We start from the raw sequence: 72089 nt of genomic DNA, 5'->3' as shown, positions 1-72089 counted from the left end.
GTATGACTGATGTGTTGTAGTCAGTAGGCCTAGCCACTTCACAAGCTTTGATGAAATGAGGTTATTTTGGCTCCCGCTTTCGATAATCAAATGCAACAGATAACCATTTACCCACATTTGTGAGGGGAGTAGCCGCTCCCCCTCTTCTGGATCTTCAGGTACAATCTTCTAGATCTTGGTAGTGGCCATAGTGGCATTGAGCTCCACATCAATGATTTTCTTCCTTTTTTCATTTTCCTTGTTAGGTTCTGACTCAGAGTCATAACATGCGTTGGACTCAGAAGCCTTCAGCTTGGCCACCAGTGACTGCTTGGCCTAACACTCACTTGTGTTGTGAATGGAGATCTTATGGAACTCACACCTCTTTCCCGTGTCGTCATTTTTCTTTGTGGTGTTTTTATTTTCTTGCGGGTTCGACAGGTTTTCCTGGGTTTCCTTGCCTTGGCTTTTCCCTTTTCTCTATGGTTTTTGGGCGCTTTTCCCTTGCTTCAGATTCACAGATCCAAAGTATTGCTTTTTTTGTTTGAGATTTTACCTAATCTTGATAGCATATCGGAATGTCATGCCGAGCGAGGAGACGTCAAGGAGCTCCATCTCATCCTAGATGTACCTATATATGAAGCCGCGGTACTTGAGTACCAAATGTTTCTCAGAATCCTTGATATCAAACTTTGTGCGAAGGGTATGAAAAACATACCCTTCCGCAGTGTGGTCCAAATTATGTATTTATCCTCATAGCTCTTGACACTGTAGTATTGCTCCTCAATGGAATCCAAAAATGAATCCCAAGTGGGTGTGGCTGAAAACAATGAGGGTGTACTTTCATCCTTCTACTCATAGTAGCTTTCCCACGAGTCCTTTACGTGAGGGGCGGATTTGAGAACAACAATAGTAATATTATCGCGGTTGGAAAAATAATGAATAGAAAAATGTCCTTCTAGAAATTTTAACTATTTATCTACAACATCCACATCTATTTAACCCTCAAATATGGGAACGTCAAAGTTGACTTGTACCTTAAAGGGTGCGGCAGTTCCATAGTAGCTTCTAGAAGTAGATGTGTTGTCCCTGGGTAGCCACTGAAGGAGCTGGGCAAAGTTGTCCATTATTGCGTTCCTTTGTCACTCGAGGGCTTCTTCGAGCAAGATTTTGATAGGATCTCCTTCCTCCTCATATTTCTTTTCTTTCACCATGGGAGGCCATCAGGATTTGTGAGGCTGGTCTTGCAAAGGTTCGACCAGTTCAAGCCCTAACTCCTTATATCCCGACTGTAGGAATTTACAGGGTAAGTTCCTCAGACAGAACACCAAAGGGCACCGCTCACAACCAGATCACAGATCAATACACCAGTATTTTTGACGTGGTTAAAACCCTCAAAGAGGGAAACAGTCCACGGCCTGAGCCAACGCGGCCACTTCAGGCAATTTATTAATAAAAGAATGAAAATTTACATATGCTTCTCTCATTCATGGATTACCCTACAAATGACCCTCCATGTGCTTTAAATAGAAATCAAGGACCAATCGGGTGTCAAGCCACGGATCAAGTGTCGGTAATACCGAGGAGAGAATGAACCATCGGATCACTACATATCGTGACTGTCGGATTGTAAGTTACAAAATGTACAACGGTAAAGAAACACACTTTACCTAACTCTATACTAGACCAAGTTGTACTTAACTATTTCCTATGTGTTGGAATATCCTAACATCCCCCCTTAAGAACAACTTGGGATAGGATTGAAGGATTTACAAATATGGCATAATAGGAGAAGGAAGGAGGCACTAGAGCCTATCCCCCCTTAGTGACAACTTCCTGAACTCCAACCATAAATCGAAGTTTAGTGAACTTCGCCTCTGTGAGAGCCTTTGTGAAGATGTCTGCAACTTGATCATCTGTTGAACAATATTGCACTTCAAGAAAATGGTCGTGAATGAGCTTTCTGATGAAGTGCATGTGCAGTTCAATGTGTTTGCTGCGCTGATGTTGGACTGGATCTTTGCATAGCCGAATGGCACTTTGATTATTACACCAAAGTGTAGTCGGATGCTGCTGCTCAAAGCCAAACTCTGACAGAATCTGACAAAGCCACAAGGCTTCCTTACTAGCTTTTATGGCACCACGATAATCTGCTTCTGTTGATGAAAGAGAAATGGCACCTTGTTTCTTGCAAGCCCATGTAATAGGTCCTGAACCAAGAGTGAACACATAACCGGCAGTAGACTTCCAATCATCAGGGTCACCAGCCCAATCGGAATCAGTGAAACCAACCAATAGAGGAGATGCTTCGGCACTGTAATGAATCCCAAACTGAACTGTACCTCGAACATAACGAAGTATTCTTTTAGCTGCTTTCCAATGACTTTCACGGGGGTTTTGCATGAACCGAGCAACAAGGCCAATAGCAAAGGAAAGGTCAGGACGAGTATGGGTTAGATACAAAAGTTTTCCTACAAGTTGACGGTATAAGGTAGCATCAACTTCAGGAGAAGTACAAGTGACTGAAAGTTTGACTCTAGACTGAAAGGGAGAAGGGGTTGGCTTACAGTCTTCCATGTGAAAATGACGTAGAATATCACAAGCATACTTGGACTGGGAAAGGGAAATACCCTCCTTGGATTGCAATACTTGAAGACCAAGAAAATAGTGTAAGTGTCCTAATTCTGTCATTTCAAATTTCCTTTTAAGGCTAGACTTCACATGGTTTATAAGGTTGGGATCACTACCAGTAAGGATAAGATCATCAACATAAAGAACAAGGATGATAAGAGAGTTTCCCACTTTCTTGGTGTAGACAGTATTGTCAGAATGACACCTAGAAAAGCCAGATTCTAAAAGAAAGCTATCCATTTTGGCATACCAAGCCCGAGGAGCTTGCTTGAGACCATAAAGGGATTTCTTAAGTCGACATACAAGGCTGGAGTCTATTTGTATGAAGCCAATGGGTTGTTCCATATAGATTTCTTCATGCAAGTCTGTTGTTGGGAAAAGTATCCAATACGGAATGACCCTATCCCACTCTAAGGGTGATAATTCCTTAGCAACAATCAAAGCAAAGCTATCTGAGATTACTTCTTTATGAGATGTGAGAGAGGGGAGAAAGAGATCCACTAACCGATGTCTTCCGCTAATGATTGATCCAATCTTCTCTCTTTGCTGCTTGCCCTCAGTTCCTTGCTCTTTCACTGGCCCAGCTACACCAAGATCCTGCAAAATGGCAAGAGAGGGAAACTACAAGAAGCATACATTCATAATTGATTCAAGGATTAGAATAAATCAAATACACAAGTATAACAACACACCATTGAGACACATGCATATAGAAGAACCTCAAATGCTTTATTAATGGAAGAAGTAAGGTTCAGGAAGTGATACAACCATAAAAGGCCCAATCCAGCATCACCTTCCCAGCAGAAAGAAATCTCCTCTTCACCTCCTTCAAAGCAAATCACCCAATAGTTCTAAACTCAAACCAACAGCACTTCCTTACATTCACAAGATTCCAGCCTCCCTAAACCTCATGAGAGAGATCTATATATAGGAGTTTTGGAGAAAGGATGAGTCAGCTTGAGGCTGACTAGTGTCCTCTCTCACTTCAGTTATTCTTCAGTTCTTGAGTCCACTTGGAGGTTCTTGCTTCCACTTGGAGATCTAGAACCTCTTACTCATCACCAGTCGAATTCCCTGATCCAAGTGTCATTTTGGAAGCTTCCTGGGCATTGACACCTTGAGGAATGACTCTGCCACATGTCCAAACTCGCCCAGCGCAGGTAGCCTTCTTTGCAGTTGACATTCAACGCAGGTAGACAGTGGAGCAGTTGACATTCAACGCAGATGTTCAGTGGAGTAGTTGACATGATCCAGAATTGCCTTGTTTTTGAGTGTTTTCAGGTGGAGAACTTTTGTTCAGTGCTGTGGTTTGCTGGCCTTGTTCCTCTAGGGGTAGGAACAACATGTTTAGGGACTTTGGATCCCTTAGATTATGGACATTTCATGCTTCATGCTATAAGGCACAAAAATGTCTATAACAGTTGCCCCCTAAAGTATGAGGTCGTTTATCGGGTGAAATGCTTTATCAGGAGGATCCGAAGTTCATTCAATCGCTGAGAGGTGACCTGTAATAAGATACAATACAATACATTATTTTTCATACTTCTTTCATGATCTAGCTGAGGCGGGCATTCCCGTGCTCAACTTTATAAATACATTTTTCTGTACATAGAACAGACAATCGTCTGATGGTAGACTGATAATTCTCTGCTGAAATTATCATCCTTTGAGTAGGATGATTATCTGCTGCACATGTCAATGTCTTTATTTCCTGAATATATATCGCAGCTCGGATGGATGAAACTAGATCCGGGGTCTTCAAACTCGTCCGATCTTCACTCTAAGTACAAGTCGATCCATGCGAGAATTTCTTGGAGTCGAACATGGAAAGACATCGCTTGATTACCAGTCAATGATGTAAACTGTTAACAAGCGCGAGAGGAATCACCGATAATGATGATGACCCTCAAGGTACGGCAGTACAATTCACGTGGTGTGAATAAAGGACTTGGCATCGAACACTACGCAAAATCTTTCGGTCGAAGGTCATTGATGTATACCTGTCGCCGGAAGTGAGAAACTTGCCATTGAGGCATGCAAGCTTCAAAGTACTGAGGGGGTTGTTCCTAGATCAACTTCTTGGATAATGAGCTGAAGTCGACAAGAAGCGATCCCTCAAAGGAGGGCCTTAATGAATCCCACATCAGTGACACGGAACGGAGCTAATGATTGTGATGAAGGTGAAAACGATCTGTGAAATATGATTCAGGGTGGCGGTCATGAAAGGATGAAAGATGATGTATGGTAGTGGATGGGACACGGTTGACTCTTTCTGAACAACATCTCTTGAACATATAACAACACTGATGCGATGGATTGGTAGCATTACCCCAAATGTGGATGGTTTGGCGAGACCATGGTGATGAGACCGGTGAATGAAACAACCCAACCCGATGTGGTACGGAGGAAAAGTGTCATGTTCAAGAGCGACTTGCTACCATTAAAGCTTTGAGGTTCTCCCAATTTTTCCCCAGTCATTTCTGACCAGTACCTCTTTATTTTTGTCAAGCTTGAGGAGGATAACATATGCTTGTTCTATAACCTGCCCTTCGGGCAAGCCCATCGCTATGTTTTAACGAGCTTAGCGATAGGGAAACTCGTTCTCGTCTAAAGACAAGTTTGTCGCTATTTAATCATTTTAACGAGTATAACGACAAGGAAAACTCGGTCCTTTTCATTTTTAGAGAGTCTGAAAAGGTACATAAAGTTAACTCCAAAATTCCTTTTTCGTCATCTAATCCCTTAAGTCCGAAAAAGTATAAAACAATACAGAAGGGATGAGTTTTCGATAACTTTAACGAGTCGAATAAAACAAGCGCTCGACCTTTTTGTGCAATAATCCCTCAGGTCCAAAAAGATTAAAATCTAGAGGAGGGATAGCTCTTCCAGTCCTTTAACGAGCTGGAAGGCCAAAACTCGGCAATCTTTTCATATTTTACGAGTCAGATGAAAAGAGCTTAAAGAAGACTTGTCTTTTGAGGAATGAGTGATAAATGGGGATAGCAACTGATTCCAGGTAGAGGTTGGAATTTTCCAATCACGGCAGTGTCACAAGGATGGCTAGGTGAAATCACTCTTCGCAGCTGTTCCTCAAAATGGGTAAACAATCATATGGAGGTGAACAATCGACCAAGTGAAAGTGGAGGTGGCAGGTGCAAACACGACCAAGGCTTTTATGGCTGATAAATTTATGATCACAACGGTTATTTACTGGGATAGGTTCATTTTTTAGATAAAAATGAGCTTAAAATCTGGAGGAAACATTGCTCACTGCTTATATTTATTTTTTAACGAGCATGAAGACCGCTTTAAAACTGCTCGGATCTTGCGTTTATTTTTTAACGAGCATGAACTTTATGCTAAAACTGCTCGAAATTTTTGCATGCCCCCAGCATAATAATGAAAACGAGGCGCATGCCCCCTAGACTCCAGGGGGTCGTTTCATTTTTTAATGAGGTTGACACAGTAAAGAACTATCCTCATGACTCCTTATTTCATTTTTTAACGAGGTTGACATGAGATAGGAACTATCCTCGAAGTTTTAGATCCATTAGAAAAAGAAGGTTTCATATTCCACTGTGGCCACTTCCGCTAGATTACTCGGAGGCGGTAGGGAAAAAGTACCCATTACGACAGGGTCTTTTAGGAGACCTACTCCGATATTTTGGAGCGAATGATTCCTTCCATGGATCATTGGAATGCTTCCCGTAACTTGCGAACTGTTGGGGAGAAAAGTTTGTTGGTCAACGATTGTAATTCCTCCTTGGAAGGGAAATGCAATCTTCCTAAAATAGGTCGACACAACAGCTGCCATGGCATATATCCATGGTCTTCCTAGTAGGATTTTGTAATCAAGATTCCCATCGATGACTTCAACATCTATTTCTACCGTTTTTCCCTCTAGTTCAACTTTCAAGTTATTTAGTATACCATATGGGGTATATGTCCTTCCGTCGAATAATTTTAACGTCGTCGCAGACCTCGACAAGGTTGGAGATCCTAAAGTTTTCCAGCAACTCATCGACATAATGCATGTAGAGGCCCCCTCATCAATAATTGTTCGATGAATAGTTTTGTTGAGGGCTTTCACTTGAATAAGGAAAGCTAGTTGAGCTGGTAACTGAGGGTCATATCCTTTATGATCAAAGGCCACAAGATTGGAATCCATTGGGTCAATTCCACCTATTGCTGATAATAAAGCTTGCTCTTGGGAGAAGCAATTTTGCGGTACCTCAAGTGTCGACATAACGGACGGCGATTTGGCCAGGTCCTCTATCTGTGCTATTTTCGCACGAGGATTAAATGTCGATTTGTGTACTGCCCCTTTTGCGACTTTGTCATTGGCTCATGGATGATGGGTAGCACAACTTCGGTCAAAGTTGTTGTCGAACTACTAGGTTGTTCATCAGCCTTGTTTTTTGACAGCTTTGGATTCCTGTAATCCTTATTCCTCGTCAAAGCATCATTTTTCTGCTTTGATACAGACAACATAAGCACTTGGGATCAGGAAGCATTTTGATTAGCAACCAGTTCGGTTCTCGGGCTTGGAAACGGATCAGTCAACACAGCTGAGGTTTTCGAACTCTTATCCTCATCGCATATATGACACCCCGTAGGGGGTTTCATTTTTCTCCCTTTCTTTTCCTTCTAGCCCCCTGGTTGATTCAGTCGTTTGCCCTTGTCGTCCGACACGGTACTTACTTCTGAGGCAAGAAGTTCGTCATTTGCATTTTGACCGGAAATCATACTGGCCTTTTTAGATATAGCCTTTGTCGATTTCATGTCTGTTGCGCCAATCACGCCATCGCCGGCATGAGAGTCACTATTTGATTTAGGAGGAGGAGGAATTGAAAATTCCGGTCTAGGGGCGTCAGGTATTTTATCATAGAGCGTGCCGGACTGAGTATATACTAAGTCTAGATATTGTGCACGAGCAATAACTTGCTCCTCCGTTACGACTCCCCCCTTGGCCACATCTTCTGTTATGGTAGGAAGTAACGACTTTATAAACCATTCAGCTAACAACTGATTTGGAACGTAAGTCTTTACCATCCTGCGACGACGACGCCACTCATGTATATGATCGGATATATGTGTGGCCGTCGTCTGCTTGAAGTTGGTTAAGATTTCCGTTCCAGTTTCATACCTTATTGGTAATTGAAAATGGGTTAAGAAAGTCGTGGCTAGGGAACTGAAATTGTTGAAAGAGGCTCTAGGTAATTCAATATACCATTTAGCCGCTGGACCCGTCAATGTCCTCTGAAAAAGGCGAAGCCTTATCGAATCATCGTTCAGGGTGTTCGACGAACACCACAGATGAAAAGTCATGACGTGATTCGATGGGTCTTCACCTGGATTTCCATTGAATTTAGGAATGTCCGATGGAAGTTTATGCAGAATCGCTGGCCACCAAGGGGCATAAGCAATTGGATCATTCGTCAGCCGGTTTAGATCTGGTAATTCTAGAGTTGCTACAAAGGGCAACTGTTGATTCAGGTTAGGCGGAGCATACCCAGGATAAGATGGAATCGCCTGAGCAGTGGGTCTTTGCATACCAGCATAATGTATTTGATGCTGGCAACTTTGACAAGTTTGATGGGCATAACCATTATTATACGGTTGCCCATTACTTACAAAGACTTGTTGCTCGGGTCCTTGATATGATTGCTGGAATTTCGGTTGTTGAGTTTGAACCAGCTCCGGTTGTTGGACCATTTGCTGTTGTCCAATACTGGATGATTGACCAAGATGAGGAGTCATAGTACTTGTTTGAGCCTGAGTCGCTCCAGATAAGGAGGCACTAACCGGAGGTTGTGATTGAGTTGTCGAGACAAGAGGCTGTTGTATGGCAACCTGAGAAACTTGGGGTTGACATACAACAGGTAGCACTTGTACTTGCGACGCAATCAACATACCAGGTATAGTGGCAACATTCGACACAGGGTGGACTGGTTGCATTGAATATGCAACCCTTGGTTAATGAGGCAGTATTGGTACCCATCCGCTGGATGTAATTCCAGTTTGACCTGAACTTTGTTGTAAACTCCCATATGGTTGTTCTCCGGGGGGGAAAAATGAAAAGGCATACTGCCCTCCATATGGTGGCAATCCAGTGCTTAAAGGGTAGATTGGCCTTTGAAGACACATTGGATCAAGTTGTTGAGTTTCAACATAAGAAATACCAGATGATAATCCGGATGAAGAAATAGGAACTAACCATGTCGTCGAAACATTCTCTGATTGGACTCCAGCTTGTTGTTGACAATTTTCCGGGACAGATGGTATACCAACGAACATCGTTGGAGTAGCAACAGGAGGCTCTGCCGCTGCTGTGTCGGATGACACAGTCCTGGATGTCGACGGTTGTTCAGACATATTTAGCCTATCCAAAAGATTTCCTAGCGATTCTACAAGAACTTTGTGATGAAGGTAGATTAACTTCGAAGATCAACGCAGGAATAAAGGGTGATTGTTCCGTTTAAAATAAATTGTTAACGACGCTTTAGACACAACTTGCTTTTTCAGTTTTAAAGAGTCGAGAAAAAGCTAAAGATGACTCTAGTCTCCTTCGATGTTTTAACGAGCCCGAAGTGACAAATGCTCGGATGGACTTTTTCTGTTATAGAGTCTGAAAAAGGCCAAAAGAAACTGCTCTGGAGATCTAGGCAGAGGGTGTGCCAAACCTTTCGCAAAACCACAGAATACTTTTTACGGTACGGGTGGTCGATCTTCGTGAATGCTGTGTTCACTGCATTGCGATCAGTAGGGCGGCCGACACGGCTTCCTATGGATAAAGGCTTTGTTCCTATAGGGGTCTCCCAATATATACGCGACGGTACATGGGAGCACAAGTCCGTATTGATACTTATTGCTTCACCGTGGAGGAATCACCCAACCACTCAACGCTAAGATATCACGTTTAACGACGCCGGAACATGTCTCTAGCTTAGACCTCTATGTGTTTGCGTTATGTTTCAAAGCGTTGTTATGTAAATTCAATTCATTTTAAGTTGATCTTGTTTAGCAGTTTGCCTTTATGGATCACCACGAGATGTATGATACAACTCCTAAATGCAGTCTAAGATGATAATCAAGCTTTTCAATCTTTCAACTTTGAAAATCTTAACTATTGAGGGAAAAGAAAGACATCATCTTTTCACACAGATCATAGAGCACACACTAATGCACTTTTTCCCTAAATCAACATGCAAGCTGTCAAAATGCACATGCACAATGCAAGTATTTCTTTTCTCTTTCTTAATGTTGGTGTGCTACAAAAAGAAAGCTGTTGTATAACTTTGAATTCAATTTCAAGTGAAAGCAAACAAGCTTTTGTCCAAAATCAAAAGACACCTTAAGATTTACTTGTTTCAACACTAGAAATACATAAATTCAAACCATATGACGAAAGCAAAAGCTCAATCAGATATGAACAACAAGCAAACTAACTCTTAAGATCAAAACGACACTTATCACAGGTCTAGATCTAAGAGGCCACATCAAGACTAGTTCACTTTTCGTTATGGGAAACTGCAAATGATGTAAGAAATACACAAAGAACAAATACAGTTTCTTTATACAACCGAGGCGGAATAGTGGCAAAGAAAGGTGGTTTCAGATAGGTACATTGACTGATAACAGGCTGCAAAAACAAGGATGAAAACAGGGCAATAGAAAGCAGAGAACCCCAGTTGCACAAGGCAAAACTGGTTCAGCGCAGGTAGAACACTGTCAGTTTGACATTCAGCGCAGGTAGCCCCTTCGGGACCTGCGATGAAATGCAGACTGCCTTCACAGTGCCTGCAATGAAGAGAGAAACTCTCGTTTCTCTTGGTTTCCGGGTTACAGATTGCTCAAAAATCAACAGTTTTTGGCCAAATCAAAGCTATCAATCAAGTACACACTAAAGGATGAAAAGGAGGATGAAAAGCTATCACTAAGAGCTGTTCAGAGTCCTTGTGGATCAGCTCTTCAAATCATAAACATGCCCAGAAACTGAGCTAGAGTAGCTGCCCTCTACTTTGCATTTGAAAGATCCAAATGCAGTTCGATTCGGTACTCCCTGTGTTTAGGAAATGAATAGAAAAAACACAAACAACCAACAAGATACGTTCCCCAGCGGAGTCGCCAATTTGTTGTTGGGAAAAGTATCCAATACGGAATGACCCTATCCCACTCTAAGGGTGATAGTTCCTTAGCAACAATCAAAGCAAAGCTATCTGAGATTACTTCTTTATGAGATGTGAGAGAGGGGAGAAAGAGATCCACTAACCGATGTCTTCCGCTAATGATTGATCCAATCTTCTCTCTTTGCTGCTTGCCCTCAGTTCCTTGCTCTTTCACTGGCCCAGCTACACCAAGATCCTGCAAAATGGCAAGAGAGGGAAACTACAAGAAGCATACATTCATAATTGATTCAAGGATTAGAATAAATCAAATACACAAGTATAACAACACACCATTGAGACACATGCATATAGAAGAACCTCAAATGCTTTATTAATGGAAGAAGTAAGGTTCAGGAAGTGATACAACCATAAAAGGCCCAATCCAGCATCACCTTCCCAGCAGAAAGAAATCTTCTCTTCACCTCCTTCAAAGAAAATCACCCAATAGTTCTAAACTCAAACCAATAGCACTTCCTTACATTCACAAGATTCCAGCCTCCCTAGACCTCATGAGAGAGATCTATATATAGGAGTTTTGGAGAAAGGATGAGTCAGCTTGAGGCTGACTAGTGTCCTCTCTCACTTCAGTTATTCTTCAGTTCTTGAGTCCACTTGGAGGTTCTTGCTTCCACTTGGAGATCTAGAACCTCTTACTCATCACCAGTCGAATTCCCTGATCCAAGTGTCATTTTGGAAGCTTCCTGGGCATTGACACCTTGAGGAATGACTCTGCCACATGTCCAAACTCGCCCAGCGCAGGTAGCCTTCTTTGCAGTTGACATTCAACGCAGGTAGACAGTGGAGCAGTTGACATTCAGCGCAGATGCTCAGTGGAGCAGTTGACATGATCCAGAATTGCCTTGTTTTTGAGTGTTTTCAGGTGGAGAACTTTTGTTCAGTGCTGTGGTTTGCTGGCCTTGTTCCTCTAGGGGTAGGAACAACATGTTTAGGGACTTTGGATCCCTTAGATTATGGACATTTCATGCTTCATGCTGTAAGGCACAAAAATGTCTATAACAAAGTCTCCATGCAAGAAGGAAGATTTGACATCCATCTGATGGACTTCCCATTTGAAAGAGGCAGCAAGGGAAAGAACAAGGCAGATAGAGTTCATTTTGGCAACAGAGGAGAAGGTTTCAGTGTAGTCAATGCCTTCAACCTGTAAAAAACCCTTAGCAACAAGACGAGATTTATGTTTATCAACTTTCCCATCTGGTCCATACTTGGTTCTGTAAACCCATTTGTATTTAACAAGTTTTCGTCCCTTTGGTAGAGGAACAAGATCCCATGTATCATTTTCCAATAATGAATGATATTCTCATTCATAGCTGCTTCCCAATCTAGATGGCCTGAAGCTTCTGCAAAGGTGTCAGGATCATAATTTACTGGAGCTTGAGCCAGTAAAGAAGAGGCCCTCTCGAACTGAGAACGTGTGCGTCGCTGATCTATAGGATCACCGGCAAGATCACCTGCTGCATCTCGAGTAGCATGAACCCATTTTGGAAGCTCAGGAGCTGAAGGAGGATCCTGAGATGGTGGGGGAGGATTGTCATCCTCACTTTCATCATTTGAAGAAGAAATGTTTTCAAAGGTAGAAGAGATAGGGAGAGGTGGCACATCCTCCGGACTAGGCTCGCAGGCCGATATATTTTCATCAAATTTTACATCTCTTCTAATGATAACATTTTTGGACTTAAATGGAATAAGTCTATAGCCTTTGACATCTTCAGAATATCCAACAAAAGTACATTTTTCACTCTTAGGTTCTAAAGCTTTATGCTTTTCATCTGGAATATGGGCCCACGCTTCACTTCCAAAAACACGAAAGTGACTTACATCTGGTTTAATTGAGCTCCATGCTTCTTCTGGAGTGATATTCTTTAAAGCCTTAGTAGGAGTGCGATTTATTATGTAATTTGCACAGTTAATTGCTTCTGCCCAAAAACTAAGACCAAGTCCTTTAGATTGTAGCATACAATTAGCCATTTCCTTTAAGGTGCGATTCTTCCTTTCAGCTACACCATTTTGTTGTGGAGTATATGGAACAGTATGTTGCATTTGAATTCCATTCTCAGTGCAATAGTTGATGAATGTTTTTTTAACATATTCTCCGCCATTATCAAATCTTAACTTAAGAATTTGATGTCCAGATTGTTTTTCGACAAAGGCCTTGAAGGCCAAAAAAGTGTTAAATACTTCACTCTTGAGTTTTAAGAAGTATACCCAAGTGCGTCTGGAGAAATCATCAATGAAAGTTAAGAAATACTTGCAGCCAGAGAATGACACAACTGGAAGTGGACCACATAAATCACTATGCAAAAGCTGTAAAGGGGCTGAGGCATGCCAAGAGGCACATTTTTCAAAATTGTCCCGATGATGTTTTCCGAGTACACATCCGGAACAAACACCATCTCTGCAAGATACCATAGGAAGACCTGTCACCATATTTTCTTTACATATATGCTGAAGGAGCGATAGTTTAAGTGACCAAATCGCTCATGCCAAAGTTTGCTCACTTCATCGTTATGAGCAACAAATACTGAGGGAAGATTTGATGACCCAAAGTTGTGAAACTTATACAACCTTGTAGAATCATCAACAATGCCAGCAGCCAAAATCTGTTTAGGATCTCTTAAGTCCTTGATTACAACATCATGCGGTGAAAATTCAACGATTTTACCTTCACCTGAATGAGTTATCTGATATACAGATAGAAGGTTGCAGGATAAGGTTGGAACACATAATACATCATTAAACTGACCATTGTCTAGATGAACAGTTCGAGTCCCTACAACATTAAGAGATCTATCATCACCAACATATATATTTTTGGTGTTACAATCATTTAAAGAAGAAAACATGGCTTTGTTTTTGGCCATGTGATAAGAAGCTCCAGAATCAATGAGCCACTCATGAGAATGAGAACAAGAAGATACATTTTTGCATAGCCAGACCGAGATGCTTGAAAACCACATGCAGAAAGTGCCATTCCTGAAGATGAAGTTGAAGTTGAAGATTGCCCCAAATGGATGTTATGCTTGTTCATTGCTACTTCCAAGGCTTCCATCTTCTTAAAGCATTTTGATTCTAAGTGGCCATCTCAATTACAAAAATTGCAATTTCTCTCAGTCTTCTTCCCTTTGTTTTTATTTGCCTTATCATTTTGTTGAAATGATTTTTCATTCTAGGGATGAAATTTCTTAGGACCCTTGTTTGGTTTAGGACCATTCTTTTTAGGATATGACTTCTTAGGATTCTTTGAATTTGGTTGCTGCTGGGCAGCTAACGCTTTCTTGGAAGAGTTTCCAAGATTAAGAACACCAAGGTGTAAGAGTTTTTCTTGTTCTCTTATTAAAGAATCACAAAAAGACTCAAAGGAAGGGGACTTGTAGTCTGTTCCTTGAGAAATGAAGGCTTCTCTTGTAGAATGGAAGGTGGAAACAAGCACAGAGTAGGCTGGTCCCAACTTTGTAAGAATGAAATAGATAAGGTTACTATCTTCTTTCTTAACTTTAACACCTTCCAAGAGATATCTAAGGGTCTTGAACTTGGACAAGAAATCTTCAATGCAAGAAAAATTATTAGGGTCCAATGTAAGCAACTCATTTTCAAGTTGATGGGCTCTAAGTTCATTTTTAATCCCAAAGACTTTATTGATTTGTTTCATTGCTTCATCAGGAGTATCAAGTTCTGCAATATGGAATCTAAGATCTGGAGAAATAGACATCCCTACCAATCCACGTGCTTGATCTTACCTATTTTCCCATTTAGCAGCCTTATCTTCATCCTTCGGTTTCTTTTCTTGGCCTGAGGCTATTCTGTAGAGACCTTTACTTCTAAGTAAATCCTCAATGTAGGCCAACCATTGGAAGTAGTTGGTGTTGTCAAGGGTAACTTGGTATTTACTTTCCATTTCAACGGAAACTGAAGCTAAAGATGCTGAAACTAAGTGTTCCAATGGATAGATCTCGAAAAATTAGGCTGGTTTAAAAAAAAGGCTCTGAAAACGGCTTCCGGATGAAGAAGTTATGGCTTTTTGAAAAAAAGTTGTTGAAGTTGCCAACGAAGTGCGGGAATGTGCGGAAATGAAAAAGTCCACCCCCACAAAATGGAGACTTGAACCCAAGACCTCTACTCTCTTAAAATAGCTTTGAACCAACTGATCTATACAAAAAATTTGAGAGAGGGAGGGGGGTGCTTTGGGTTGCGTGCTTGCTTTGAGAAAGCTCTTTTTCCCTACAAAACAAAAAAAACACAAACCCAACACGAACATGCAAAGAAAACGAACCTTCCGGCTCGAAGTTAGCTTTAGCCGAAAAACTAAATATTTTCAAAAATGAACCTTGCGGCTCAAAGTTAGCTTTAGCTGAAAAACTAAATATTTTTCACAATGTTTCTGATTTTCCGAGATCACACTAAGGCGCAGGGAAAAGAGCATACGCATGAGAAAAATCCTTCTTTCTGTTTCTGATTTGCCCAGATCGCACAGAGTCGCAGGGCAAAGAGCATACGCAGAAATGAAAGATATAGATCCGGTAATAAAATAAAGCTAAATAAACCGAAGCCGAAATAAACAAAGAGAAAATAACAGTAAACTGCAAATAAACACTATATACCTCCAGATCTTAAAAATGACGCAGGTAGGGCTACCGGAAACCTTTTCGCGTGAAACGAAAGGGGTTCCTCACTGGAACAGATGCTACCAACACAACAGAGCAGTCCTCTCGGCCCGAAAGCAGTCAGAAACAGTAGATCTAGGAAACGACAGTCGGATGCAGTTCTACCGGCTTCAGATTTGGATCACCAACGGACGCGGCCCTCAAATAGCTCTGATACCATGTAGGAATTTACAGGGTAAGTTCCTCAGACAGAACACCAAAGGACACCGCTCACAACCAGATCGCAGATCAATACACCAATATTTTTGACGTGGTTAAAACCCTCAAAGAGGGAAACAGTCCACGGCCTGAGCCAACGCGACCACTTCAGGCAATTTATTAATAAAAGAATGAAAATTTACATATGCTTCTCTCATGCATGGATTACCCTACAAATGACCCTCCATGCGCTTTAAATAGAAATCATGGACCAATTGGGTGTCAAGCCACGGATCAAGTGTCGGTAATACCGAGGAGAGAATGAACCGTCAGATCACTACATATCGTGACCGTCGGATTGTAAGTTACAAAATGTACAACGGTAAAGAAACACACTTTACCTAACTCTATACCTAACTCTATACTAGACCAAGTTGTACTTAACTATTTCCTATGTGTCGGAATATCCTAACACCAACCTCGTTGGGGACATGCAAAGAAAAACATAGAAATAAAAGACATCTATGATACCATTGATCCAAACTTAAACAGGAACACAAAAAATTACAGATATAACCATAAATACAAATATGAAACAAAAATAATATGTCATTTCATTAATATCAAATTATTGAATTATGTTTACAAACAAAATGGAAATAAGACTAGCTCAGACAATTGTAGGTTATCTCTGAGAAGAGATGTAGCGGCTACATGTCTCCAACTATGTTACAATGAGGCTCAAAGGCCTATTTATTATTGATAAATAATGGAAAACCTTAAACATCCAAAAACCTAACAGTAGGAGATGAAGCGCCAAATTATGGGCCCCGTTTGGGTAAATTGGTACATCAACTTCTCGGGGTCGTAACTTTGGCATACGATTTCTATTTGACATGCAAAATACCTTGTTACAAATATCTATTCAAGGAGTACAACTTTTGAGTGGCCAAAAACAATGATAGACCAATGTTTGCCCCGATTTTACCAAAAACCGTCGATTAGGGTCTTAAAAAGGCTCCAGAAGTTTAGGACCCAAAAAATTGCAAAAATAGTAAATTGTGCTACAAATAAGGAAGATGAAAAACTAAGAGAGACAATGGTGGGGTTCCAAGTGGAATAGGTAGGTGGACACCAACATCCACTTGGATCAGTCCTCCCCCTTATGAAGCGATGGTCCCCATTGTGTTAAGCGTCTCCATGAGATGAGGAAACTTCTGCTGAACTTGGTCCCTAGCGAGCCATTTGCCTTGGTGCAGGAGTTGGCTAGCTTTGATAACCTGATATAGTTAGATATTCTACTGGCGAGTGTTTTGACCTATGTGTCCGTAATCTGATCAGTCGTGGCCTATTCCATGCAATCTGGGTTTAACTTTGTTGGTGTGAGCTGTTCTGCAATGTCTAATGTGTCCAGTAATGGTGGGAAGTATGGTCGACTGCAGTCCACATTGCATAGTAGGTCTAGGCCAAGGAATGTGGGAATGGTGAGATTAAAACCATTGTCTCCCACAACCTTGGTAATGGTGTAAGGACCATATCAGAGTGGTCTGAGCTGTCGATGGGGTCTAATAAGGCATTCTTTCTACAAATTCAACCAAACTTTGTCACCCACCTGAAACTTGTGTGGCACCTGATGTTAATCATGTCATTGTTTGTACTTGGCATTTGACTTCTCCAGATGTTGTGAACCTGTTGGAAGATGTGTTGCAAGTGTTCTTTCAAACTTTGTTGAATATGAGGATGTTGTCTAGATAAACCACCACGAATGAGTTTGTGAAGGGCCACAAGATGTCATACATCAACCTCATAAATGTAGCAGGGGAATAACCAACATCATATCACAAACCATGTTGGCCCCAAGTTTCCCAAAAAAAGTCATTTAGGTCCTCAAAACGACTCCAAAAATTTAGGACCTGAAAAACTGCCAAAAATAGTAAATTGCACTACAAATAAGAAACTGAAAAACTGAAAGAGACAGTGGTGGGCATCCAAGTGGAATAGGAAGGTGGCCACCAAAATTCACCTGGATCAGTCCTCCCCCCTTAGGAAGAAATGGTTCCAATTGCATTGAGCACCTCCATGAGACGGGGAAACTTCTACTGAACTTGGTCCCTTGTGAGCCACTTGCCTTGGTGTAGGAATTGGAAGGCTTTGACAACCTGATACAATTGGATCTTCTACTAGTAAGTGTTCTTGACATGTGTGTCCATAATCCGATCAGTTGTGGCCTGTTCCATGCAGTTTGGGTTTAACTCTATTGGTGTGAGATGTTATGCAATGCCTAATGTGTCCAGTAATGGTGGGGAGTATGGTTGAAGGGAGTCCATATTCAGCACTAGGTGCATGCCAAGGAATGGGGGAATGTTTTTCTCAAAAGCATTGTCTCCCATAACCTTGGTAATGGTGTAAGGAACATATCAGAGTGGTCTAAGCTTCCGATGGGATCTGGTAAGATTTTCTTTCTGCAAATGCAACCAAACTTTGTAACCCACCTAAAACTTGTGTGGCACTTGATGTTAATCATGTCGTTTGTTGTACTTGGAATTTGACTTCTCCAGGATGTCATGAACCTGTTGGTAGATATGTTGCAAGTGTTCTTACAAACTCTTGCTGAAGATGAGGATGTTGTCCAGATAAACCACCACGAATGAGTTTGTGAATGGTTACAATATGTCATCCATGAGCCTCATAAAAGTATCAGAGGCATTTTTCAACCCTAAGGGCATAACCAACCATTCAAAAATCCCTTCCTTGGAATTAAAGGCACTATTCCATTCATCTATGGTCTCTATTGGAACATGGTGATAACCAGACTTCAGATCGATCATGCTAAAATACTTGTTCCCCTTGAATTGGTCCAGTAGGTCATCAATCCATGGGATTTGATACTTGTTCCTGACAGTTATTTTTCTTAATGCCCGATAATCAATGCAGAGCCTCCAAGTTCCGTCCTTCTTCTGTACCAGTACAATCAGGCTCCCACAAGGTGAGGAACTTGGTCAGATGTGCCCCTTTTGCAGCAACTCCTGGATTTTCCCCTTGATCTCTTCATTTTCCATAATGGAGCGATGATATATCGGCCTATTGGGTATAGGTGCTCCGGGAGTCAAATCGATTGAATGCTTGACTTGATAATACAAGGGTACCCCTATGGGTGAGGAGAAGATGTTGCAGTATTCTTCCACAATCGCATACACCTAATTTTGTTGCTTGGAGGAACCCTTCGTGGGGGCCATGGATGTGGCTACAATCTTCCCCTTACTTTGAGAGTGAATAAGAAAGAAAAAAAATTTCCCAGTCTGGGAGATGACCTTACTGCATTGCTTAACAGCGATCAAAGATATGGTAGTAGGTGGGGCCACCTTCGGTATCCTCTATAACTTAGTACCTAACGAATAATAACAGAGTAAGGTCTAGAATCATATACAACATGTCACTTCCATAAGTATGGTTGTATTAATTATAAATCACAAAATTCAAGTGGAGCAACATCACATAGTACCTCATCCATGGAGGGCTTGATGATGTAAGGAAGGCAACACTGTTGGCTAATGTGGAGATCTCATCCTTTGTGAAGCCACCCGATGGTTCATGATTGTGAATGTATTATAGTCAGTAGGCCCAGTCGCTTCACGACCTCTGCTAAAATGAGGTTCTTTTGCCCCCCCCCCGTCGTCAATGAACTACAACGGAGAACACTTCACCCAAATCTATGAGTGGAATAGGCACTCCACCTCTTCGGGATATTTAGGATCAATATCCTGGATCTTGGCGGTGGCCACAGTGGCACTCGGCTCCGTGTCAATGATATTCTTCCATTTTTCATTCCCCTTTTCAGGTTTTGACTCATAGTAAGAATATGCGTAAGACTTAGAAGCCTTCAGCTCTGGCACCAGTGACTACTTGGCCCGACACTCGCTTGTGTTGTGGGTGGATCTATTATGGAACTTACACCACTTTCTCATGTCCTTGTTTGTCTTCATGGTGTTGTTCTTTGCTTGTGCGTTCGACGGGTTATCCTGGATCGCCCTGCCCTAGCTTTTCCCTTTTCTTTGTGGTTTGGGGGCGCCTTGCCCTTGCTTCGAATTCGTAGATCCAAAGTCTCACTTTTTTTGTTTGAGATTCTACTCAATCTTGACAGTGTGCCGGTATGCTGTTTCGAGCAAGGAGATGGCCAGGAACTCCATCTCATCCTCAATGTACTTTTTTAGGCAGCTGTGATACTTGAGTACCAAATGTTTCTCAGAATCCTTGATACCCAACTTCATGCGAAGGGTATGAAAAAAATTGGTAAACTCTAACATGTCTTGGTCCCTTCCCTGACACAATGTAGTCCACTTTATGTATTTATCCTCATAGCTCCCGACAGGGCAGTACTGTTCCTTGATGGCATCCCAGAACGAATCCCAAGTGTGTGCGACCAAAAATAGTGAGGGCGTACTTTCATCATTTTGCTCACAGTAGGTTTTCCACGATTCCTTGATGTCGGGGGTGGCTTTGAGAAGAGAAAAATTAATCTTTTCCCAGTTGGAAAAATCATGAACAAAAAAATATCCTTCTAGCAGATTTAACCATTTATCTATGACATCCACATCTATCTGACCCTCAAATATGGGAATGGCAAAGTTAAATTGTACCTTAAAGGTTATGACACTTCCAAAGTAGTTGTTGGAATTAGATGCGTTGCCCCTGGGTAGCCACTGAAGGATCTGGGCAAAGGTCTCCATCATCGCGTTCCTTTGTTGCTCGAGGGCTGCTTCGAGCAAGATTTTAATAGGATCTCATGCCCCCTCACCTTTCTTTTCTTTTTCCATGGGAGGTCATTTGGATTTGTGAGGCTGGTCTTGCAAAGGTTCAACCGGTTCAAGCCCTATCTCCTTATATCTTGACCTCGTTGGGGACATGAAAAGAAAGAGAGAGAAAGAGTAGACCACTCTGATACCATTGATATGAATTTAATCAGGATTGCAACAAATTACAGATATAACCATAAATACAAAGATGCAATAAAAACAACACTTCATTTCATTAATATCAAATATTGAAATATGTTTACAAACATAATGGAAATAAGACTAACTCGGGCAATTGTAGCTTATCTCTGAGAAGAGATGTGGTAGTTACATGCCTTTGAATTGTGTTACAATGAGGCTTAAAGGCCTATTTATTATTGAGAAATAATGGAAAACCGTAAAGATCCAAAAACCTAACCCTAGGAGATGAAGCGCCAAAGTATGGGCCCTATTTCGGTAAATTGGTACATTAACTTCTCGGGGTCATAACTTTGGCATATGATCTTCGTTTGATGTGCACAATACCTCGCTAGAAATACCTATCTGAGGAATACAACTTTCGGGTGGAAAATAATAGTTAGTGTTACATGATGGCCCCATTTTCCCCAAAAAACGTTGTTTAGGGCCTCAAAATGGCTCCGCAAGTTGAGGACACAAAATCCTACCAAATATAGTTTGTGCTACAAATAAGGAAATTGAAAAATTGAAAGAGATGGTGGTGGGGGTCCAAGTGGAATGGGAAGGTGGCCACAAAAATCCACCTAGATCAACCCTCACCCCTTAGTAAGCAGTGGTCCCCATTTTGTTGAGCACCTCCATGAGATGGGGAAACTTCTGTTGAACTTGGTCCCTGGTGAGCCACTTGCCTTGGTGCAGGAGTTGGACAACCTTGACAACTCGATATAGTTGGATCTTCTACTGGTGAGTGTTCTTTACCTATGTGTCCATAATTCGATCAGTTGTGGCCTGTTCCATGCAATCTAGGTTTAAATCTATTGGTGTGAGTTGTTCTGCAATGCCTGATGTGTTCAGTAATGGTGGGAAGTATGGTCGAAGGCGGTCCACATTAAACACTGGGTGCAGGCCAAGGAATGGGGGAATGATGAGCTCAAAAGCATTCCCTCCCACAACCTTGTTAATGGTGTAAGGACCATATCAGAGTGGTTTGAGCTTATGATGTGGTTCGGTAAGGTGTTCTTTTTGCAAATGCAACAAAACTTTGTCACCCACCTGAAACTTGTGTGGCACCCGATGTTGATCATTTCGTTGTTTGTACTTGGCATTTGACTTCTCCAGGATGTCATGAACCCACTGGAGGATGTGTTACAAGTTTTATCCCCATCTCTTGCTAAATATGAGGATGTCGTCCAGATAAACCACCACGAATGAGTTGATGAAGGGCTGCAATATTTCATCCATTAGCCTCATAAAAGTAGCGGAGGCATTTTCCAACCCAAAGGGAATAACCAACCATTCAAAAACACCTTCGTTGGATTTAAAGGTAGTCTTCTACACATCTATGGGCTCTATTAGAACCTGGTGGTAACCAGACTTTAGATCGATCTTATTGAAATACTTGGCCCCCCTTGAGTTGGTCAGGAAGTCATCAATCCGTGAGATTGGATACCTGTTCTTGACAATGATTTTTTTTAATGCCCGATAATCAACGCAGAGCCTCCAGGTTCCGTTCTTCTTCTATACGAGTACAACCAGGCTCCCACAAGGTGAGGAACTTGGCCGAATGTGCCCCTTTTGTAATAGCTCCGTGATTTTTTTCTTGATCTCTTCATTCTCTAGAATGGAGTGACGATATATCAACCCATTGGGTAGAGGTGCTCCGTGAGTCAGATTGATTGAATGCTTGACCTGAAAATGCAAGAGTACCTATGTGGGTGAGGCAAAGATGTCCCTATATTCTTCCATGACCACATCCACTTACTTCTGCCGCTTGGAGGAACCCTTCCCGGAGGCCATGGACTTGGCTCCGACCTCCCCCTTTCTTTGAGAGTGAATAAGAAAGAAAACAAATTTCCTAGTCTGGGAGATGACCTTACTGCATTTCTTAGCATAGATCAAAGAGATGGTGATAGGTGGGGCCACCTTCAGTATCCTGTATAACTTAGTACCCAAAGAACAATGAATCCATTCCTATGTTAAAAGACAATGATTTTATCAATAAAAAATTGCAATTTTAGCCATGATTCCTTGAGTGGATTCTGGTGATGGAAAATCATAAAAAGGTCAAATTCATTGAATGTTTAGATTTATTAATTTACATTTAAGGAAAGAAAAGAGGCAATGCACTTTAATATTAGCTTCTTCCTTTTGATGATGTGGAATTTCTAATGTAGAGTATTTATTGCAAATATGAAATTTTACTCAAAACATAGTTTTATGGGATCTAAGAGCTTTTAACATGAGGGATGATGTGAAATATATAATTAGAGTTGTGAACAATAGTATATACTTCACTTCACTTTAGTCCAAATCACCAAGAAACACTAGAGAAAGGATATCAAACAAGTGTATTTCAATATCAACAAGTTATTTCCCTTAGGGCACACATTTCCATTCATATAATAGATCTGAAATACTATTATTACAAAAGAAATTCACAATAGTAAATATACTCCCTTTATTTTCAAGATAATCACTTATTAATATGTTGACGAGCCAAATTTTTCCACCAAGAGTTAATGGATCTCCCCAGTGCAAAATCCCAGTTAGACTCTACACCATTTGGGTTAGGAGTCCCATCCAGTATGTGGGCTTGCTTCCACCATGTTTCCTAAAGATTCACTTTGGTCAAGATGAACAACAAACATTAGAGAGAAAATAAAGCTATATATATATATATACAAGTTAAGTAACTTTATGGAAACCTATACATGAGGCATCGTGAACATAACAACAACTAAATAACATGACATGAATCTTAACAGAAGCAATGATAGTGTAGGTTTTAACCCTGTACAAAAATTACCTACATATGAATTAAAAACCAAAAAAACAAAAAATAAACAATGGCGAGAACATAACACACAAAACATATGTACACATATATTTTTCCTAGGATCCCAAAACTGGGACTGCTAGATTGATTTTTCATTATATTTCATTTAATATTACAATAAATATATATACATGCCAAATCCTTCATAAACCCCAATCCATTAACCTGTGTTAGAACATAATCGTAGTTCCTTCGATGGATCTACAAAATACCATGGGCAGAAAACCATCGTGCCCAAAACCCATGCACAAAACCATAGGTATGTCCGCCCACCTAATATAGGGTCCAAAATATTTTTCCCAGGGCACTGCCCCAAACCTCATACAGGGGGGTTATCGCCCCCCTGAAACACCCGAATAGAGGGGGCTACAGCCCCCTTGTATCCCCCCTATTGTGCCCAACGCAACAAACAGGGGGGCCTCTCCCCCCCCCGTGATCCCCCCGCGCATGCGACTAGTCATGGAAAGAATATAACACACACCCAACATTCTCCCATTTGCTGTTTTATTTTCCACATAGGGGGTCAAAGGAGATCTTAGTCATTGGTCTAGCCATGCAACACCCATTGTTTCTCTACACCAAGAAAAATTCTCATTGCTCACCAACTTCGTCAATGCATCTGCAACATTCTTCAAAGTGTCCACCTTTACCAACAATGCCTTTTTGTCCTTAACCATATCCCTCACAAAGTGATATTGAACATCAATGTGCTTTTTCTTTGAATGATAAGCAGGGTTCTTTGCCAAGAAAATTGCACTTTAGATATCACAGTCTATCCTTATATCTTGCTGTACTAACCCCATACTTGAACACAATCTCTGCAACCAAATTGCTTCCTTGCTTGCATCAGTGGCTGCCATGTATTCTGCCTCTGTAGTTGAAAGTGGCACTACATATTGTCTCTTTCTCATCCCACTTGTAAATATTCTCCGATCCAGATCGCCAAACCAGTCTGCATCAACAAAGACATGGATATCCAAAAATCTGTCTAATCTTGGTCTTCTTTGGTAGCACATCCCATAATCACTAGTGCCATGCAAATACTTAAAAACCTTCTTAACTGCTGTCTAATGATCCTCCCTTGTTTTGACATAAACCTGCTCAATACTCCCACTGCATGTGTGATGTATGGTATAGTACAGACCATTGCATACATCAGGCTACTGAATGCACTTGTGTATGGAACACAGGACATGTCCTCTTCCTCTTATTGTGTCTTGGGACACTGTTCAACAGATAACTTTACACCTACAAGAATAGGAACCTTCACCGGTTTACTATCTTGCATATTAAACCTCTGCAATATTGTCTTGACATACTTCCTTTGGTTTAACCAGAGCTTCCTCTTTACCCTATCTCGTTTAATTTCCATGCGCAAAATATAGTTTGCAGCACCAAGATCGATCATGTTGAATTTGGAGGACAATTGGGTCTTAAAATTTTGGATAATTTCTTTTTTATTTACAATCAACAACATATCATCCACATACAAGACCAAATAAATAACACAGTCGCCAATTAATTTAAATACACATAGTGATCCGCTTTACTTCCGATGAAGCCAAGTCCTCGTATATATGTATCAAATTTTTTATTCCACATCCTTCATGACTGTTTCAACCCATACAAAGAATTTTTTAACCTGCATACCCGTTCTTTCTTTCCCTTCAACCCAGAGCTTTCTGGTTGCTCCATGTAGATCTCTTCTTCCAGATCCTCGTGAATAAATGTTGTCTTCACATCCATCTGTTCTACCTCAAAATCAAAAGCAACAACAACAAATAAATTAATCTAATAGAAGCTACCTTGGAAACAGGAGAAAAAATATCACTAAAATAAATTCCCGACATCTCAGAATAACCTTTTTATACCAATCGAGCTGTGCATTTCTCCACCTTACCTTCTGTATTCATCTTCTTCTTAAACACCCATTTTCTTCCAATGGGTTTCCTTCCATCCAACAACTCCAGATCCCAAGCCTCAATTTGGTCCAAAGATGCCATTTCATCAACCATGGCCTCTTTCCAGAGTTTTCCATCCTCTGAATCTACTGCCTCCCTGATAGTTCTGGGACCATCATTAGTAATAAATAAATTAATATTTGAATAGAAAGCAGATGCAATATACATTTCTAGCTTCCTTCTTTCTCGAGTTGATCTTCTCACAACTGGAGTTTGTGGCTCTTCATCTTCTGATTCCTGTTCTGCTGTAGATTCTGATTATTCCTCCGTTAGCTCAAACTCTATCTTCTCAAGTTCCTTTTATAGGAATTCAAGTTTAATAACATATTTCACCTCTCTAAACACCACATCTAGGCTATACACAACCTTGCTTGTTTCTGTGTTCCAAATATTATAACATTTTAAACCATCCTCATACACAATAAAGATGCACCTTTCAACTTTACTATCCAACATGGTTCTTTTCTCCTTTGGAACATGTATATATGCATCACAGCCAAATACCCTCAGATGTGAAAGACAGGGTTTCTTACCAGTCCATACCTCACGTGGAGTCCTATCCTCGAACACTGATGAAGGTGATCTATTAACCAGGCAACATGCAGTCTCCACCGCCTCTGCCCAAAATTCTTGTCCTAACCCATCACCACTAAGCATGCTTCTTTCCTTTTCCATAAATGTCCTATTCATTCTTTCTACAAATCTATTTTATTGAGGTGTGTATGGAGTAGTCTTTTGCCGTGATATATCACACTTCTTATAAAACTCTTCAAATTTCTTCTTGCAAAACTCTCCACCATTATCTGTCCTCAATACCTCTTTCTTCTTCTCTGTCTGGTTTTCTACCAGAGCCTTAAATTCTTTAAACCTTTCAAAGAATTAATATTTCTTTCCGAGGAAATATATCCATGTATTCCTTGAGAATTCATCTATAAATGATACGTAGTACACAAGCTTACCCAGTGATGGAACTGACACAGGTCCAAACACATCACTATGCACAAGATCTAATATCCCTTTTGCCCTTTTAGCACTAGAGGGGAAACTCACCTGATTCTGCTTCCCATATACACAATGTTCACATAAATCGAAATCCAAAGAGAAATTAGACATACCTTCTACCATACCATTACCATGAAGTATTCAAAGGCCCTTCTCTCCAGTATGTCCAAGCCTTTGATTCCATAACATGGTATTTTCTCTAGAGACCACTATATGTTATGCTCCACTTTTAGGAACCACAAAACTATTGCACCCATCAATAGCAATGCTACCCAAAATCTTGTACAAAGTTCCAATTTGAACTCTCCATGTCAATACTAGTTCTCCTCGAACCATCTTGTAGGTATCTTTCTTGAACACTGCTTTTACACTTCCACCATCCATCTTGCTTACAAAAATTAGATTTCTGGCCAATGCAGGAATATGCTGAATACTCGGAAATGTTCTAGTCCTTCCACCTTGCAACTTCAGCTTGAATTTTCCACCTCTGATGACTCTAGCCTTCCTATCATCCCCTCAAAAAACATCACCACCATCATATTTTTCATGCTCGTAGAACCACTCCCTATGGGGAGTGAAGTGAAAGGATGCACTTGAGTCAATCAACCATGCCTCATGATCTACACGTGTAGTTGAAGAAGAAGCCAAGTACACATCCCCACCTTCACCTGAGGTGGTTTTTGCCTCTATAGAAGGAGCATCATTAGATCCATTTACTTTCTTAGGAGATTTAGATCTAAAGTACTTTTCTAAGTGCCCTTTTCCGCACTTCCAGCACACCTTTACAAGTTTTCTTGGAGATTTAGATCTCCCACTCGAGGACTTATTTTTGTTTCTGTTTTGGGATCACCCTCATATAGACAAGGCATATCCATTCTGACCTTCCATATTTTTCCTTCTCATCTCCTTTGAAAACAAGGATGAGACTCCTTCATCAAAATTCAAGGTAGTTATATTGCTACCTATTGCAACAACTAGAATATCCCATGAATTTGGTAGAGAACACAACAAACTGATGCAATTATCTTCATCTAAAATTTTAATATCAATAGATAACAACTGACTTACCACAATATTAAAGGCGTTCATTTTATCTATCACCGAGTCTGCATCCTTCATCCTGAGGTTATACATCTTTTTCTATAGGAACAATTTGTTCACCAGAGACTTAGATTGGTAAAAGTCCCTAACTTATCCCATAAAGCCTTTGTCGTAGCTTCCCCTAATACATTCAACAATACTAAATCTGAGACACACAACCATATTTTTCTCTTTGCTTTCCGATCCAACTTCGCCCAATCTTCATCTAACATTACTGTTGGTTTAGTACTCGGATCTACCATGATCCATTGATATTTATCCACCAGCAGATCCTCCATCTTGAGTTTCCACAACTCAAAACTCTTACCATTAAATTTCTTGATCTCTATATTTCCATTTCTCGTCATAATTTTTTCAATGCAAGAATCTATCCCGCAAATTTCCCACTGAACAATGTTTACCACAGGCCCAAGAAAACCCCCTCAGCAGCAAAGGCATGCCCTTGAAGTTGAAACACATCTAATACCAAATTTAGGTTTTAACCCGGTACAGAAATTACCTCCATATGAATTAAGAAAAACAAAAAATAAACAATGGTGAAAACATAAAACACAAATAAATATACATAGAAGTTTCCCCATGGATCCCAAAATCAAGACTACTAGATTGATTTTTCATTATATTCCTTTCAATGTTACAATACATATATACATGCCAAAGCATTCATAAACCTCAATCCATTAACCTTAGATTAGAAGATAATCGTAGTTCCATTGATTGGATCTACAAAATACCATGGGAAGAAAACCATCGTGCCCAAAACTATGTGCAAAACCCATGCACAAAACCATAGGTAGGTTTGCTCACCTAATATAGGGTCCAAAAAAAATTTCCTAGGGCTTTGCCTTGTATCCCGATAGGGGGGATACCACCCCCTTGAAAACCCCCAACAAGGGGGGATGCGCCCCCCTTGTGACCCTCCTGTTGTGTCCGATGCAATGAATGGGGGGGGGATATCACCCCCCCATGACTCCCAAAGTGTGCAACTAGTCATGGAAATAATATAACACACATCGAATAGCTAAAATGACTTCAATTAAAAATCATGTGTATGAAGATCAAAATTCATTTATTGACTAAGAATTAGTTCATAGTCAACAACAAACATTAAAGCATATGAAATCATATAATCCCACAAATTAAATGTTCTTAGATAAACAAATTAGTTTGTTAATATAAACACAATGAAATTAAAACATATACCATCAGATCGCCACAAGAAAAGTTTCACAATGCTTGAAAACACATGTAAGGAATTGCATAATTGGGTTCGAAGATCTTCAAACATTAAGCTATAATATTCACAATATCATCACATGAAATTTCCATGAAATCCATTAGTGGAGATGTAAAGCCACCGCTTGAATCCTAAAAAATATCTATAAGCTCTTAAACAACATGCACAAGTCAAGTTGGAAACTAAAGGTCCCTTACATCTAGCCATGAGGGTTTCTTTATAGAAGTAGAATGACCTTTTACCTACCATGACCTTTCACCTACCCTCATGACTTTTCAACTTCCACATGACCTTTCACATTCCATGTGACTCTCTACTCTAAATCCTAATTTAGATTTAATAAAATGAAAATTACATTAAGAACAAAATATTCTCAATCAAATAATCTGGTGATGGAAAGATCTAGAGCATCTATTTGTAGGTCTCGAACCAAGTATGCTCGCGATAGTTTATATTCACTTGTGAGTGTCAATACCTTGTGTTGTAGCTTAGCCCCATGCCTAGTAAGGAATTCTAATGCATTCAGTACTATGGCTAGCTTCTTAGTTTATATCTAACTCAATAGCACAAAGAGATTTTTTTGTAGCTTCACAGGCTCAATTGCACATTACGCAATCACCTCTATCATAGATTCCAAACTATCTCCCATAGTGGCTTTCTTAATTGGGTCCAAAATTAAATATATCTCTTGCTTGATCTCTTCTCATTATTTGGTTTCACGTAGTGCACCTATGGAAGGTATTTTGTGAACTTCAACAAGATATTTCAACCAATTATACAAGGTATTATATGATTCCATGACCTTGTCCAAGTCCCTTCTTAACTTGTCATGTGATTTCATCTTGATACAAACACTAACTTTATCATTCTCTATAGTTATCCAATTTTTCCTTGGGATATATTTAGGTCCATTAGGATATTTGATGGTCTATTTGTATATAAGTTTGACTACTGTGGAGGCTAGTTTGAACATCATTTCTCTGTCTTTTACTTCGCTTTACACAATTAGGAACTGAGTCATAACCTAACGTAGGGCCAACATATCATTATAAACAAATTCCAAAGCTTCTTCTAGTACCTTGACTTCTTCTAGAATGGATTTATGCAAGTCTTCAATTCAGGAGTGTGAAGTTAGCAAAGCTTGTTTTCATTCTATAGCCGAAGAATACTTTTCTTAGAGGCAACTAACTTTGCCTTCGAATATTCATTTTCCTTAGTCAATCTATATATATTCAATTCCATGGAAGCTTCAAAAGTAGTTCCATTGGAATCTAGCATCCTAGATTTCATCATGGTGTTCATGACTATCTCCCTTTTTGAAACAACTAATATGGGATTTACTAGATTCCTAGCTAAGCACCTGTGACTTTCCTGCATGATCTTACATTGAACTTGGTCAAAGGTAAGCCTAGAGAAATATAATACCTCTTCATCTTCCTCCTCCGTTATGCCTAATTCCTACAATGGGAAATGTCCACTGGTGATAGGAGTAGGTGGTAGGATATTCAAAGTGGGCAGCTCCACCTACATTTTTGAACTCTTTGATCGATTATCATTTTCTGATTTATCTTCTTGTTTTTTTGGCAAGTAGATCTTGTTTAAGCTACTTGGCTAAGGCCTCTTTCTACTTCTTGGCTTCCTCCTCTTCCTTTCTTCTTCTTCCTTCCTTTTTTGTTCTTCTTCAACTTTCTTTCTTAGCTCTTCTTTTGTTTTCCTTTTTAGTTCTTCCTACTGCATCTTTTTCTTCATTGCTTCCTCCTTTTTCTTCTTAGCTGCCTCTGTATTCTTTCTCTTTTGGGATTAATTTATTTTCTTCTCTTCTTCCTATTTTTAGGGTTTCTTCTTCTTCTTGTTTCTTCCTCAACTCTTCCTCTGCCTATTTCCATTGATTTTCTTCTTCTTGTTTCCGTCGAGCCTCTTCTTGTTGTTGTTTTTTCAAGCTTCTTCTTTACAAACCTTTTGATTCTTCTACTTTTCTTTGTTGGTTTCTTGCTATTGTTTCATTTTAATAATGTCTAATCTAGCTTCCAAGATCATGCTTTCTTGGGTGCTTTGTTCTGACTATTCCACCCCTTCCTCTTGCATGACTGATACTACTTCCCTGGAATCATTATAAAAGTTTTTTACCTTTTCTCCCTCTTTACCAATGAATGGAGCATATGCCCAACCAAACCTAATTTCTTTGTAGTACGCCATGGAAATACCCATTGGATCATATTTGTGAAAAATTAATTCAATAAAGTGGAAGTGTTGCAGGTTTTCAACGTCTTCTTCTACCTCCTTAAAGATTTTAATAGTATAGGCCCTAATGTCTAATGGGAAGATGGGTCACAGTCCCTTCTTTCCTTTCACCGAGTCCTGGAAAATCTGGTAGTGAGTTGGTAAGCCACCTCCTATAATACCATTTTATTTGTAACAAATGTGGGGAGAGCATGAGGAGGCTTTTACACACAAAAAACCCTGATATAAGTAGTCTCTCTAGGGGGAAACTGGTCTGTGATATCATGAAGTGCATTCTTAGCTCTCTCTAACATGCATCAATGTTCTTCGATGAAGAGTACCCTATATAGAGGGGAAATAAAATATTCCACAATATTCTCATACTGATCTTGTACCCCATGATCCATGAGCTCTTGTAATAAATATCTAAAAGGGACTCTTCTTCAAGATTCCACTTTAAGACGAGGCCTTCAAAATCACACTTTTCACATATTGCATCTAAAAGATAAGAGGCCATATAAAACTTAGATTTTTCTCCCTCCACTAGGACCTTTTCTGAGTGGGCGTTTGATTTAAGAGAAGATGCAAGTATACTTGCCTAGTTGAATATTTTCCCTTTCATGGCACATTTATGCATCATGGGGACCCAGGTTTCTTGAAAGGTTTCATTGCTCGGTTTACCATGGAACTTATTCATCATCATATCCATCATTTGATATACTTTCTTGAGAGATTTCATCTTGTATATTCCATCTGCTCTCTATGTGAACTTATTTGGCTTTTTCCACCATGGTTTTAAACACATATGTACTAGATATATCAAATCTGACTAACCATCTTCTATTGAAAATTTCTTGATGCTTGGGAAACTTACAATTGTTTTCAATATCTGTAGTGGTAAAGGACGCCACAATTTATCCATCATGACCGTTGACTGAATATTGTTATTCATCCATGTGTTGAATAATCCATTCTATTTTTCTGCGCACGGGAAGAGTGGTGGGCGTTCTGTAAACTTGTGTAACCAAAATTTCTTCACATTGATGTATACTTGAAAATCCTCCTCATCTTATGTAATCTCTTTCCTTGAGAACTTCGATTTGATGTCTCCTCATGCGAGCTCCATTTCCTTTTCAATATGACAAACATTATCTCCATAGATAGACAATTTCAGGGGGTTGTTCACAACACCTTCAATACTGCTTTCCACCCTGTTGGAGCTTCTACCAGATCCTCTTATGATAGGAAAAAGCATATCTCTAGAAGCAGATGAAATGTTGAGGCAATCTAAGTTGATGGTCCTTGACATCTCGAAGATATTCATTAGCAAAATAATGTGTTATATTACGTCATCAATAATCACTAATTTCTTATGAAAATATTAAGGTCCAGCTCAAGCTTAGGGAAGGCAAGGATTAGGTTGATCAGGCATGATAAGGAGAAAGACCTTTTGCAGGTCACAATTTTAGGTTACAAGGCAAGTCGCATTTTATTATTATAGATTCGTTGAGGTCTGAAAGTGCACTTTTTGACCTAGAGGGATGGACTTTCAAACAAGTAGCAGGCCTGGGTCACAATTTTATCAAAATTTTTACTCGAATCATAAGTCGCATTCATACAAAACAACGTTGATAGGGTCTAGGATTGTGATTTTCAATTTAAGCCTAATTTCACTTTGCACTACTAGCACAAGTCAAATTTTGAGACAACAACCATTAGAGACTACGAATGTGACCTGTGACCTTAGAATAGTTTCTCAAGGTCTTATTGTATGTCGTGATTTGATATTGTAGTTCCAGTGTGGATTGTAAACATGACCAACAACTATAGTTCAAAGTTTCGTGCAAATCATGATTGAGGACTGAATTTTTATTGCATAATATGAGTATTATGGAAACATATTGAGATGTAAGGGAGACATAAGGATTCAATGTGTTAGATGAAGGAAATTACGCCACAAAATCCTTTAAGCCAACTCATATAGTTTTAAAACCATGAATTAACCATTATATCATATGATATAAAAAAAAATAAAAAATTATAATCCCTTTTAAATGAATATACATGATTTTTCAAAGCATAAATACACATGGTTCTAACCAATAATTAGTATATGCAATTAGGGGTTTCATTTAATGTCTTGATTATAGTAATCGAAACAAATTAGAAGACATTGAGTGCAAACCTAGGGTAAAAAACCTTTGGCATTAAAATGATAGGGTGAGGTTTAGGGCATATAAACTATAGGTGCTAAGCATTGGGGAAAAGAAGATAATCGAGGACGTGGGTTTAGTTGTTGACTATAGAAGTAATAGGAAAGGATAAGTGCAGGCCACATAAGTATGCAAGGTTGGGGAAATGTATTGATTCGACACCTGGAAAGTGAAACAAGAATAATGATTGCAAAGAGGGATACATTACTCATCAAGAGGCCACAATCACAAATTGTATCTAGTAGAGAAGCCCACTCATCCAATGTTGAAGACAGAGTGAAATATAAAGAGTGAGTGAATCAGTTATATAATAGGATACATGTGTGGGAGGTTACAAGTTAGGAGTGTGCTCTAGCCTTATCTCATGCACTAGAGCTATTCAGGTTGCAGGTCACATTTGTAGAGTGCAGCGAGAAATCATTATCGATTCAAAATGTAATTTATGTATAAGGGGTGCATGTAGCTTAAGGAAGGTCACAAATTGCACTTTCAGTGGCTTGGGGGAGTAGAAGTGTAAGCTAGAATTTTGAATTGCGACTAGGTCAACAAAACACAAGACTTGAAGCTTTAAGGCTAGACCTGTTAGAATACAAGAAAAACCTAGCTAGGACTAAGGAGGAATCAAACCCTAAGAGACCCTTAGAAAATCATGATAGGAAGTTGATTGTAGGGGGTCTCCAAATTTTGTAGTGGTCAAAACTTTGGGGGTTTGTTGTAATAGCTACAACAATTAGAGATTTACTAGTAGGAACTCAGAATCTCTGTTTGGCCTTTAGTCTAAGATATGAAGTCTAATCCTATGGAAGTGTTTCACTAGACCTATGGATCTCACTAATTTCACTATGCATCCCTGTTAATAAGTGTAATATTTCTATCACTTTGATTGGCTTGCTTCGAACATAGTTTGTAAATTAGGAGGTGACACTAATGACTTAGATAGGGGATTTGGATAGTGAATGTGTGAGATGAAGATGCTTGGAATTAAAGTGAGCCCCTGATGTTGCTCTACTACTAGTAGGCCTGTTCAGTACCCTAACAAAGTTGCTTGTATCACCTCTCTGCACAAGAAGCATTTCTCAATCCTTTACCCTTTATTTGATTGATTTTATTTTACATGAACATCGACATCATTAATTAGGCATTCATTTAATTAGGGAGAATGAGGGATTATGACTTATTTTACGGGTAAGAGAGTTTGTTCCTTGTTTTCAGAGACTTTAGGAGTTTTTCAAAAATATTTTTATTACTATAAGTTTTCTCCTTTTCCCTTCTCTAGCCATTAGTTCAAGTCATTGAGAACACACTCTAAACCTCAAAATCCAATTCAAGTAATATGGATATTATTAAGGATACATGGGTGTTCCAGCTTATCAAATCTATCCATAAATCCTAGTCCATATTTTCCATATATATATCCTTGACTTGTAAATATAACATAGTTATGATAACTTGTATATATATTCTTATGTTATGATCATACTAATAGTTACATAACATAGTTAGTAACATAAATTTTTTAGTTGGGGACTAAGATCAAACAGTAGAAAGAGGCTCGAAGTTAGCCAATAATTGACTAACTACCACAGTTATATCCCTAACACGTTCAACCTACTAACAATGTCCTAGAGCTCATTATTCCATTGCAAGGCCTTTATTTATGTACAAAGGCATTTGAGTGAGACTAAAAATAAAACACATAAGGAAAAGATAGGAAACTAAATGTAGGACAGTAAAATAAAAGGCATGAAAATAAAATGACATGAAGGTGATATGTACAATGAAGAGAGAATCTAAGTGAACTAAAATTTCAAGTATTGGACATTGACATGAAGGGATTTGATCTTCTCGTCTAGGATTTGGAGATGATTGTAGAAATTTCCCACTGTAGATAACCAGATAATGCAATATACTAAAGCAAAATACTTGATCTACTTCTACAAACAAACTTGTGGAAGCTTAATCAATTTTGAGCAAGATCAAAATAGAACACATATAACAGAGAATGAGAAATCAATCGCACATGAACACAGAAGAATACTCTGGGGAAAGCCTCAGCTAAAAACCCCGATCTCTGTATTATCATACAAGTGGAAATATGTCCGGATTACGCAAAGCTTTAACTCACAATCTATCCAACTCTAGGTACAATCCCTCAATACAGCTCATACACTGAATAGACAAAACATATGCCTTCCTCCAGTCCTCCAAGCCTCCTATTTCCTTGCACAGTTTCTCCTGGGTCCTATGGTTGCCACCTGTGTGAATTCAATTCTCACACAACTCACCAAACTCAGAAGTAACTACGCAATCTCCAAGGAACGAATTCCTTCTACATGCAAGAGATATCCTCAATGGAATATTCCCGCAACTAATATTACACTGTCCCATCATCTGATCTCAACTGGGTCTTTTACTGAACTGACATGCATGAGCTATTTATGAGAGAATATTAAGTTATATGAAGTGCAGGAGTTACATGCATGCATGCATTAACTAACTGAACTCACAATTAGTTCAACAAACTGTTGGAAGTAATCTAACTAGACTTAACTCAGTTAACTGAGCTAACTAATTACAACTCAAAGTACAACTCACCCTGAACTCCTTAATCAAGGGATAACTTCCTCAATCAAAGGGGAAACTGTTGCATGTCTTCAAATAGACTTCATGTTTGATTTTCTCCAACTAATTAACTCAAGATGAATTAATTAGTTATTTTTCAAACAACTGCTAAAATCAAATTCGAATTTTGATTCTCAATTTTAGTTCACGGACTAACTAAAATTGGAATGTATCCCGAAATGCTATTTATAGCAATGTTATTTTTAGCACTTCTATTTTTAGAATTTCTTGTTGCTATTTTCAACATTCCCTCTCAACAAGAAAGGGATTATCAGTCACCCCAATCTTGTCTCTGTGGAACTTGAACTTGCATTTTGACAATGCATTGGTCAAAATATCTGCATCCTGTTCCTCGGTCGAACATACAACAACAACATGATCCTCTTCACCACATAGTCTCGAAGATGATGATACCGGATATCGATGTGCTTGGCCCTGTCATGAAATACTGGATTCTCAGAGAGTTTGATATAGCTCTGATTATCGCAATAGATAATAGTTGGATCCATCCTCTAACCAAACAATCCAACTAGAATCTTCCGCAACCAAATGGCCTCACATGCTGCCTGACTGGCAGCGATGTATTCAGCCTCTGCTGAGCTATGTGCAACTGACCTCTGTTTCTTGCTGTACCAAGAAACTGTAGCTGAACCAAGGTTGAAGATTCCTCCTAAAGTGCTTTTCCGGTCTGATGGACTCCCTTCCCAATCTGCATCTGTGAAGCCTTGAAGCTTAACTCCCTCTGTCCATCTGTACCACAATCCATGCTGAGATGTACCTCTGAGGTATCTCAGCACATGCTTTGCTACCTTCCAAAACAGCTTGGTAGGCTGAACTATAGCTTGAATCAGCTAGTTCACTGCAAAGCACAAATCTGGTCGTGTGTTCACTAGATACATCAATGAACACACAAGCTGCCAATAAACAGTAGCAGCTACTACCTCACCTGAAATAGCATCCTCCTTCCTCTAGTTACTAGCTAGAGGAGTTGCATGGGCTTGCACTTCTCCATGTGGAATCGCCTGAGTATCTCATTGGTATACCTGCCTTGAGACACAAGCACTTCCCCATCCTTTTGCCATACTTCCATGCCTAGGAAATAGTGCATAAGGCCTATGACTTTCATCTCGAACTCTCTTGCAAGGTCCTCCTTGGAAGACTTGATCAACTGATCATCACCTGTCAATATCAGATCATCAACATAAAGAACAATGATCAATGGCTTACCTTCTACCATGATGTGGTAAAGGTTCACATCTGCTTCACTCTTGGTGAAGCCCAACCCGGTGAAATAGTTGTCGATCCTAGTGTAACAAGCATGAGGTGCTTGCTTCAGCCCATACAAATATCTCTTGAGTCGGCACACATGCAACTCATGATTGAAGGTCTCAAAACCTTCAGGCTGCTCAATGTACACCTCTTCCTCAATATTACCATTGAGGAATGCAGTCTTCACATCCATTTGATGGATCTTCCAACCCATCTAAGTTGATAGTGCCAACATCAATCTCATAGATGAATACCTTGCTACAGGAGCAAAATTCTCATCGCAGTCGATCCCCTCAACCTGTGAGAAACCACATGCAACAAAACTTTCCTTATGTTTCTCAACACTGCCATCAGCTGCTTGCTTTACCTTGTAAAGCCATCAGGAACTCACCACTGACTTGTCCTCTAGTATTGGGACAACATCCCAAACACAGTTCGGAATGATGGAGTCTTACTCCTCCACTATTGCATCAACCCAGATTAGTTGCTGCACTACTTCCTCAAAAGAAGAAGGTTCGGTCTCTACACACTCCCCAACCAGTGTTATAGCTCCAAATCTCACTCTTATGGTTTGTGATGCTGCACTCATGGCCTAGGGCAACCCCTCCTTCCAGACCTGGTCCTAAAATTTAAAAAACAGTGTTTTATCCCTTATACGCGACATTGCCCTGAGTTAAACGCGTGTACACGCGGGTCTGTCTATACCCAACCCGCGTGTATGTATTAAAACACTTAAAAAAATAAATAATTCCTTATTTTCGGGCGGAGATCGCGGGTTTTACCTGCTAATCACCTGTTAGTGCTCGTGGCCCAACTATTCCCAACCAACTCCTAACTAAAAAACTACTTTGGAGATGGTATAAAAAGACATCAAAGGGAAGGCCTAAAGGAGAGAAAAGAGAGAAAGATTATTATGCTGAGATTTTCCCCTTAGACCAGGTCTGAAGTCCTTGGTGCTTTCTACACTTCCCCCCATATTGCATAGGAAACCCTTGTTTCCATGTGTATTGGTGATCATTCATCCTTTATATCACCATTGAGTAAGACTTGGAAGGAGCTCTTGTTGGAGGCTTGAGGCTGGAACGAATCCGGGAGGAAGCTTTGCTTGGAGCCTGCTGAAGGTGTTTCAGGTGAAATCTTTCCGTTATATGTACTTTACTTGCCTTTATATAAAGAAACACGTCTTGGTTCCCGAAACATTCTTTCTTTATGCTTATGAGATTCTTGTTTTGAATTCTTATGCAAGTAGTTACTTAAAGATTTTTATAGCTAACTTTATAGCATGAAGATGGTTTGTGTATAAGTATTTGTCCATGTACTGCTGTGTTCTTTGATTTGTTTGTTTTACAGGTCAAAGGAGAAGAAGGGAACTCCAAGAAGGGTTTGGACCTTAAAGGCCTTCTCGAACGTAGGACCTTAGGTACGTACCCTCAACATTAGAATTTGCTTACAGTAAAGATAATGGCTGTGCGTGTGTTTCTTTAAATAAGCAATTTTCAGTCTGGTAGAGTCTCAACCCAAAGGACCCTCGGGGTACTTTCCCCTCAACCAGAATTGGCGACTCCGCTGGGGAACAACACTCTTGTTGTTCCTAGTTTGGGTAGTCCTCAAGCCAATCAAGGCTCAGCCTCTCTGTTTGCTGGCTCTGACTGTCTGATCTGTTCTTGAACTCTAAGCTTTTCCAGTTTTTTCAGTTTGTATTTTTTATTTTTCTTGAAAATCTTCAGATACGCTGTTTTTCTGGATTACAGAAGCGTATATACGCAAGTTGAACTAAGTGAACCCGCGTATACGCAGGTTTCCTCAGTTACAGTCGCGTGTACACGCATTCTGCACATCACTGCAGGCGCGTATATTATATAATTTTCAAGATTTGTAAATTTTCTTCTTGCTGAATGTTTGTCTGGTGGTTTGGGTCAGTTTGAAGCAGTCATTTTCTAGTAACAGTCCTCTGTTTAACAGGGGGCATCTTGTTCTGAACTCTCTCTAGTTATAAGGAGTATTAGTCTTGTTTTCGTTGATTGCAAGCGTCATTGTTTTTTGACACACAAGATTTCTGGTTAAGAATCTTGACTGCTCTGTTTTGGCAGAGTAGGAAGATTGGGTTCAATCTTTGTGTTCATTTTGTTTTGGTGACCCTTTTGTTTGCTTAACGAAACCATTTTTGTGACCATTTGCTCCTTCGTTTCGGGAAAGTTGTTTGTTACCATTTTCTTGAAACTAGTCTTTTGATCTTTTGGACTTTCATTGCTGCTTTTGATTGTCAAGAGCGATTTCAAACACATTTATTTTTGTTGGGTTTTCATCATTTGAAAGGTGTCAATTCGCAAAAGTGTTTGGTTGCCTATTCTTCAATCATTAGTGTCAGTATTTTTGAGAGCATTCCTTGAAAAAGACTTCTTTGTTGTTTGAAAGAGAATCTTTTGAAAGTTTTGAGTTTCGCTTTCTTAAACTTGCTTTTCATTTGATTTCCTTTTTTGCGAAGTGAAAGTGCTTTGTATTTATCTTAGAACTTGTTTTTATTGTTTGGATGAAATGATTGGTAGCACATCATCTTCTATCTAAGCATTTTAGTGGCAAGACAAATTTGATAAGTGAGCAACTTTCCTTCTTTGTTTTTAGAGTGGTCTTAAAATCTTGCATCCACATATAGTTCTTGCATTAGCATAGCTTTGCATCCCCTTTTAGGCATGCATAGTTTTGTTAGCTTTTGTGAGTGTGGAGTTTGAAAAGAAAGCAAAAAACTTTGTTTAATTTGAAGTACCTCTGAACCCTATAGAAATTGCTCTTCATCGAAAACAAAAAGTGCATGTGCATGTAGTTAGGATAATTTCTTTTTGCGTCCATAAAAACACCACAAGTTTCATCACCATTACCTTGTGACTTAAAGAACAGCCTAATAAAATCAAGCGCTAATTAAAATCCACTAGAACTTTTTGTTTTAGTCAGTTACACCAACAAGTTTAGGATTTTAGGGCCTTGGATTAGGCGAGTGGAGAGTTAACTCTCCAAGGCCACATAAAACGTCAAACATAAGAGTCTGAATAACGAGAGAAAATCCAATAGCGTTAGGAAGACCAGGAAAGCTCCGGATCTGGGAGTTAAGCACGAGGGTCTGTGAAGACAGGGAAGAGAGATACCCCCTCTCCTACTTGTCTGAACTTACCTCACGACTGTTCCGCCTGGCTTCTGCGACGAGTTGGTACCCATAGTTGCCTCTCCTAGGGATCTACACAGGTGGCTGCGGAGGGGAATCCCATGGCACCTGAGGTTGACATTGTATCACTCTCAACAGTACTACTGGAGGGCACCCTTGCGAAGCTTGGGGGCTTGCACCGACGCAGGCTGTTGTTAGGAGGTCAGCGTAACTTCCTCTGTTACCTTCGCTGATAGGACTGGGCCATCATTATCCCAGACTATCTTCGGAAGGCCCCTGACTCCACTTTCTTGTATTTTGGTGTCCGGTCCTCCCCACCCGGAGCGGAAATACTTGGAAGTTGTTTGACTGGCTGATATCTTTAGAGACTTTTTAGTGGGTGCTCTTTTCTCCTTGTATATAGTTGGCTTTAGGTATTTTTGTCTAGTCACGTTTGGACTTTGTGTTATGAGTGACCGACTTACCACTCTACCAATCTTGAAAGGCTTTTGGTCGTTCTTTCAGCAGTTGTGGAGTTGCCTCCTCAAGGGCAAAGGTTTTGATTGCTTATCTATATTCCTTGAAGAGTTATTTCTACATTCCCGTAAGAGAAGGGTCTTTGGATCAGTTAGATATGGCAAATATTCCCGTGGAAACCAACCAAGGTACCCTCCACAAAGGGGATCCTTGTGCTTTTCCTTTCTTTGGAAACATTGGTACTCCCTTGATAGCCACTTTGAATATTCCTGGGTTGAATGTTGGACTACCCGTTTGGCTGTGGTCCACTCCGAATATTCCAAATGCTCTTGAAGCTTCTCAGATGAATGCTTTATTTCAGGGGCATCACATGGGTGCTAACTGTTCATCTTCTTTCAAAGAGAAATCTGGGATTCCTTCTTCTCTTCCTTCTTGCAACAAGAAATCTAAAAAGAGGAGAAAGAGGAAGTCAAAGAAGAAGAATAATTCTATCCTTTCATCTTCAACCTCTGCGAGTCATGTTGGAGATGAGTCTCCGACCTCTGCGAGTCATGTTGGAGATGAGTCTTCAGCCGCTGCAAGTCATGCTGGGGGCATGAGTCTAGTCAATGCGAGTCATACTAGCAAAGAGTCTCCGGCCTCTGCAAGTCATGCTGGGGGCACAAGTCTAGTCACTGCAAGTCATACTAGCACTTCATCTTCAACCTCTGCGAGTCATGTTGGATATGAGTCTTCAGTTGCTGCAAGTCATGCTGGGGGCATGAGTCTAGTCAATGTGAGTCATACTAGCAAAGAGTCACCGGCCTCTGCAAGTCATGTTCAGGACACTTCGCAAACCACTGCTAGTCATGTTGGCGGAATGGAGGTTGATAAGAAACCTGGACGTAGAAGTTTTAAACCTAAGTTCCCTTGTAAGATATGCAAGGGAGACCATCTTACTCATTTATGCCCTGGTATTCCAGAGGTTCAAAGGATATGGTCCAAGTCTGAAAGTACTTCTACTCCTAGCTCTGATATGGTTTCTCATCAATCCCATCAACCATTAGTTGATAATCTGGTTGAGCCAGTGCAATCGCTGGCCAATTACACTCCTCTTTTGGGGGCTGAAGTGCCTAACAAAAGAGTTTGTTTGATATCTAGTACAGAGTCTTCTAGTATAGGGGGCATTCCGGTTTCTTCGAATGTTCCCCCTCCAAGTTCTAAGAGTGTTTCCTTTGATTGGGATAGTCTTGTTGAGCCTCGTCTTCCTTCCGATGCACCTTTCCAAATAAAGGTCAGGGTTAATTCCGCAAATGTATATCGATGTATGGTGGATGAAGGATCCTCTACAAGTATTATATCCTCTTTGACTTGGAAAGCTTTGGGTTCCCCAAAGTTGTTGACAGCTCAGAGTCAGTTGTTAGCCTATGATAGAAGGCCTGGTGAATCTATGGGTGTTCTTCCTCAATTTTCCTATCACTTTAGGTGGGAAGACTGTCTTAATCGATATGATGGTGGTTGATAGCCCTTTAGACTTTAATATGCTACTTGGGCGTGATTATGTCTATGCTATGAATGCTGTGGTGTCTTCACTCTTTCGAGTAATGTGCTTTCCTCATAACGGGAATATTGTCACTATTGATCAGCTTGCATCTGATAATCACCACCCTAATTCGACTTTACTGCAGAATGCCCCTTGGTTTGTTCCAAGTGTTCAAGTAGACTCTACCCCGCCACGGGTCAATTATGTGGCATTGAATCCTCAATGTTCAATCGCTTCTAAGAAGGATCCTTTGACTTATTATTCTCCTTCTTGGGACTTGGTCCCGCTAGTTGACCGAAAGATTCTTCCTATAGGGACATGGGACCCTTTAATTCCCTCTTTTGATCCTTGTAGTTCTCATGATTTCTCAAATCTTGCTTTGCCTTCACAGGAGGAACTCTTTGAAGCCATGAGTTATGACTACCAAAGGAGCCCTTGGCCTGAGCCCTGCAAGGGGTTTGTTCAGCAGAACTATTATGCGTAAGACGCAAGGCTGCGTGGTTCCCTGTACCATATTGTATATATGAGGTACGCATTTTCAAGTTTTGTATTCTATAACACAAAGATTTTACATGAAGTTTATATGTGGGATGCATTAACTTCTCATCTAGTGTTCTTATTTATGTTTACAGAACTTGAAAGATTTCTCCTTTGGAAGTTTATGGTTGGTCCATTCTGACAGGTATTGGTTCTCGAAACTGGCATATAGGTTAGGTTTTTCCGCCTGCATTGTGCATTTATCAGTTTCCTTTCCCATTTTGCCTTAGGATCGACCCCACCAAGTTATGGTGCAGACCCTTCTCATTGCTTAGAAGTATCATGACTTGTGTGGTAGAGCCTACCTTATCATGGGTGCCCTAGTTAGTACCTTATTGTCGCTTGGCACTCATGCAGATTTTTGTCCTTAGGTTTAGGAGTCCTCTGTAGTCCCGCCATGACTTATGCGTTGAAGACTCATTCCTCTTTGCTTCTTCGCTTCGTTCTGGCCTTATACCCTAGAGGCTCCTATGTGTGTCGAGTTGTACTTCTGCATTGCATGTTGACCATTTGCACCTTTTGGCCTAGAGCCGGCTTCACTTGGACTCGTGTTTAAGCCAACTTTTGACCATGACGTCTGCAAAATCAACCTTGCATACCTTTGAATTCTGCAGCTTGACATACCCTAATCCGTGGAAGGAACATACCTCTGAGTGTCACTGACCAGTTTTCACCTCCCTGCATTGAGCATAGGAACGTTCCCTTCCCAGGAACTAGATCATCTGTTTCACCGACACTCGTTCTTTCCACTGTACCATAGCATTCTTTTATTCTTTTTCCGGCTTAACAGAAAAAGAAAAAAAAATTAAATATTCCAAAAAAGAGCGGGAACAGGGACATTATTTCCATTTATTGTTGGCAGCTAGAGTCAGTCGTGTCGCCCTTGAACAAAGCACTCAAAACAAAGTCTCCTCCGCATGGGTGGGATTTAGTTTGACTTAGGTATGCCATAACCTTATTATTGAGTCAGTCCTCCCCCGATTGGTTATCTCTTCCAATCATATGGAGGGTTCGTTCATGCCTCCTGCATGGCGAACTTATACAGAGTCATCATATGCTGCCACATAGTCACATTGAGTCGTGCTTTTGTTCAAGGGAAGTTAGCTTGAGTCGGCCTCTCTGCGGTGTCTCTTGACTCATTTTTCAGTCGGCCATCCCTGGTTGTCAGTATCATGTCTATCATCACATCAGCTATATTGGTCCTTTACTCGTGCCGGTTTGAGAAGGTCCCCATTGACTTCTAGCTGGCAGGTCTTGTCCTTATCGACGACGACACCTTGCTCTGAGGACAGGCCTAGAGCCGCACCCTGGCCCTATTTTCATTATTGATAGGTCACCTTGTGCTCAGCATCGATTAGTATCATGGGTCTTTGACTGAGTGGTTTCCCTTGTGTTCGACATCACCATACATTATCACACATTGGGATTCGTGCAGTACCTTGGTTTCCATTTGACCCTATTGGTGGATACCTCGCCTCTGTGTCAGCTTTCATTATTGGTTGGTTCAGAGGGTTTCTGCCGTGCGCTAGCCACATCTTGTGTACGCCGGAAACGTACTTCGGTTGGGTTACTACATCTTTTTCATCCGATTCCTTCCACATTATTGGCCTACGGGTTACACTCGCGCTAGATTGATGGAGGATGCCTTAATGCCTTCCTTCTAGCGGATCTTTCTCTATCGACTCCGACTCATTGCTCTGGAGCAAAGATCTAGAGTCCATTTGGCAGTACCTTGGGGTTTGCAGTCATTAGTGGCAGATCCTTCGCTATCGACAGTGGGAAACCATCATTGTCTCCTGATCGATAGATTCTTACAGGTGTTCGACTTCAGCTCATCTATTCACACTTGTTAGATTGTACTGGGTACCTTGACGCTCATTATCATTATCGGTGAGTAGTCTCGCGTTTGTTAACGGTATACATCAATGACCGGTAATCAAATGATTTCTCACATGGTCGACTTCAGATCATTTATTCCCATGGTGTAGAAATGTACCACGACGGTCGGTGAAGACCTCAGGTTGTATCAGCATTCCTTGGTTCACTTGACAGTTGCTCCTGTTGCTGCTAGTTGATACCACTCCACCTTATATGTTGCAGTCAGTCATGGCGACATTCTATATGCTGGCACCTGAGTTTGTAGTGTAGTACCATCCTATTCCATCATGTTCAGTTGGTACCTTTTGGGATCAGTCTTTGATTTCAGTGATCCGTTGCATCTTTCAGCATCATTGACAGTCTTATATGTGATATTCAGACATGTACTTGCTCATTATGATCAGATGATCCATTATGTATCTTCCAGTCATTTATACTTGTATACTTAGTGGATCCGCTTGTACTTGATATGCGGACATGCTTTACTTTTTCTGAGCATGGGTATGCCCGCCTCAGACAATGTTTCTTTCTGATCTCCTTTTGGTGGCTTGGCAGGCTGAATTCTGGTGCAGTCCTCCTCGGTTTCTCGACAGACTTCCTTTCCATGTACTTACATAATATATTTCGGCCATCATGTTCCCCTTCTAACCTCATATATTAGGGGGTATCTGTTATAGCTCCAAATCTCACTCTTATGGTTTGTGATGCTGCACTCATGGCCTAGGGCAACCCCTCCTTCCAGACCTGGTCCTAAAATTTAAAAAACAGTGTTTTATCCCTTATACGCGACATTGCCTTGAGTTAAACGCGTGTACACGTGGGTCTGTGTATACCCAACCCGCGTGTATGTATTAAAACACTTAAAAAAATAAATAATTCCTTATTTTCGGGCGGAGATCGCGGGTTTTACCTGCTGATCACCTGTTAGTGCCCGTGGCCCAACTATTCCCAACCAACTCCTAACTAAAAAACTACTTTGGAGATGGTATAAAAAGACATCAAAGGGAAGGCCTAAAGGAGAGAAAAGAGAGCAAGATTATTATGCTGAGATTTTCCCCTTAGACCAGGTCTGAAGTCCTTGGTGCTTTCTGCACTTCCCCCCATATTGCATAGGAAACCCTTGTTTCCATGTGTATTGGTGATCATTCATCCTTTATATCACCATTGAGTAAGACTTGGAAGGAGCTCTTGTTGGAGGCTTGAGGCTGGAACGAATCCGGGAGGAAGCTTTGCTTGGAGCCTGCTGAAGGTGTTTCAGGTGAAATCTTTCCGTTATATGTACTTTACTTGCCTTTATATAAAGAAACACGTCTTGGTTCCCGAAACAATCTTTCTTTATGCTTATGAGATTCTTGTTTTGAATTCTTATGCAAGTAGTTACTTAAATATTTTTATAACTAACTTTATAGCATGAAGATGGTTTGTGTATAAGTATTTGTCCATGTACTGCTGTGTTCTTTGATTTGTTTGTTTTACAGGTCAAAGGAGAAGAAGGGAACTCCAAGAAGGGTTTGGACCCTAAAGGCCTTCTTGAACGTAGGACCTTAGGTACGTACCCTCAACATTAGAATTTGCTTACAGTAAAGATAATGGCTGTGCGTGTGTTTCTTTAAATAAGCAATTTTCAGTCTGGTAGAGTCTTAACCCAAAGGACCCTCGAGGTACTTTCCCCTCAACCAACCAGGGCCATGTAACCAATGTACCGCTTGGGTGACCTCCTCTGTATGCGTTGAGAAGATGGTTGTCCCACATTCTCTCTCGCATCCAGCATCAATCTGTCAGCTTCCCTTGAGCATTTCTGCCCATCTCTAGAAGACTCTACATGAGTGGATGTCTCCACTCCCGGATCCTCTGCATGCGGCTACTCCGCATCAGTCTGAGGCTCCTCCTCCTTAGGAACTAAAAGTTCCTCCTCTGCATGCAACTTGAGCTCCCTCTCAAGTGATACTCGCATGGCTTTCTACTCGTCAAACTTCAGATATCTGCGTACCACTACCCTCTGACGGGTAGGCAAGAACACCTGATAGTTGTGGGGTGTATCAGTGTACCCCATAAGTATCCCCAACTTAGCTGTTGGATATAGCTTCTTCCAGGCATCTTTGGTCACATGGCAATAAATCGATGATCCAAAGATCATGAAGTGACTCACATCTAGTCTCTTCCTAGAAAAGACCTCCATTGGTGTCTTCATTCCTTGTATACGAAGCAGGCTTTTCTTCTGCAAGTATACTATTTTATTGCATGCCTCAGCCCACAAACGAAGTGGTAGGCTTTGGTTATGCAACATCACTTGAGCTGCTCCCACAATTGATCTGTTCTTCCTTTCAGCCACCCCATTCTGTTGTGGGTTATGGGGTGCCGTCAATTCCCGTTTAATTCCTTCTGCTGCACAGAAGTCCTTAAACTGTTGGGAGACATACTCTCCACCATTGTCGCTTCACAAGGCCCTTATTTTCTTTCCAGATTATTTCTCTCACATGGCTTTGAACTCACAAAACCTCGAGAAGGTTTGATCCTTCTTCTACACAAAGTAGATCCAACATCTACGAAAAAAATCATCAATAAAACTAACATAGTACCTTTGTTTAGTGGTGGAGGCTATAGAGAATGGTTCACACACATCTGTATGAACTCGCTCCAGGATTTCTCCAACTCTACTGTCTCGATCCTGAAAGGAAGATTTCGCGTACTTACCCAATGTACAACCTTTGCATGTATCTATTTTCTCCAGTTTTCACTTGGGAAATCTAGTAGAAATCTGATGCATAATCTTCAAGGCCCCATGGTACAAGTGGCCCAATCTTCTATGCCATAGCTCGCTAACATCTTGGCTCTGCACCAACTCTGCTTTGGAACTCAATGTAGCATAATCATCTACCTCCAGCATGTAAAGATTCTTTACTCGAATCCCAATCGTCTTGGTCTGTCCAGTGCTGATATTCCTCAGGAATGCCTTTCCTTTTCTAAAGACTACATCATAGCCTTTGTCTTCCAGCATAGCGACAGACACAAGATTCTTCTTCAGACCCAACACATGCTTTACATCGATCAGGGTGAGAGGAGCTCCATGCTCCCTTCGGAACACAGCCATACCTTCACTTGAAACATGGTACTTTCCATCATTGCCCATCTTGATCCGCATCTCGAGGTCCTTCTCCTCCAAGGTACTGAAAATAGTCTTGTCGTCGGTCATGTGGAATGAAGCTCCACTGTCCAAGTACCAAACACACCCCGCCATCATTGAAACCATACATGCGATGAGGGTGAAATCCAATTTGAACTGTGAGGCCAATGCCTCACCATTTGATTCCTTCAAGGATCCCTTGTTGGATTTCTTTTATGGACAATTCGTAGCATAATGGCCCACCTCATGACAATGAAAGCATCGCACTTTCGATTTGTCAATCTTCTTCCCACCATGGAAGAACTAGATTTGGAATGGGACGCCTTCCCTTTTCCTTTCCTCGCCTTACTCGCTAAGGCTAGATTTTCTTCATCATCTTGCTCTGATGAAGATCCATCTCTGGTGCTTCTCCTTATCTCCTCCTGCATCAGATCCGACCAAAGTCGTTCCCAATCTGGTAGTTTCTCTCTTCCATTTACCAAGTCTTGGTAGCTATGCCAACTCTTAGGAAGGCCGAGGAGAGAAAGACCAACATGTCATCATCGATTGTCGTGATCCCTACACTTCCAAGCTCATCCCCGCAAGTGGTGAACTTGTTCAGATATGTAGAGATCATGTTGCCCTTTTCACACTTGATTTTCCAAAGCTTGTCTTTCAGCGCCAACTTCCTCTGATCGTTTTTGTTCTGATATAGATCCTTCAATGTTTTCCACATTGAAAATAGTGTCTCCTTCCCATGGAGACTCGAGACTATGTGCTCTCGAACTCCCTCCAGAAGGATTCTCCTCGCTCTAGCCACAGTTTTCTTCCATTCCGCCAATTCTTGGGCATTAGCAGTTGCTGGCTTGGGGACTTCTTGATCAATGAAGTCCTTCAACCCGTTGTCCTCTAATACCACTTCCATGCGATCCTTCCACGCTATTTAATTCGAGCTGCCTTCAAAGGCATACTAAGTCTCAAACCATTGAACGCCATTGGTGAAATTTGAGATGTGATAAGAATTCGAATTCTATAATCAAGAACTTCAAACTTCAAACTTCTCCCTTCTTTGTATACTGTTCTTCACTTTGATAACCTTTTCTCTGATACCATGTAGAAATTTTCCACTATAGATCACTAGATAATGCAATATACTAAAGAAAAATCTTGATCTACTTCTTCAAAAAAACTTGCGGAAGCTTAATCGATTTTGAGCAAAATCAAATAGGACACATATAACAGAGAATGAGAAATCAATCACACATGAACACAAAAGAATACTCTGGGGAAAGCCTCAGTTAAAAACCCCAATCTCTGTATTATCATGTAAATGGAAATATGTCCGGATTACACAAAGCTTCAGCTCATAAGCTATCCAGCTCTCTGTACAATCCCTCAATACAACTCATAGACTGAATAGACACAACATATGCCTTCCTCTAGTCCTCCAAGCCTCCTATTTCATTGTGCAGTTTCTCCTGGGTCCTCTGGCTACCACCTGTGTGAATTCACTTCTCACACAACTCATAAAACTTAGAAGTAACTGTGAAATCTCCAAGGAATGAATTCCTTTTGCATGCAAGAGATATCCTCAATGGAATATTCCTACAACTGATAGTACACTATCCCATAATCTGATCTCAACTGGGTCTCTGACTAAACTAACATGCATGAGTTACTTATGAGAGAATATTAAATTATCTAAAGTGCAGTAGTTACATGCATGCATGCATTAACTAACTGAACTCACAATCAGTTCAAAAAACTGTTGGAACTAATCTAACTGGACTTAACTCAGTTAACTAAGCCAACTAATTACAACTCAAAGTAAAACTCATCCTGATCTCCTTAATCAAGGGATAACTTCCTCAATCAAAGGGGAAATTGTTGCATGTCTTCACCAGACTTCATGTTTGATTTTCTCCAACTAATTAACTGAAGATGAATTAATTAATTATTTTTCAAACAACTGCTAAAATTAAATTCGAATTTTAATTCTCAATTTTAGTTTAGGGACTAACTAAAATTGGAATGTATCCCGAAATGATATTTATAGCAGTTCTATTTTTATCACTTTTATTTTTAGCATTTCTTGTTGTTATTTTCAACAATGATAAGAATGTTTTCCAAGTTTTTTCTTGACTTGGTATGGACTAATCCTTAGGGACTCAAAACTTAGTGTGCTTGGCTTTGTCTTCATGGGATTTATCCCATTTCAAGACAAGGTCACCCACACTAAATTATTTATTTCCTGTGGATTTCTTGTCAAACCATCTCTTGATCTTGTTCTTATGTGTTACACAGTAATTTGTCACTGGCCTCATATCCCCTTATCTCAGATAAAGTCAGTCCCGAAGCGACATCTTCTCTGTGTCATACATCAAATAAATGTTTCCACATCTTCCCAATCATTCCAGAAGATTAACGAATGCTCTTTAATCCTGAAGATTGACCCTTTTAACCCATGTTTCAAGACTTTCACAAGAAAACCTCATTCTGCTTGCGATGATTGCCTGTAATGAACTAGAACGTTGCGACATCATCGCAGGGGTACATTTGTTGCCTGCAACGGTCGAATTTTAGGGCTCGACGCAAGTCCTCAAGATATTTCCTATGACGATAGCTTTGAATACACTGTTTCCTTGTGACGTCATCGCTGAGTCCGAGTGTATGACTTGCGACGATCCGGATATGGAGAATTAGTTCAAACATAATGCTTCTAGGTGGTTCTGGAACTGGTTGTTGGGTCAAGGAGGTTCGCCTTTCCTCCTTTGGGATGGTGGTTTTGCCTTTTGAGAAACCTCCCTTGAGGATAAGCTCCCTCTCCCTCATTTATGGAGGCTCCTCCTCTTATAAAAGCACTCCCCATTGCTATGATTAGCTAGTTTTTGGTATTGAGAAAATTAGCTAGCTTTGGTGTGAGTTTGATAGTTTGCAGTGTGAATTGCTGATAGTCTAGCAATTGGTTGTGGATTGCCTTAGCCTTGTATTAGTGCTTTTGAGTGAGAGAGAGAGTTATTAGCCACTTGGGAGACCCTTTTGAGAGTGAATTCTTGAAGAAACATACTGGCTGGACCCTTCAAGGAAGCTTGCAACGTCAAGGCTTGGTTGTAAGCTTTGCTTTTATTCATTTTAATACAATCAATGGTGATTTCCTATGTCATGTGTAAAATATACTTGATAGCTTATGGTTCCTTGACTCTGTAAGTAAATAGATCATTGTTGTACTCTGTTGTTCTCTTGTGTTGTTTCAGGTGAATCTCTCATCGAGGAGAAGGAAACGATAGTTGAAGCGGTGCAACGAAAGCTCCATCGAACACCGGTTTGAGGTAGGCTCTTCCAACAATGACTGTTTACGGAAATTAGCTGTTGTTTTGTCTTGCTGTGACTAGACCCACTCTAAGGCTAGAGGGGTTGCCTTTGTCCATAGAGGGAACATTTCCTACATCACGAGTTGGTGACTTCGCTGGGGACTCCTTTGTGTGTTATCTCTTGTTTTTCTCTTGATTTGTTTTTGTTTAAATTATATAGCGTCTCTTGATTTAGGGGCTGAGCCATCAGTGTTTTGGGTTAGTTGATTCAATCTAGTAGTCCCTCTCACTGTTTGAGAGATTAGTCTGGATCCTTCAGGTGTTTTTGCATTGTTTTGCTCTTAATTGAGATCATCATTGTTTATAGCTTAACAGCTGTGACGACGTCACACCTGTCCTCTTTGGTTAACCTGTACGTCGTGGATATCCCGTCATACAGCTGCAACTATTCCTGAAATCAGACCGTCGCTGAAGATAGGTGTACACATGCGACGATGTTGCCCAGTTGCTAGCTTTGTAATTGCAACGATTTGCCTTTCATCTCAAGTTTCTAGTTAGAGCCCTATGACGATTCCTGTAAAAGTTGTTTTTCACAACTTTATCTCTTGAATCAACCAGTGCTGCTTGTCCCCTGCTGTCTCTTGTCTCTTATCAACTTGTTTTGGCTGTATTTGGTTAAGGCACTTTCTCCTTGGTTTCATTTAGTGAGTCTTGTATTTTCAGACTGTGTGACCTAGCTCTTTTCAAGGTTTCATCAAGAAGTTGTTTGTTTGGGTTACTCGTCCATCCAAGATTCGTCCACAACCAGCTGATTGATTTGTTTGAGGTTGTTTTACTGCTTGTCTTCTTTCTGATTGGTCTCTAGTGTTTGGTTATTGAACCAATTCCTTATATTGATTTGATTTCCACACTATCAAACATATATCACATTTGTTTGGATCAGTCAAGCTTACACTTGTTTGTCATTAAAATTCCAAAAATAAAAAATATTGCATTCATACAACATACGAAAGTGAAAGCGCATTTGCATTACTGAATTTTCATGATTGAGAAATTAGAAAGCAAAGTTCAAATCTTTCATTAGTAGTTGTGAGATAAGTGTATTGATGCATTGTTTTTCTTAGTGCTTGCATTTGCTTTGATTTGCGTTCGCTTGGAAATGAACTCCTTACCCTCATTTAGGTAGTTTTTCATCAAAACAAATGGTGTTTTACTCATTGTAGCTGCATCCTAGGAATTGTTGAAATACATTCGGTAGGGCCTGAAAACCAAAACTTAATCCAAGATTAACTCTTAAAATCTATTGAATGAACCTAACAACGCATTGGAACTTAATGCACATTTATTTAGAGGTCTAAGCTAGAGACGAGCTCTGACGTCATTAAACCTAGTCACTATTGTTTTCGCTAAGGTTGTGTGATTCCTCCTGTGATTCAATAGCCACCAGTACGGATTTGTGCTCCCCTTACGGTCGAGTATATATTGGGAGACCCCTCTAGGTTATCAGCCTATTATCCATAGGAAGTTGAGTCTGCCACCTTATGAACTGTAACGCACCGAACACAACATTCGGGAAGATTGGCTGCCTTACAGAAAGTCCTTGGTCATTTCTCTTTCATTTGATCACCAAGGTGTATATGCAGTTTTGCAGTTTGTCTGGTAAACCTCTTGTCTAGTACTTCAGAGTAGTCACTTTCGTTCATTTTCGACTCCTTAAAAGAAAAGGATCATATGAGCACTTGTCCTTTTAGGCTCATTAAACATTCGAAGGTGACTAGAGTCATCTTTTGTCCTTTTTCTCAACTCTTTAAATATGAAAAGGTCAAGTTTCATTCCTATGTCATAAAATTTATTTGACCACGCTCACATTTTACCTATTAGTCTTGACTATGTTTTGGTTCGCGTAGAGTTGTAACCCTACTCGATTATCTCTTTTCCTCGGATTTTGAGTTAAGTCATCCTAGTGGACTCACCGATTCCATCTCCTTTACCAAGCGATGAAGGCTCTACATCCCCCATCTCTTTTGAGGTATCGGCTGTTAGTGATACCCTTCCTATTATCCCGAGTATTCAACCTCTTGACTCTCGAGCTCTGGGAGGGGAACCTTACGATATCAATTGGAATCCTATTTGGGAACCTTTAGAAGAGGACTTCCTATTTACTCCCCCTGGTGTTTCGGTTGCAATGTCCTCTTCCGACATGGATGAGATGACCCCCGTTACCGGTGAAGAGAACCTTGTGTCAAGTGGAGAAATTCCTCTTCCCACGGAGGGTTTCCCCTTTCACTCGGGTCTTGGCGTGACATTTCCCCTGCACTATCGCGCCTTGTTCGACATCATGAGTTCCATGTCTCTAAATCAGAGTTATGTTTGTCTCGTAATATAGGCCTCACCTCAGAGCCTTTCCTACCTCTAATTCACAATGTGTCCATCACGTCTGTTCTGTCCATGCCTACTATTTGTGTGGCCTCTATAGATCCTGCTATTAGTGTCGTTATTGCATCCTCGGTGGTTACCACTGTTACTGGGCCTTCTGTTAAACCTGCTAGCAGTGGTCCTTCAGCCTCGACGTCTGGAGTGGTAAGTCCTACGGGTAGTATTCAACTCTCTTCCAGTTCCATTCTGGCAGGGTAGTCATATGAGAAATACATGTTTGCTCTTCAAAACCTGGATCAGAACCTTCTGGGCTCCCAACCACCATCCTATCCGCATAATCCGTTGCATTATTATGATCCTCGAGGGGCTCATATTTATCATACTGGGTCCCTCCCCCTTCAACCTATGGTTGAAGTTTCCATTCCGTTATCCATTGCCTGGACTCATACTGCCTACCATGGTGGCCAAGGGCAGCCTTCTGGTTTCCAAGGGCCACCATATCAAGGGTAGCCCTATCAAGGGCAGTAGTATCAAGGGCAGCCGTATCAAGGCCAATCGTATCAAGGACAACCGTATCAAGGGCAACCTGTAGGCCTACAAGGATAACCCTTACAGGGACAACCTTCAACCCTTATAGGTTCCTCTTTTGTTTACTTAGGGCAACATTCTGGTCAACCAGGTCAGCCTCAATTCCAGCCAGGCCAACCCATTGCTCAACAAGATCAACCCTCTGGTTAAGTAGGCCAGCCTCAGATCCAACAAGGTCAACCTACTGTCCAGTCGGGTCAACCTACTGGTCAAATAGGCCGGCCTCAGATCCAGCAAGGCCAACGTACTGTCCAGCCAGCTCAACCCTTTGGTCAAATGGGCCAGCCTCAACTTTAGCAAGGTCAATCTATTACCCAACACGTTCAACCTTGTAGGAAAATAGGTCAACTTCAGTACCAACAATGCCAACCTTCTAGAAATTTGGGTAAAACTCAGTTTCAATAAGGACATCCATCTGGTCAAATCAATCCATCTCTCAGTCAACTGGGCGTTCAAGCGCCAGTTGTTTCTCAAGCCCCACCCAGTTTCCAGACCCAGCCTAGTCTGCAAACTCAAGTTGGATTTCAAACCCAACCTGTTTATCAAATGCACCCTGGGCCTTAGGCGCAGTTTAGAGCTCAACCGCAATATGATCTCCATGCACTTCAGCAACACCAAGGGAAACCTCAAGCTGCTTTGTATCAAACTTATCAGCAACCATAGGTCAATCCTTATCAAAATGATCAGCAGCCCTATGTTACTCTTGTTGGTCAAGTTGGTAACCAATTGGTTGATAGTGGTCAAAACCCGGGTCAACCGTCCAGATACACCTATAATCCCTATGGACAGAACCCTTATGGACAAAACCCTTATGGGAAAAATCCTTCTGGCCAAAACCCATGGGGGCAACAAGGGGCTGGATGGAACCCTACTTCTAGCTCTTATTAGAAGCCTATGATGTCCTTTAATCCTCAATTACCTTTCTTGGAAACCTTGGAACTACCTGATGTGTCCAAGCATATGAACGATCCGATCCTTCATAATCCATATTAGCCACCAGTTCCAACCAAAATTCCCGGTGATTTTCTTAAATTTGATGGTAAATCTGGAGAGGACCCTCAAGCGCATGTCATGACTTATCACCTCTGGTGCTCACCTAACTCATGGCTTGACAATTCTATCTGCCTCTGTCTTTTCCAAGGGAATCTCACTGGTTGTGCCACGAAGTGGTATATTGAGCTTGCTCATGGAACTTTCCAAGATTTCAATTCACTTGCAATGACATTTCTTACTCACTTTCAGTTACCGATTCGTTATGAAACAGGAACACACCTCCTTACGTCTTTGAAACATGACACGACGACACACATCTCGATCACATTCATGAATGGAGAAGGCGGTGTCATTTGATTAAGTTCCAGATTCCTGATCAGCTTCTGACTGACTAGTTTACTACCTCATTGGTTGATCCGATAGCCGGAGACATTGCCATGGGGACATGTGTTACTGAAGAGCAAGATATCACACGTGCTCAGTATCTCAATTTTGTTTATTTCCAATCTGGTACGCTGTATGATTACTTGCCTGCCGCTCCATGACTCAGAACCACTAAGGCTCTGTCAACACCATCCATAGATAGTGTTATTGGTTCCATTAATTCATCCTCCTGAAAGTCTTCCGCAACCCCTGCGAAGCAAAAATCTACTGCTCCTAGTGAAAATGCTTCTCAGGCCCCGTCTAATACTGGTACAACTTCCCAAGTCAATGCCATCCATTCCACCATGGAAGATAAATCTTAGAAAGGTAAGAAAAAGGGGAAAGGCAAAAATAAAGCCGATCCATCGAAGCAGGGCCCTTCGAAGCCTCTGACCGATGATGGTACTAAGCGTAAACCCAAATACCCTTGTCTCATCTGTGACAAGGATCACTACACTAAAGACTATCCTAGACGATATGAGGTTAGTCGTTTTCTTAAGGGGACCCCTGGAAATCCTGTCGTGCTCAAAGAGCCTTTTCCCTCTCAACAAACCCAAATGGTGGTCGATCAACCTCAGTCCTCTTCCACTTTTGGCTCTCAAGTTTTTATGGTTGGGACTATTCCCATTCATATAAGTACTTGATCGAAAGAATATCCTCCACTTGCCGGAAAGGAACCTGAAGTCCCTTCAAATGTTCCTTCATCCAGTTTTGGCCCTCTCCATATTGAACGGCCTAGCACTGAGTCAGTCATTCGACCTCCTACCAAGGGAGTGCTCCAGAAATCTTCTTATAACCCCAATGCTCATGTCGCACAACACTATAGCATTATTGAGGACATAGGCCAAGCCCCTTCAGCTATGTCCGCTTTGGAAGTCCTCCAAAGTTGTCCCTCCGAAAGGAAGTCTCTGTTATTAGCCATTGGTGGCATTGACCCGGCTGATTTGGATTTAATTACTTTCGATCTTGACAATCATGTACCGTGACCAGATTGCTTTCCTCATCCAAGTCATCATTAACTCGAAGAATATTCACCGTACTATTATTGATGAGGGTGCCTCCACTTGCATCATGTCTGTTTCTTGTTGGAAGGCTATTAGTTCCCCAACATTGTGTCAATCTCCCAATACTCTGGAAGCCTTCGATGGAAGAGATTCTCGTCCATTCAGTATCCTCCTGCGCTTGCCCATCACTCTAGCAGGGAAGACCGTTGAGGTTGAAGTCGAAGTTGTTGATGCAATTTGACTTACAACCTTTTGTTAGGTTGAAGTTGGACATATCCCATGCACACTGCGGCATCATCTCTATTCTGTGTCCTTCATTTTCCCCACCAAGGGAAAATTGTCACGGTTGATCAGCTATCCTTCTTCGCCTCTTCTTCTTCGGATGGGAACATTCCATTTGTAGAGCGTACCTTCGTTCCCTATGAAAGTGTGAGTGCTGGACTCTTCAAAGATCCTTCCCTTATGGGTGTCTTTTTGCTCCCACCTCCCAATGTTGCCCCCATTAACATGATTTCTATTCGTTCTGATCCTTGGGTAGTTCCTCCCGTCGATCAGGTAGATTCCTGGGGTGATGTCATGCTGTTGAGTCCTACCGAGCTCAACTATGTAGAAATTGTTTCGGCATCAGCTTCATCCTCCGATCCTGCTCCATCGAACATGCCTCTCGACGTGTATGTGCAATCCCCTTGGCTTGGAGATATTGTTTCTTCGAATCTGTTCCATGACTACCTGTCTAGAGAAATTTTCTTCCTGTATCCCCTCTCAGCCACTTCAGATGCCTATTTAGATTCATGAAGTTTTCTCTGAAGTCAATATGGGGAATATTACACAAACTACGCCCATCGAAATCTCTGTCAAGCCAGGGATTGCTAAGAATATCCACATTGGAGTTTCCTGTACTCCAGAGGAGATTCAGCTTTATACCGATATTTTCAGAGAGTTTCGCGATGTTTTCGCTTGGTCATATGAAGAAATGCCCGGTATTGACCTTAGTATCGTGGTACATGAGATCCCTAAATATCCTGATGCCAAGCCTGTTCGCCAAATTTTACACGAGAAATGCTGTGGCTATTAAGGGAGAAGTTGAAAAACTTCTAAAGGCAGGGTTTATTTACCCTATCCCACTGACTGACTCGGTCTCTAATATTGTCCATGTGATAAAAAAGAAGGGCACTATTAGGGTTTGTGTTGATTACCGTGACATCAACCGTGCGTGTCCAAAGGATAATTATCCTATGCCCTTTATCAACCAACTCATCGATGATTGTGCTAGGAGTGATATTTTCTCGTTTAGGGATGACTTTTCTGGTTACAACCAGATTAATATTTCGCCTTCCGATCAAAACAAAACTACCTTCATCTACCCGTGGGGTACCTTTTCTTACAAGAAGCTTCCTTTCAGCCTTAAAAATGCCGGCGCCACCTTGCAGCGAGCAATGTCCTACACATTTCATGACATCCGTCACATTATTTAGCCATTTCTGGATGACCTCCCAACTCATGCAGCTAAACGATCTGACCATCCAAACTACCTCTGTGAGATTTTTCTTCACTGTTGACTTTACCATATTCGTTTTAATCCGGATAAGTGTGTCTTCTGCATTGAATCTGGCAGAATTCTTGGGTTTGTCGTCTCTAAATAGGGCATTCATCTAGATCCCCTCAAAGTTGAAGCTATACTGAATCTCCCTCCTCCTGCTTCTTTGTAGCAATTGCAGAGTTTGCAGGGAAAAGCCAATTTCCTACGTCGTTTTATTCCTAACTACACCGAGATTGCTAAAGGTTATACGCGTCTCCTAAAGCGTGACACTCCCTTTGTTTGGGATGACACTGCCCAAGAGTCATTCGAGCAACTCAAGGCACTCCTTGTTTCTGCTCCCTTATTGTGTCCACCTGATTACCATCGTGACTATACTCTTTATCTCACTGCTGCTGACATCACTATTGGCATGGTTTTGGTTCAAGACAACGACGATGGTTCCGAGCACGTTATCTATTATATTAGCCACAACCTCCTTGACACTAAGACTCGATATGCTTATGTCGAGAAGTTTCCTTGGCAGCCGTTCACGCTGTCCAACGTTTCTGTCACTATATTTTGTTGCGCACGACGACGGTGATTTACAATTGCAACCCGATGATGTACATCTTGTCACATCAACTATTTGGGGGCAAGTACTCAAAATGGATCGTTCTCCTTCAAGAGTTTGATTTGGAGTTTACTACTGCTAAGTCCAAGAAGTCCCTTGTATTCCCTGAATTAATTTGCTCGTTACCATATACTACCGCTCCCTCTCGGATAGAGGATTGCATTCCGAACAATACCCTTTTCTTGATCAATACCCTCGATCCCTGGTATGATGAAATTATTGTCTACCTCCAGACATATTCCTTCTATTCTGATTTGTCTAAGGATGCTCGGCGACATATTCGTGACCATTCTCAACCTTACCGTATTGTTGGGGACAGCTTGTACCATCTCGGCATTGATTTAGTTCTTCGTCATTGTTTGACATTCGAGGAAGCTGAACGAGTCTTGAATGATTGCCACTAGCGCTTGTGGCTGTCACATGTCTGGTTATGCCACTGCCCAAAAAATCCTCTGTGCTGGTTACTTTTGGCCCTCTATTTTTAAGGATTTCATTCTCGTTGTCTGTTCCTACCACGCATGACAAATTTACCAATGGAAGATGCATGCGCCACCATACCCTTTGCATCCTGTCATTACCGTTGGCCCATTTTCCAAATGGGGCATAGATCTTATGAACTGTAATCCTCGCTCAGCCAAGGGGCATGGATATATTATCGTTTCCATCGATTATTTTACAAAATGGGCCGAAGCGATGCCTACATTGTCTAATGACGGTAAGGCATCTACACAATTCTTATTCAATCATGTGATTACTCGATTCGGAGTCCCTCAAGCTATTGTCACTGATCATGGTTCTCATTTCCGTGGTCATATGATGACTGAGTTAATGACCTCGTTAGGCTTGCATCATGATAGTTCGACGCCTTATTACCCTCATGCCAATGGCCAATTCGAAGCCGTCAACAAGGTGTTGGTTCCGATTCTTTAGCGTACCATTGGAATGCACAAGTCTAATTGGCATTTGATGTTGTTTTCTGCCTTATGGGCTTACCATACCTCAGTGAAGGATGCCACTCGTTTATGGTCTGGAGGCTACCCTTTTGATTGAATGCGAGATACCTTCTCTCAAGTTAGCTTTCGAATTACTCCCGAATACTACTCCTGTAGAAGAACGTCTTCTTTACCTAGAGTGGCTAGATGAGACCCATCGACTTGCTTCTTTAGTCATCGAAGCACAAAAGAAGAGAGTGAAAACTCACTTTGATCAGACTGTTACTCGTTCTTTAATTGAGGGAGATTTAGTCCTACTATACGATCAAGCCAATGATAAGCTGGGGGCAAGCAAATTCAAACCTATGTGGCATGGGCCTTATATTGTGAAACACATTTTGCAGAAAGGGGCCTATGAGCTAATTGACTATGAAGGAAATCCTTTAGATAAGCCCCGGAATGGGCTTTATCTTAAAAAATATTATGCATGAGTTTTTCATGCATCTTATGTGTACCTACATGTGTTTTCAGTGTGTGCATGTTTGGCTTGCCGTGCGTATTTGTTATTGCCACTTATTGTGTCTTTTTACTTCTTGTTCAGATGACTATTGCACCTTATATCAGTTTTGTTGATGGTGCCTGTCGTAGTACACAAAATCTTTCCTCCATGGCATGGGTGATCTACGATCCTCATGGTGAGTTAGTAGACCTTCAAGGTGTTTGTCTAGGGTGTACCATGAACAATGTCGCTGAATATAGTGCCGTCATTGAATTATTTGCTGAGGCTATTAACCTCAATATTCCTGCATTGATTGTGAATCTGGACTCTCAACTTGTTGTTATTCAACTTAACGGGCGTTATTCCAACAGAAACCCTCAAAATTTAAGATTGTATTTACGTGTTTGCTTACTGGAAAGAAATTTTTATTTTATCACATATCAACACATTCCTAGAAGGCTGAACATTTTAACTGATGCATTGGCAAATCATGTATTAGACAAACATTTACGTAATTTATAATAAAAAACATTATATCCAAGTATTCTGACGCAATAATAGAACATAGATAGCTATATATCGTGTGGTGCACCGAGGCACTCAAAAAATAATGTATATGTCCAAAAAATAAAGTATATGTTCAGGTTACAATCCGAGACACATGTCTCTCAAAACACCAGAAAAGGAAACCTAGACAACTACTGTGGTGGCTTCCGCTCTCTGTAGCAAACCACTACCCGAACTACTCTTCTAAGCAATCTATGAATCCTGTTCGACATACCCACGGTGTGTCACTGGTACTGTTGCGGTATCTCTTCAAACCCTCTATATTCTAGGATCCCCTTGGTCAAGCCCTCCAAGTTTCAAGGTATGTCCTCCTCTACATCACCACCTAGAGGTGGCAAGGCAAGCTCTCTGTTCTCCCTCCGAGCTGTAGGAGCGAGACCCACCAGTCTCTCAGGTCCGACGTCTGCAAAATCGAACATAATTATTAGGGCATATACATTTAAAATCCAAAAACAATATAAATAAAACTGAAATATAAAAGTGTAGCGGTCAACCCAAGTGTGTTACCTCTCTCGTCCCACTGCTCTCCGGGCCGAAGCAATATATTCGGATCTCCCCTAAAATATGTACCTCCATAGGGCCAATCCTCAACCACTACCTGCTAACGATACAACCACTCCATGAAGTCAGGACCCCATAATACTGGTTCGCTGCCACCTCATTGTGGCATCACATTGGCCCACCTAGTGATTCGGGTCTCTCGTGGTCCCGGCCATGGGACTTGCATATCCTGCAACTGAAGTATGGGTACCTGCTCTAGCATGAGCGATACCAGAATTGACCCGTACCCGAACTTCTTTGTCTTGCCTCGCTGGCATTTAGTCAGTTGCCTCTTCATATTCAGAGACACTGCCTTTGCCCAGTCGAACATGGTAGGATTGAGGCAATCTAAAGCCAACCGCAGTTGGGTTTTAGTTGCGTCATGTTGAGCCTAAGAACCTGCTGCGCCCTCCAAGTTTCAAGGTATGTCCTCCTCTACGTCACCACCTGGAGGTGGCAGGGCAAGCTCTCTGTTCTCCCTCCGAGCTGTAGGAGCGAGACTCACCAGTCTCTCAGGTCTGACGTCTGCAAAATCGAACATAATTATTAGGGTATATACATTTAAAATCCAAAAAAAATATAAATAAAATTGAAATATAAAAGTGTAGCGGTCAACCCAAGTGTGTTACCTCTCTCGTCCCACTGCTCTCCGGCAGAAGCAATATATTCAGATCTCCCCTAAAATTTGTACCTCCATAGGGCCATTCCTCAACCACTACCTGCTAACGATACAACCACTCCATGAAGTCAGGACCCCATGATACTGGTTCGTTGCCACCTCCTTGTGGCATCACATTGGCCCACCTAGTGATTCGGGTCTCTCGTGGTCCCGACCATGGGACTCGCATATCCTGTAACTAAAGTATGGGTACCTGCTCCAGCATGAGCGATACCATAATTGACCCGTACCCGAACTGATTTGTCTTGCCTCGTTGGCATTTAGTCAGCTGCCTCTTCATATTCAGAGACACTGCCTTTTCCCAGTCGAACATGGTAGGATTGAGGCAATCTAAAGCCAACCACAATTGGGTTTTAGTTGCCTCATGTTGAGCCTAAGAACCTGCTGCTCTCGTGATCATAAACAACAATACACGCAGTGACAGGTTGTTCACTGTTGGGATCTGTAGCTTCCCGCTAGTAGGTGATTTTCGTGCCCCTGGGCACACTCGTGCAATTAGCATGTCTAAAGACTCTCCAATGACCTGCACACCACCCATGCGGGGTCTCTCTCCTCGTCGTGATAAACCAGTAAGGAAATATATGTCTGTGGAGTCAAACTCAACCTCCTGCCCTCGGATGATGAATTTACCCTCTGTTGGGTTCCATGATCGAATTAAGAATTCGAGGAGGTCCAATTGCACTCTTAATAGTGGCGTGAGGAAGAATTTGAGTAGTCCACAGTTCCGGAGGACCTGCAAGCATTGAGGATCAGTTGCCCCCATTTCGTCATCTGCATCGTGTGTGCGTTCTTGCCATGAAAATGCCATTTTACACCCTACATATGCAAACATTCTCTTATTAGAAATGGTTTGGTCGATTTTTATATGCCATAATGGTGTAAAATGATTTTTTTTTGTGTTTTCTGCACTCATCGCAGCTATTTCTAAAACAATTGTGACAGTCCGATTTGATAGTCCATAATTTCTCGGCTCGTCACAGGAGTACATCACTCTCCTGCGACGATGCCGATTTTGGCCTGTTGCAAATTCACGGTCATCGCAACCCCGCGGGGAACTTCTGCGATGACCGAGGCGAATTGTCTACACAAAAATCCATCTCAAAATCACCCAAAATGCATGAAATTAGAATTAAATGCACTTAAAACAAAAAGGCGAGGGCAAGATACTTGGAGAAAGATTGGCATGAAATGGATCACCACAGCTATAGAAATCGACTCCCAAATTTGCAAAGGTATGCGTTGTTTTGAATATTACCACAGTTCAAAACCAAAACAGTGTAAATTATGTTTTTACCATATGCCTTATATCATTTTTATTTTTTATTTTTTTATTTTATATTTTTAATTTAGGGCTTTAACTATAGGCTTTTGGGTTTTTACTATAGTTTTTTGGGTTTTCCTTATGGTTTTAGGGTTTTTGTCTTAGGTTTTTCTAACATTAATCGTGTATCCTTGTCGAATGGGTCTTACGCTTGGGTTTCTCTGTGCAGGAACAGGTGTGTCAGATACAAGTTCTGGTCAATGCATGCTTGGTAAATACTACGAAAATTTCCCACAAGTCCTCTTTAAGCTCTTTTTTGACTCGTAAAAGATGAAAAGATTGTCGAGTATTTTTCCCTTTTTGACTCATTAAAGAGAATAAAAATGGCGGTCTGCTTTCAGCTCTTTTCCGACCGTTTAAAAACGAAAATATGGTTGAGATTTTGTCGTTTCAAGCTCATTTTTGGTTACGAAACATCGTGTCTCTAGTAAGTTTTCTACTTTTTCGGACTGGAAACACTATTTACGAAAAGTACTCCTTGACCGAAATGGTCAAGCGGTTCTCTCGAGTATTGTTTTCTACCTTTTCAGGCTTGAGAGACACAAACTTATGAAAAGGGGCCCCCCTGGAGTTTTCTTTTCCGTGTCTTTTTCAAACTCTCTAAACATGAAAAAGACTCCGAGTTTTACCTATGTCGGACTCGTTAAACCCTGACGACATTAGACTCATTGCCATGATGAGACCCGAGCTTCTCCTTCCTAGGGCTTGTTAAAATTTCACTAGGTTGGATTTGTCCGAAGGATGAATTTATATCGCAAGCACATGCTATCCCCTTCAAGCTTGTTTTCCAAAAATAATTGGGGTACTCGCCAGCAATGGTGGGGGGAAAATTTGGAAATATTCTGTTGGTTACCTACGACAGCTAGTTGCTCTTGAACATTGACACATTTGCTTCTTTCCAGGTTTGGGATATCCTCACATCATCATTGGCCTTCTAGGGTTCAGATTTGTCATTTTGCCTCATTCCGTTTTATCCTTGTTGTTTCTACTAGACCTCCGATCCCTTGGTACCAAAATGCTGCCGCATTCTGGGGTCGTGTCGCCGATATGTTCAAGAGTTTAATCCTTTTGTAGTTTGCACCCTTACCTCCTCCTCTGATTCTCTATTTCATCCATCTTCATCTTGTTCCTTGTCTCATGTCATTGATGTGGGAAACATTACGGCCCTCGTGCGATGGGTTGCTTCCTGTCGACACCAAATCATTAACCAAGAAGTTGATCTAGAGATTCCTTTCAGTACCTTGGAGCTTGCATGCCTCAATGGCACATTCTTCATGCTTGACGATAAGCTAGCATTATTGGTCTTTGATCGGGTGATTCCACGACTGTTCGACTCCAGATCATTCTTCACACTTTGAGGATTGTACTGGAAGTAACTTGAGAACCATTAACATTACTGGTGGTCTCTCTCGTACTTGTTAACGGTTTACATCATTGGCCGATAATCAAGTGATTTTATAGTATGCTCGACTTTAGCACATCTATTCGCATAGTAGAAAGTGTACTATGATCGATTGGGACTCAAGACCCCAGACTAAGATTACATAAGTTCAGGTTGCGTGGATTGGTTCGTGATTACATACATGACTCTTTGATTGGATGGCTGCGACCATACCTGCATTTTTCTGGATGGTTGTGACCATACCTCTATTTTTATATGGTCTTATCGATTGGATGGCTATTTCCATACCACAGACCACTTCTATCTGTCTTTTGGATGGCTGCACCCATGCCTAGACTACATGTATTTCTTTCACTGTCAGAGATATCAATTGTACTTGTGCTTGCAACCTCTTAGCGATAGTGTTCTAGTTCGGTTATGATTTCGTAAAGCATTTCACCCCTCCCATTCTCTCAACCTTCATGCTTTAGGGGGCATATGTTACACAACAATTTGTCACTGGCCTCATATCCCATTATCTCAGATAAAGTCAGTCCCGAAGTGACATGTTCTCTGTGTCATACATCAAATAAATGTGCCACATCTTCCCAATCATTCCAGAAGATTAACAAATGCTATTTAATCCTGAAGATTGACCCTTTTAACCCACGTTTCAAGATCATCACAAGAAAACCTCATTCTACTTGCAACAATTCTCTGTAATGAACTAGAACGTCACGACGTCGTCGCAGGGGTACATTTGCTCCCTGCAACGGTCAAATTTTATGGCTCGGCACAAGTCCTCAAGATCTTTCCTGCGACGATAGCTCTAAATGCACTGTTTCCTTGCGACGTTGTCATTGAGTCTGAGTGCATGACTTGCGACTATCCAGATATGGTGAATTAGTTCAAACATAATGCTTATGGGTGGTTCTGGAGCTGGTTGTTGGGTCAAGCAGGTTTGCCTTTCCTCCTCTGGGTTGGTAGTTTCACCTTTTGAGAAACCTTCCTTGAGAATAAGCTCCCTCTCCCTCATTTATGGAGGCTCCTCCTCTTATAAAAGCACTCCCCATTGCTATGATCAGCTAGTTTTTGGTACTGAGAAAATTAGCTAGATTTGGTTTGAGTTCGATAGTTTGCAGTGTGAATTGCTGATAGTCTAGCAATTAGTTGTGGATTTCCTTAGCCTTGTATTAGTGCTTTTGGGTGAGAGAGAGAGAGTTATCAGCCACTTGGGAGATCCTTTTGAGAGTGAATGCTTGAAGAAAAATACTAGCTGGACCCTTCGAGGAAGCTTGCAACATCAAGGCTTGGTTGTAAGCATTGCTTTTATTCATTTTAATACAATCAATGGTGATTTTCTATGTCATGTGTAAAATATACTTGATAGCTTATGGTTCCTTGACTCTGTAAGTAAATAGACATTGTCGTACTTTGTTATTTGTTCTATTGTTCTCTTGTGTTGTTTTAGGTGAATTGCTCATCAAGGAGAAGGAAATGATAGCTGGAGTGGCGCAAAAAAAGCTCCATCAAACACCGGTTTGAGGTAGGCTCTTTCAACAATGACTGTTTAAGGAAATTAGTTGTTGTTTTGTTTTGCTATGACTAGATCCACTCTAGGGCTAGAGGGGTTGCCTCTGTCCACAGAGGGAACATTTCCTACATCACATTATGTGAGGAAAGTTTTTCTCAAGCCTTTTGCCTTTCTTCCTCAAGTTTTAAAAGGGTATAAATCCTACTTTGTATGATTGGGCATGACTATTGCTAGATTCTTGAGATAATTATAGAACTGGTAGGTACATGTTAGGTGGTAGGATCACTTCTTTTACATATACAAGTAAGTAGGGAGAAGTGCCAATGGAAGGGGCAACCTTATGATCCAAAAGAGCATTATTTATAATGTTATGCCAATTTATCTCTTGTGTATGCACAATTTTCTTGATGATATAAATCAGGTTCTTTTTGGTGGATTCAGTTAGGTCATTTCCTTTGGAATAATAGTTTTTTTTTTGCTAAAGCAAGTGATGGTCCTTCTCTTTCAATTCAAATAAAAGATACATAATATACAAAAAGGACGCTAATGCCCATGCAAAATCCAAGCCCAAGCTTCGGGCCCATAGCCCAAGCCTCGGGCCCAAACAAGGCCATTTGATCATGCCCCGCAAATCTAACGGACTAGGTGAATATCGGGTGAGCAACATGCTGACACTATAATGCCAAAAACGAACCCGAAAAAATAATAAACTATCATTAAAATCCATATCGGGTCCGAATGGATTGATAACCTTTGGGCATGTTTTCTGTCCGAAATGCACCAAATGCAAGCGGACGCAAAAATCGTCTCCGACTAGCGCGTAACATAACTGCGCCTTCGAGCCTGAAGTCTTATAGAGTTCAATCTGAAATACATTTCGAGTCCAAATGGAGGGTTAACCACTGAGCAGTTTGCTGTGAAAAATGAATTATATTTCCATGATTATGCTGCTTTGCGCACTCTTTAGTGAAGTTCTTCGCACTAAACATTAAAAGGCTTTGAAGACTTGTTCTGTTAATACTTTCCTTCCTGTTAAACTACAGACTTGTTCTATATATAGTTTACCACCTGTTAAAATGATAATTGTATAATTCTGATAAACAGAGTAAACCCCTGTGTTCACTTTTGACCTCCTTATCAAGTATTTCCTCATGCTGACTAAAAGTTCTCTGAACATGCAAAACACCCTGCTTATAAATCATCCTGCTTTTTTCCTCTATTTTGGCATATCTCCCTATTTGTTGATGCCTGTTTGTGGCACTCATCCCTCAAACGGCCCTGAGGAGTCTCTGTCCATTCATATATTTTATTGCTTTTGGCACATAGAACGCCCTCATTAGCCATAATATCTGCTAACCTGTTGGCAGTTCTTCGCACATGAGTGAACCTAAGGGTTCTCATGGTGTGCAGGTGGGATTGAATAAGATGATAAACTTGCAGTAATCTCCAGTGTTTCGAAACTTTGTCTGGCACTGAGCCATTGCATATTTTCTTGACTGAGTTGATTATCAGTTCAGAATCAGCTTCAATTATGGTATTATGTAAGTTTGAGTCCTTTAAGATTCCTAGGCATTGCTCCAGGGCCATGAGCTCTACCATATTGTTAGTGGCTTTACCCAGATGACTGTGAAAGATGGTTTTTATTAATCCTTGGTCATCTCTTATTACTCCTTCATATCCAACAATGCCAGGGTTTCCTTTTGAGGCCCCATCAATATTGCATTTCATATATCCAGGGGGTTGCCAGAGATCCTTATCAGCTGATATATAACTTACATTCTTGGTTGTTCCCTGGGGGAAGAGCCCTTGAAGGCCCAACTGGATCAGAATTTGCTTAGCTTGTTCATAAGGTTGGTTCTCAAGGGAGGTTTTTATAAGGCTACCAACAGTCTCTTTAATCTGTCCTATGATCTGATCCATGATGCTCTGGGTAGAACCACTCCCGTTCTTGAAGATTCTATTGTTGTATTCTTTCCACACATCCCAAATCAGAAAGCCAGGAACTAGTTCCCAAGCTTTGTTGATTATCTCATTAGCAGAGAAGTTACTCCTCCAATTCCTCAATGTGCTATTGATGCTATTAATGTCCAAGTCAGACTGTTTGAAGATTGAAGCTACCCAATTCCACAAGATAGAAGTGAATGGGCATAGGTTGAGAAGGTGTTCCATAGTTTCTTCTTGTAATTTGCAAAGCTGGCATCTTGATGGCCCAATTACCCCTCTTTTCCTTAGGTTTTCCCAAGTTAAAATCTTTTTGTGTTGCACCAACCACATGAACAGTTTGATTTTCATCCAAATTTGATTCTTCCATAGGTCCTTCCAGACCATATCAGGGTTTGGAAAGTCAAGCCCAAGGGCTATTCGCTTGGCCTCTTTAAGGTTAAAGTTCCCTTCATTATTTCTGCCCCATCTCAGTTGGTCAAAAGAAGTTGAAATCAAAATCTTTCTCTATTCCAAGATAGTTGTGAGAGCTTCTGCCTGGGCCTTCAATGGAGAGTCCTCACTGTACAACAGATTCTTCCATACTCTCCATTTTCCTTCGTTTCTGTTATGCTCCCAGAAGTCATTAACCCTATGTAACCCTTTGTCATCGGTATCATTCTTAAGATTATCAAACTCTTCTCTCAATAGTTTTGGTTCCTGTTGCCAATTATCTTCCCAAAACCAAGCAAGGTTTCCATCTCTGATTTCCCAGAAACTGTGTTTCTGAACAATAGCTCTGTTCTCCCAAGCTTTGTTCCAGATGTGGGAGCCTTTGATTATTCCAGACATTCTGATGAGCTCCCTTTCTTGCCAATTGTTTGCATATTTATGTTTCCAAACCTTGGCCCAAGGGGAATCTGATTCCTTTAGCCATCTCCACCAAAGTTTATCCCCTAGAACTTTGTTGAGGATTTTAGGGTCATCTAGTCCCAAACCTCCATGTGTCTTAGGTTTACAGATATTTTCCCAGGCTACCAGAGCCCATTTACTTTTCTCTTCCCCTCTGCCCCAAAGAAAATCCCTTTGAATATTTCTAATGCATTGCAGCACTTCTTTAGGAGCTGGAAGTTTTGAAAACATGAAAATAGGAATAGTCTGTAGGATGGATTTTGTTAGCACTAGTCTTCCTACCAAATTCAAAGCCCTGTTTTTCCATTTTCGAATTTTGTCCTGAAGTTTATTAATAACAGGCTCCCAAACTATCTTGCTTAGAGGTATGTCTGTTAGAGGAACTCCCAAATATTTGGAGGGTAATAATTCTCTTTAGACATAGTTACTGGAGAATCCACAGTAAAACTTATTTTCGTCAACGTTTCAAATCCCAACTAGGATCCATCATCAGGACTTTCTTGAACGCTGATAGTAGAAGAGCTTAATTGTGGGATTTAAATAGTTGTGAGGAGAGTGGATTTTAGGATGAGATGAATGTCGGCTTTGTTTTTAAGAATTTTAATTGTAAACTTGAATAATTATTTATTTATTTTTATCAAACCTTAATAATGAACTTAATAAATAATATTAATAATTCTTTATCTTAATATTATTAAACCTTAGTAATGAACTAATAAATAATATTAATAATTAATAATTTTAATAATGTGAAATAAATATTATTTTTATTTTTATATATATTAGTATGTAATGAATAGTAATATTGTATTAAAGTTTTTCATTAATATTAATAATAATTAATGTATTAAAATTAATTATTAGTAAATTGTATTAATATTAAATTTTAATCTATTAATATTAATAATAATTAATATTAGTATATTGTATAAATATTATTAATAAATTAATAATAATAATAATAATTAATAATAAATAATTAAATGAATAATTTGATAATTAATATCAAGACCTAATAATTAATAATAATAATCTTTATTATAAATATTGACTAGGAAATGGTTTAACTGATTAATAGATTTATTAATAGATCTTAATTAATATTTAATAATAATAGTCTATAATAATAGTTAGTGATAATAGTAATAGCTATTATCATAATTATTATTGTAAATGCTGTAGACGTAAATGTTGTAATTAAAAGCTAATAATTATTATTGTTATTTAAACTGTTATAGCATAACTACTACTAATTATTAGAATAGGTGAGGAAAATCTACCCATTGATTGCTATACCTGAGATGTATTAGTGACCTTAATTTTCCTGATTAAGGGCACCCAGCTCCCACTAATCTCAATACCATTGTCTCTGTTGAGATTTTTCTCTTTGAAAACCTAGAATTTTGGTGAGGTTTCTCTGTATATCATTACCAATATTAAAAAAAAAATCTTTTATTTGTTAAGGCTTACCTCAGTACCTACAGCCAAAGCAAAGTTTTCCAGAATTTGTTTGAAGTCAAGAGATTCTTTGACCGTACGTGTACCTTGTAGCATGGTGTCGTCCACAAATTGTTGGTGAGTCAAACCATCCCCATTCATGGTGAGTTTGAGCCCCTGAATTTTTCTTTCTACTATGGCATCTTTGATTGCACTTCTCAGCCCTTCCATCATGAGAATAAAGAGGAAGGGTGAGAGCGGATCTCCTTGTCTAAGACCTCTTATAGGCTTGAAGGTTTTGGATGGTGAGCCATTCAGTAGAATTGAAAAGCTTGAGGTGGAGATGAGGGCCATTACCCATCTTATCCAGTTATGGTCAAAGCCATATGCCTTTAGAACTTCCCTGATGTAAGCCCAACTAAGCTTGTCATAAGCCTTTTCAAGATCAAGTTGTATTATCATGCCTGGTTGCTTATTACTCTTCAAAGAGTGGATCACTTCATGAGCTTGAATGATATTATTTAGAATTTTTCTACCTTCCACATATCTCATTTGCTCCTCAGACACTAGAGTTGGAAGAAGGGGCTTAAGCCTATTTGCGATTATTTTGGAAATGATTTTGTACACCACATTGCATAATGCTATGGGTCTGAATCTATCTGGTGTCATAGCATTTTCCTGCTTTGGGATCAAGGCTATGAAAGAGGTGTTGAGCACTTTCAAAACAATTTTGTTTTTGCTTAAGTCCTCTACCACCTCCAAAATGTCTTGCTTGACTATGTTCCAGCATGCTTTGAAGAAGTCAACATTAAAACCATCTGGGCTAGGAGCTTTCCCATTTTTCATTTCTTTGATGACTTCACTGACCTCTTGTTCATTCACTAGTCTGTTAATATTATAATTATCTTCTCTTGTCACAAGCCTAGGAATGTGTTTAGTGAAGTCATTGATAAAATGTGATCTATCTATGAGGGGTTCCTCTACTATGCCTTGGAAATGTTGAACTAGAGCATATTCTATTTCTTTGTGGGTATTGAGCTGTCTTCCTTGTGTATCTTTCAGTTTTAGAATCCTGTTATGAGATCGGTGATCCATTGTGGATTTGTGAAAAACCTTGTATTCCTGTCTCCTTCCTTTAACCATTGAACTCTAGATTTCTGTTTTCAGAAGATTTCCTCTTGCTGACATTATAAGCCTTCTCATTCCTGATGAAGCGAATCAGCTTGCTTCTTACCCTCCTCAGTGAATCCCTTTGTGATGAGCTCCTGGTTAATTTCCTAAAGCTTTCCTTCAACTATTTTTTTGCTTTGAAGATATTGCCAAACTCATTCTTGTTCCAATATTTAAGCCTGAGTTTGATGTGTTCTAGCCTCCGATGCAGAAAGAAAATTTTAGTGCCCTGAACATTCAAATCTTTTGTCCACCTTTTTCAATATTGCTTTTGAAGTTTGGGTGGGTAAGCCAAATATTTTAAAATCTGAAAGGTCTATTCCTTGGTGTTCCTATAAAGGATGCTTCTAATCGAATGGGCTAGTGGTCCAAGCCTCCAAAAGGGAGAATCATAGCTGACAAGTCAAGGCTTGAGAGATAAGGTCCTCAGAGATAATGAATCTATCAAGTTTAGAGGCCACTTGAGCAACCCCTCCCCTTTTGTTGTTCCAGGTGAAGATACCATTGGAGGTTTCTGTATCTACTAGTCTCATGTTGGTAATGAAGTTTTGAAAAGCTATGGAATCTCTGCCTGGAGATCTAGTCCCTCTTTTTTTTTTCGAAAGAGATTTGATCATATTAAAATCCCCTCCTAGAATCCATGGTATGCCCCTGTGTCTTTCTCTTAGCTCCT

The sequence above is a fragment of the Pinus tabuliformis genome, chromosome 8 (assembly GCF_031772625.1).
Source record: "Pinus tabuliformis cultivar Carrire ecotype Pingquan chromosome 8, CPIR1, whole genome shotgun sequence".
Lineage (NCBI taxonomy): Eukaryota > Viridiplantae > Streptophyta > Pinopsida > Pinales > Pinaceae > Pinus > Pinus tabuliformis.
This window is presented reverse-complemented; position numbering follows the sequence as displayed.